The sequence below is a fragment of the Candoia aspera genome, chromosome 9 (genome assembly GCF_035149785.1).
Source record: "Candoia aspera isolate rCanAsp1 chromosome 9, rCanAsp1.hap2, whole genome shotgun sequence".
Lineage (NCBI taxonomy): Eukaryota > Metazoa > Chordata > Lepidosauria > Squamata > Boidae > Candoia > Candoia aspera.
This window is the reverse complement of record NC_086161.1, coordinates 21,928,880-21,999,473: the sequence shown is the minus strand read 5'-3', so window position 1 is coordinate 21,999,473 and position 70,594 is coordinate 21,928,880. Positions and strand designations below refer to the sequence as shown.

The 70,594-nt window shown below is 45.6% G+C and overlaps 2 protein-coding genes and 1 long non-coding RNA gene across 4 annotated transcripts in view; 1 reads left to right on the top strand and 2 right to left on the bottom strand.

Moving 5' to 3' along the window:
• The window catches only part of LOC134502600 (uncharacterized), a 4,413-nt gene extending 2,568 nt beyond the window's left edge, over positions 1-1,845 (bottom strand). Inside the window, exon 1 of the long non-coding RNA XR_010068466.1 lies at positions 1,761-1,845. This is a non-coding gene — a long non-coding RNA (uncharacterized LOC134502600). The remainder of the gene's footprint in view (positions 1-1,760) is intronic.
• Positions 1,846-11,526: 9,681 nt separating this feature from the next.
• Positions 11,527-36,953, bottom strand: LOC134502646 (N-acetylglucosamine-6-sulfatase-like). Its single transcript, XM_063311098.1, has 13 exons — positions 36,744-36,953; positions 30,772-30,831; positions 29,897-30,100; positions 29,735-29,800; positions 28,418-28,516; positions 26,621-26,785; positions 24,533-24,615; positions 23,806-23,924; positions 22,542-22,645; positions 20,716-20,817; positions 17,322-17,432; positions 13,917-14,024; positions 11,527-12,400 (listed from the first exon to the last, which is right to left on the bottom strand). The coding sequence occupies exons 1-13, from the start codon at positions 36,936-36,938 to the stop codon at positions 12,257-12,259; spliced, it is 1,560 nt and encodes a 519-aa protein (XP_063167168.1). The 5' UTR covers positions 36,939-36,953; the 3' UTR covers positions 11,527-12,256.
• Positions 36,954-38,553: 1,600 nt separating this feature from the next.
• On the top strand, positions 38,554-65,566 carry POLM (DNA polymerase mu). Of its 2 annotated transcripts, XM_063311099.1 has the most exons (11): positions 38,554-38,790; positions 39,703-39,889; positions 41,129-41,227; positions 42,215-42,385; positions 43,827-43,898; positions 57,295-57,415; positions 58,752-58,884; positions 59,727-59,829; positions 61,297-61,584; positions 63,926-64,009; positions 65,137-65,566. In XM_063311099.1, exons 1-11 carry the CDS (start codon positions 38,600-38,602, stop codon positions 65,221-65,223), a joined length of 1,536 nt encoding a protein of 511 aa, XP_063167169.1. In that variant the 5' UTR covers positions 38,554-38,599; the 3' UTR covers positions 65,224-65,566. The 2 variants fall into 2 exon arrangements, 1 of the variants encoding a protein (XP_063167169.1); XR_010068471.1 differs by lacking the exon at positions 65,137-65,566 and having other exon boundaries at positions 59,665-59,829.
• Positions 65,567-70,594: the final 5,028 nt, after the last annotated feature.

Here is a 70,594-nt window from a genome sequence, read left to right as displayed (position 1 = left end):
AACCCAAGTAAAAGAGTTGTTTTCCTTAACATATGAAATAATTATTAATTCTAATTATTATTATTAATAATTAATAATGATGGTGATGATGATGAAAAAAGAACTTCCCCCAAATGTGCAAAAAAGCATCAACATTTAAGGTCCATCTCCTGAAGGGATGTGACTGGGTCACTGCCCAGCCACCTGTGATCCTTGGCCTAAGAAATGATGATGACGATGATGATGATGAAGAGAGAGAGAGAGAGATTGATCACTCTTGGTTGGTTTTGAAGTTACTCAATCCAAGTCCAGTTTAATTTTTAAAATAACATGAAAGGAGAGCAGGGGATTTGAAGCAATTGCTGACCCACAAGGAGGACTTGGAAACAGGCTGAACAACTCACTGAGATAATGCCAATTTTCAACAGCATGGGGTTTTTTGCCCCCAAATAAGGACGGCAATGGGAGCAGGCAGCCTCTGGAATACTTCTAATTTCTAGCCATCTGATTTCTACCCTTAAACTCCCCCAGACCAGCTTCAAAGCGTGCTGCTGAAACTCAGCTATTTAGCAGCTGAATGTCAGTGGTATGATTTGTTGTTGTTGTCAGTTGCCGTCAAGTTGTTTATGACTCATGGCGACCCTATGTATAACAGAATGAAATGCTGTTTGGAGTTGCACCACATGCCTGACTGATCCAGCAATCCAATGTTGCGGTGACTGTATCAATCCATTGCACTGAAGGTCTTCCTCTTTTCCGCTGGCCCTCGACTTTACCAAACATGATGTCCTTTTCAAGTGATTGATCGGTCTTTCCTGACGATGTGCCCAAAGTATGAGAGTCTAAGCCTAGTTGTCTTTGCCTCTAGGGAACATTCTGGTTGTATTTCTTCTAAAACTGATTTGTTTGTTCTTCTGGCAGCGCATGGTATTTTCAATAATCTTTGCCAACACCATAATGGTGTTGTGGAAAACAGATTGGAAAACGTCCCAATGAAAACCCTATGGATTACAACAGAACGTGGTGTGATTTAGGGACATCTAAAATGTCCTGCACTCAGGGACCATGTGGCAGGTTTCTGAAGGGGTGGCCCATCCCCCACAACCCCCCTGCCCTGGAAGAAGCTGGGCTGGCAGATTTTCACAATTCCATATACCAGCATCCTTGCCTGATTCTAACATCAACCCACCTCTTTCCTTGGAGGCTTGTTCTCTTATGGGTGTGGGTTCTGGACAACAGAGTTGTGAAGGAACCAGGCAGACAAGGACCTCAAACCATCAAGTCAAGCTGGACTTCTGCTGACCTCATGGATATATCTGCATAGGGTTGGGTGAATTTTTTGTTTTTGTTTTTGCAACAATACAGAAGTAGTTTGCCATTGTCTTCTCCTAGTCCAACTCTGTTATTTCCTAGTGGTCTCCCATCCAAGCCCTAACCAGGCCCAACCCTGCTTAGCTTTTTGAGATCAGCAGAGTCAACAGCTGAATGGTAAATGGGAATTGCAAAATACTAAGAATTTCTTGCATGTCTCTTTATTTCAACTGACTTCTCAGGGATTAAATCAATGGGTCAGGTCTCTCTGTCTCTCTCTCACTCACTCACACACACACAAACATACACAAACACTCACAGCCTGAATGGTTTCCAAAATCCAGTGTTGCCCAAAAGATCTCCTTTGTCTACCATCATGACTTGGACCACCAAAATCCAGCAACTAAAGGGGTTCTTCCATGATTAGGATCATCTTTATGTGCTTATCTACTGTAGTCTTCGCACCTTACCAAGGTATATGCCCTCTGCATCCCCTTCCTGTTTGGCTGCAGACACTTTCTTAGTTGGTTCTTCTCTTGGGGGAGCTTCATATGTGTACTGAGACTCCTCCTCCTCCTCCTCCTCCTCCTCCTCCTCTTCAGCAATGCTTGTGTGAACCTGAAGGAACATCCCAAGAAAACTGAATGATGTCCTGATACTTTCCCAAAGTTGCAGAGAATCCAGGAAAAGACCAAAACAGAGGAGGAAGGGCACACATTGCCTGCAGGGATTCAAGGCTGAAACCCTACCATCTCCAGGTAAGGGTGGATCCCTTTCTAAAGGCAGGGAGTTTGGAGAGCAACTCCCAACCAGGACCAGAGCCAGCCTTCCCCAAATGGGATCCTTCAGATGTGTTGGGACTACAATTTCTAATCCCAGCTCAGCTGGAGAGTGGTATTTTGGAGAAGGCTGGAGAACATCATTTAGAGGAGCACAGAGGTGACCTTGGAGAAGGTATGAAGTAATCATCAGTAAAACATGAGCTTAGCCCAGGAAAACAAGAAAGCATGAGAAAGAAGCGTAACACTTCCCCATCTTGAGTCTCTTTGGTATAAAAGGGAGGGAAGGGGAAATGCTGTCAGGCTTTCAAGATTCTGGTATTACAGCCTATATCAATGCTATATACAGCCTATAGCATTCTAGCATTTCTGCTGGGTGGTGTTCACACAGGATCCTCATTTTTCAATCAACCTTTTTTACCCAATGCATCCATAAGCTATCCTGATGCACCTATGCCCCAAGGAAACCCAACCAAGGAGAACACTCACCAACCTTAGCCTGTCGTTGCAAATGCATCTCCCAGGGCTTTATTAGACTTTGTTAAGCATGTTGCATGGATACAGCCACCATCTACCCAACATTTGGGGAAGAACTGTAGGTGAGAGGTTCCTACTTAGCCTGCACTAGATCAGTCCTAAGGCTCTCACAAAAGGGCTCCCTCTGTGATCCTGAAGAGCCCTTAAACATCTTGTGGTCAACTTTTCTCAGCTGGATGCCCTCTAGATCAATGTTTCTCAACCTTGGCAACTTGAAGATGTGTGGACGTCAACTCCCAGAACCCTCCAGCCAGCATGGCTGGCTGGGGGGTTCTGGGAGTTGACGTCCACACATCTTCAAGTTGCCAAGGTTGAGAAACACTTCTCTAGGTGTACTGGACTACAGTTGTTTTCCCTGAATCTTAACAGTGTAGATCCAGCAACTGAAAAGAAAAGGTTCAGGATGAAACTGTCCACAGGGCGTGGTCAACAAAGTCAATGCAATGGTGTGATCTAAGCTCTGCCCATTCAAAACAGGCTTTGAACACACCCTCATGGCTGCTATCTTGACATTTTTGACCATACCTGAGGACACCTCTGGTTCAGGGGCCACCGGCAGCTTGTAAGCTGTGAGTTGTGTCCCTCCTTTTGTCCCTGGAGATATTTTACACATTAGAGCAGTGTTTCTCAACCGTGGCAACTTTAGGATGGCTGGACTTCAACATAGCTGGCTGGGGAATTCTGGGAGTTGAAGTCCACCCATCTTAAAGATGCCAAGGTTGAGAAACACTGCATAAGAGTATAGGAATGGCAAATTATGACTACCCTTCACAAACTCAGGATCCATCCAAGTGCTGGGCAATATGTCCCCCATCCCCTAAGCTATGGATGATGGAATGCTTGGTCAACAATCTGGGGAGCATCAGCTTGAGGCAACGTTACACTTTATGACAGCAAAACTCCCCCTCCCCACTTTTCTCCCCCCTCCCCACTTTTCTCTCCCAGCAGAAGTGAGAGTTGCCCATAGGATCCAAAAAAAAAGAAAGAAATGAAGGATTTTTTAAAAAAAGCATAGCTGCAGTTTGGCAGCAGATGTTCCAGCTGCAAAATAGAAGGAAATAGCAGCGAGATGTGCTTGTTCTTTTTCTATACCTTGGGGAAATACAGGAAGTCATGATGTAGAAAAAGCAACATAGCAAGAACAAAGGAGGAAGTGTTAGGGGTTAAAGTAGGGAAGAAAAAATAAAGCTGTAATGCTCAACAGCCCAGTGGCATGGCAACACTAACATGATTTTGGTTTATCTCCCAAAAAATTAAGCAGGGTCAGACTTTTTTAGTACTTGGATGGGAGACCATCAGGAAATCTCAGGCTCATTAGATTGGGAAGCTCAATCTAGCTTTTGCTAGATTGGGAAGCTGAGGGGAAAAAAACACATTGGAAGTAGGCAGCGGCAAACAACTTTTGTATTGTTGCCAAGAAAGCTGCAAAGATGTGTCCATGTAGATATCAGGAGCTAAGCTCTGCTCAAAAGAGTATCTTTTAATGCCAGAGGGTTTGGGGGGAAATCAGTTTACTTACCACCTCCCCCTGGATCTCTGAAAGACACAAAAAGGGTTTAGGTCAGTTGCATTAATTGTTCTAACTGGGGCAGCAAAATGTTTTAAGCCAGTCCTGGCCAGGAGGAATTTTGTGATTAAGAATAACAAGGCAAGTGCCCAACCGAAACAAAGCCCATTGCTTGGTACCTAGCAGTGCAGGGCAAGTTCCATTTCGGTTGAGAAGCTTAAAAATCTTGGGAAACGATTGTGGGTAATTTCTAGTTTAGCTCGCTCTGGCCAGTAAATCCGTCCGGTACTCTGTCTCCCCTGTGGCATGCTTCGCTATTGTTGGAAGTCCCTGGGCACAGAAGGGCCTTATGCTGGCACAATGTCATGCCCTCCGTTCAGCCATCCTTGGGGGTCCATACATGGAGCAGCAGTGGCCTTGCAGCTCTGGAGACACAGCAACAACAGCACGTGTGCTTCTCCAGTGCTCATACTACAGACCAGCCTTTCTCAACTTTTTCACCCTGGAGGAACCCTCGAAATACTTTTCAGGCCTCGGGGGACCCCTGCATATTCAGGCTCAAATATAAGCCAGAAGTTACCAAATCATTCTATTCCTTTCATGGGTAGGGCTGTATAGATGCATTAACAGTGTTCTTAAACTGAAAATAAAGAATGAAACTTACCTCTTTAATGTGAAGTTGCCCGAATTTGAAATCATTTTTTAAATAAATAGTGATCTCCCAGGGAACCCCTGGTGCCCTCTCGCAGAACCCTGGTTGAGAAATCCTGCTCCAGACATTTGTGCTAGTGTCATCTTACCACTACTACATACATATCCAGGAATCGTAGGGTAATTTTACACCTCCCTCTTACTTCCAGGTACTAAAAATCTCATTGGGGTAAACTGTAGGGGTGATACAGAAATATGATTTGTATTTTCTAATTCTTTTCCTTACTTGATTTGTTTCTTTTATTCTATCTTTATATGCAGTCTTATTAATGTTCTGCGTTTTATATTCTGTACTTTGATACGGCCTAATGACTAATCAATATTAATAAACCACACAAAACAATACACTGCCACAATACACAGCATTGCCAGATTCTGCTCAGCAGCAGTGTTCAAAATTCGTTGCGTGATGACTTATGGCTCATGCTTCGGGCTCAGCATTACAAACTAAATTCGTTACAAACTAGATTCAGCTTGTCTTATTATGGTGCTTTGAAACTTCTTGCACGTGCTAACTTTTTAAGTTCCCCTATACCCATCTTGTGGTCCCTTCTTGTAGAATCTCGCTTTTTATACCTTTTTAGTTTATATCTTTTTAACCTTTTACGTCTCCTTTAGCTTTTTACTTCTATTTACACTTCTTTTTAGATTCTCACTTTTTATAACTCGTACATCTTTTTAGTTTATATTTCTTTCATACCTGTTATGTCTCTTTTAGCTTTTTACTTTTTATTTACAATTCCTTTTAGGTTCTCACTTTTTTATCTTTTATGCCTTCCACATCTGCCACATATACACATTTAGCTTTTTTACTTTAAACACACTGTATAATGACTGTACCGCACCCCGTTATGCTGGTTTTTGACTGTAATAATGATTGATTTGATATATCCAGATCGTGTTAAAGGTCAGCAAACAGGAAAAAAATGTTAACTTAAAAATGGAACAAAAGCAGACAAAAACAGGGAAAGAGAAAGACACGAACAAAGGCAACAATTTGCATTATCTCTCTATCAGTGTGTTTCTATCACTCCCCCAGATCCTGGGCTACAACTTTCTTTGCCCCTAACCTGGTGATCCATATTTGAGTTGACCGGGATTCAAGCTTGCTTTTTAGGTCTCTGTGGTGGTTAAAAAAAAAATCTGTTTTTTTCTGTAGGCTGAGGAGGATGCCAAAGTTGAATCTTCAATATTAAAAACCACGGGATCATTCCAATGTGATGGGATCTACAACTTACCAGGTCTCTTTGGAGGTGCTGGTGGAAGTTCAGACCTTTAAGGACCACAGAGAACAAAGGTGAAGTCAAGGCCTTCCTGAGATCTTGCTATAGTCTCCTATTCCATCACAAAAAATAGTCTGCTACCTTGCTACAATCTTGTTTTTTTGCCAGGCCAAAGAAAGCCTGACAATTCACTTGGAATTGATTGTATTGGGTCAAGTTATATTCTGCCTTTTCTGCAAGCGTTCAAGGGGGCATGCCCAGCACACACCCCTCTCCTACCCCATGGCTTTCTAACCTGAAGCTGTGCTCATCTGGTTTCCATAAAGGTTTGGCACATTTCTAAAAGTCTATGAGCAGATAGAATATGAAGGATGCTAGGTGACAATCAGCATCTTCTTTCACAGTAGCCTGATGGTCATAGAAAGCCCAAAATATGGCTACGAAACCAATAACCTCCTTATACAGGTAGTCTTCAACTTACGACCACAATTGGGACTGGAACTTCCGTTGCTAAGCAAGGTGGTCGTTAAGTGAGTTGTGCCAAATTTTACAATTTTTTTTTTTGCTGTGATTGTTAAGCAAATCTGGCTTCCCGCATTGACTTTGCTTGTTGGAAGCCCACTGGGAAGGTCACAAATGGCAATCTCATGACCCCAGGAAGCTGCAACCATCGTAAATACATGCTGGTTGCCAAGCACCCAAATTTTGATCACGTGACCACAGGGACACTATGATGGTCATAACAGTGAGGACCGGTTGTAAGTCACTTTTTTCAGCACTGCTGTAACTGCGAATGGTCGTTAAATAAATGGTCATAAGTCGAGGACTACCTGTAATAGAATTATAATTGGAATTAAGGTACATCCTGCCTCAGAAGGTGAAATCAATGAACTAATTATGGCCTTTTAGCTGATTTTGAAAAAGGCCTTCTAAGATACCCTGCTTTTTGTCTTATCTCTTCCTTCTCCTTCTCCAGACGCCACTCCAACATCCACAGTTTTTTCCAGTTTATTCCAGCATATATTTCCTGGTCTGACTTTATGCCATAAAATTCCACAGAAGCTGCTACTCACAGAGCCTTATTCTTCCCAAATATATTCTGCAGAGCGAAAGAGAAATCAGAATGAAAATGACATCAACATCTCCCTCTACTTTTGAGCACCCTAGATCTGTCAGTCAACACTGGCGCATATCTCAAACTTTAGTAGCATTGACAGTTTGGGGGAAAGTGGTGGTAAATTAAAAAAAGAATTGCCTAATGGTCTTTTGCACACCCAGGTGTTCCCAAATATGCAGAAGGATTTGATGCTGTAAAGTGATTGGAAACACACACACATGTATGTAAAAATGGCCAACTTAATTAGGTGCCACACAAGTTTCAGATTATAGTAGGACAGCTGGGGTAAAGGTGTAGGGGTTGTTGAAAAGATATTTTTTAAAATATATAGCCCAGTTATTAGTTGGTGTTGTCTCCAGCCTTGGTAACGAAGAACAAGTATCAATAAACTCAACACGTTTTATATTAGCAAAGCTGGAGATGTATCTGGGGAGGCTCACTAAAGAAAGTAATCATATGGACATCTTGGTTATATAATTGCTTGCTTGTTCAGCTTGGCTAGAAAAATGTTGAATGGCGTCTTCCTTGTCCTGGCCAGTCACGTTTTGGTCCCCTTATATGAGGATTAGGCAACCACTGGCCTAAGCCAAGATGACAAAGGATTGTGGGACTTGCAGTCCAAAAACCTTTGCAAAAGAACCATGGATGATCAGCCTTCATAGAAATTGATTGCACAAGAACATTAGATTTCCACTGAAAAGTTCAGAGAAGTGGTTTCACGATAGCTCTCCCCAGTCTGAGGTCCTCCAGATATATTGGACTTTGATTCAATTCACATCTTTAACAGATCCCCTCCACCTATTACAGGGGGCAGGATCCTAGTTCTGAATTATAATGGACATGACACAAGTCAGATCAGAGGTGACATATCTCCTGAGAATGGAGTGGTGGAGCGTTGCATATTTTCATCTCTAACAAGACTACTTCAATCGACAGGTTATAATGATGGTTAGATACCAATTCGACTCACTATTGTACATACTAATGCTGCATGATTTCTGTTCTCTTGGGCAATGCAGGACACTTGGAGAAAATAAACATGATTAAATGCAATGGAGATCCGACACCCTTCCATAAGGGGAGTGTGGAAAAAAATACTATTGGTTGAGTTTATAAGTAGTGCTAAGTTAACTGTAGAATGAACTACAAATGCCTGGGCTTACTAAGCCATAAATAAATCAGAATGACTGGGTTTGTATAACATGGCAGGTTAAAACTAAACAAACCACTTTAGAGCAGTGTGAATTTGATCACTGGAAACCCCTTTTGTACAAACAAAACTGAAATGGCCAGGAAAATGAAAATTTCCAGAACAGCTGAATTGGTGATATACTTGGTTGACTAGTAAATCTTCCATATTGGGGCTGCAACAGGATGGCAGGAATGGGAATGTTCTGTGTTTCTTGGCTGCCACCTAGTGGTCAAGAGGAGTTCTGCAGACCAGACCTGGTAGTCTTAGTGAACAGCTCAGATAGATCCTTGATATAAAAATTTCACAAATAATACCAACTATTTTCCTTGGCTGGAATTGACCTTGTAATTGTAATTTGTGTCATTTACAGTCCTGGGAGCCCCCTCAGGCCATGAAGTTGAGAACTTCTATCTTTCTCTTTTATTGGAGCTTCGATCTTGCCATTTTGAGTTTGAAAACAGGAAGACTCTTAATAGAAGCCCCCAGATTCAATCCAACCCACCTATGTTATGTGGCTTCCCCAATTTTTGCTTTGCAGCTCTCCCAAAAATGTGAAAAATAGGCTTTGTTAAAATTTTGCCCACTCTGAAACACAGCATAAGGAAACAAGGAAAACTTTATTTTTTTATTTTATTTATTAAATTTATATTACCACCCTGAAATTTATATTACCCTGAAAACTTTCCAGTAAGGGCATGTCATCAGAAGCTTGTTGATTATGGTCCTACAAGATGCTTATCCTGATTACTGAATAACTGATTTTCTGTGCTGGAAACAAACAAACAACTTGAAATTAACTAAAGGGACTGGGTTCACACAACACAACAGAATCTTTTGTGGGAACAGCCACACAAATGTAGATGATGATGATGATGATGATGATGATGGGCATGTCATGCAAACATATTACAGTTTACTGCTAGAGCTTACCAAAGTTAGTTTAGGGCAGTGTTTTTCAAACTTGGCAACTTTAAGATGTGTGTTCACCTCCCAGAATTCCCAGCCAGCATGCTAACCATGGGGACTTGTTCTCAGCATGATAGCCACTTAAACCCCAGCACAACACAGAGTAGGATCCATTTTCCTATCAACCGGCAGCTAGTGAGCTGGACTTAATTTGGGGGATCTTCCCAGCAGAAAGTCCTTGTGCTATTCCGCAAATATTCCCTCTTTCCTGAGGAGTATTTCCTATCCATCAGCCTCTCCCTTGCCCCCAGAAAATCAGGATGGAAAATAACACCATGATCTCTTACCATGCTGAAGAGAAGCAGGTCCTCCGTGTCCAGCTGGATCTCCTGCACTCTAGAGACTGGGACTTTGTTTGCCCATTTGCATAGGCATTCTGTAGACACGGAAAGGGAAGGTGGGAAAGGAGGTGGCATCAGCTAACGGGAACCTTAGGGTTGGGATGTTTCTGATTCAGCCGTTCTCCTAGGAGTTTTACAAAGGATTTCTTTATATGGGCAAAGCTCGTTATGTGAACGCAGCAGTGGGATTGCTTTAACTCAGATTTAGGATTTAGTGTGTTGTGTGAACCCAGACAATGTCATTTTGTGTGTTCCCTCCCCTAAGTCCCAACAGTTGGAGCCCCTGCCAGATTGTGTGTGAATGCATTTAGCCAAATCTGCCACCAGTTCTTGCTTATTTCTTTCATAATTACTGTATTCTATTTTTATTCTGTTGGTTTTATTGTACATTGCCTAGAGTTGGAGTTGGGTGGGGCCTAAGTTGAATAAACTAAATTAAATTTCCATCCTAATCCCCACCCAGCAACCAGTATTGCCAACTGTTTGAATGTAACGTGCGGGGACAATGTGCCAACATTTCCTTTTCATTTAAAGACTTGTCTGGCTATTGTAACAAATTGGATTCAAATCCTAGAAAAAGAAGACAATTTCTCTGGGACCTTTGGACCAGGTGATGGAACATAGTTTATGAAACTCTGATCTAGTAAGGTGATAATATCTGCATTTCTGAAACATCTAAATGTAGGAAATGTGCATGAAATAGAACGGAAGCCACTGGACAAGTAAATCAAGTTTTGTTGGAGATTGTTTCAATTGGCCTGAATTCTGTGCTCAGTTTGCTGCTATTTACCCCCATCTTCCTTTTTTACCCTTTCAGGCCTCTTAAACCTACCCCTTCATGTACTTCCTTTGTAACAAGTTTGTTGGTTGTCAACCATGCAAATGGACCTCAGATAAGGGTGTGGATTAGTGTCAAATGATTCAAGTTACAAAGGAACTGATCTCTCTCCAAGGGAGTTAGAATTAGCTCTGGCTTAAAATAAATATTGCAGATCCCAGAAAGAGTTTCCTGGAAAATGACCAGATTCAAATCATCCTATTACGGACACATGATGCAAAGACCCAGCTCTCTGGAGAAGGCTCTGATGCTGGGACAGGTAGAAGGAAAGGGCCAGCAGCAAAGAGGAGGGACTCAGTTACCATGGCGATGGATGCATCATTGAAGACCTGAAAGACCAGGTTGGGGACAGATCGTCCTGGAGAAAATCTATGTGGTTGCTAGGAGTCAAAAACAACAATGGCACATAACCAATTGATCAGTAAATTTCCGGAATTATAATATTAACCAATCTCTTAAGGATTATTCTTTTTGCTATTGTTAGAGCACAAAAAAACCCCATCTTTGTCTTGAACATGTTCTGAATTTCAAGACAGTTTGGGTGAATGTTTCACCTTGGATTGCTGTTCAATTTGACCAGACTCAAATTGTCATAATTCGGACATATTATGCAAAGACCTAGCAGCTCTCTGGAAAAGGCTCTAATGCTGGGAAAGGTGGAAGGAAAGCGAAGAAGAGGAGGACCAGCAGCAAGGTGGAGGGACTGTTACGGTGGCGATGGGTGCACTGTTGGAAGACCTGAAGGGCCAGGTTAGGGATAGATCATCACAGAGAAAATTTATCTGCAGGGTCACTAAGAGTCGACAACAACGTGATGGCACATAATCAATAAAATACTAGCACTTCTAAAGCAAAGGAGTCTTTGGCTGCATTCATACAATGTGCTAGGTCATGGATCACTTAACAAGTTAAACCAAGGTAACCAAATTATTGTTCAGTGGGATGTATGAGCCCATCTTGGTGTGGTTGTGATGCTGGGAGTCTGGTTCTCCAAAGCACAGACGACACAAGAATGCAAGACCAGCTTTTCTAATAAACAAATCCTTTATTCCATTTCTTTTCACAGTATGAAGGTAGAAAGCAACTGCCAACAGCCACCATGGACTACATGAGAGGACCTGATCAGAGTGTCTAAATAAGCAGCATTAAAAAAAAAATCGCAATGATCCCTGAAGGTATATGCAGAACCTCCAGATCTCAGCCAGTGCGAGAAAGGAAGGAGATGATCATGGAGGGAAACCATCAACATCAATCAATGACTGAACAGAGAGAACCCTCCCTACCTCCCACCTCACCAGGTGGGCAGAGCAAGGTAGGGTACTCAGCTTCAAAGGTGACAGTTGCTGCAGGATGTGGTAGTCCAAGAACATCTGGAAAGCTCCAAATGGAGAACAGGGTCAGCACTGCCTGGGTCAGATATATTCTTCATTCTGAAATAAGACCTCATTGCCAACTTCCTGGCCAGAAGGAGACAGGAGAAGCAATGGAAAGAGAGACAAGGCACTAGAATCTTATAGGGTGTCTTCTGGAAGAACTGTAGCCTCTGCTCTTCACCCATATTTTCCCTTTGGCTCTACCCCAAGCCGATTCCAGCACAGCTAATTCCAAACTTGGGGCTAAAGATTGAGCAGTCCTGAATTAAAAGGCAACACCAGACTGGCTTCCGTCAGGAGTCCGGAGGAAGCCAGGCCACTAAATTGGGAGGACAGGGAGAGGCATCTTGGATTCTTTGTCATGGTCAAAGAGCTCGAATCCTCAGGAACGGCAGCTGATGCCCGAACAAGCTTGCAGTTTTATTAGCCTCTGGTTCATCCGCTCCAGCAGCGAAGGGTCCACACTCTTGACCATGTTAAAGAGCTGGTGTGGGTCTGCAGTCAGATTGTAGACTTCCACAAAATTCTGCAAGAGGAAAGAGGATGTGCAATGAAGGCCAGGAGTCAGACTCTCCTGAAGAACGGAAGACAAAATCCTGCCACAAGGGGAGGAACTAAAACTGGGCCACTCACAGCCTCCCGAGAAGCCAACACCATCAAAACTGTCTTCCCCTCACAAGGTCACCCAGTTGCCTTCACACCTGGAAAAAGACTCCATCAACTTGGCAGAATATCAGCTTGGCAGGAACTTCTTAGAACTTCTTGAAGTCACCATAAAAACAAGACATCTCTTTCAAGCTAAAGTTACTGCCCCTCACTCCTGTCCACCTTCCTAGCTGTGTCTTTTGAGACTGTTAGCTTGAAGGGAAGGTTGGTCTCTTTTTATTGATCTATGAACCAGTTGGGGAACCTTTTTGGCTGACGGGCAAGCAGGGTACAAAAACGATATACTAATTTGTGGACTTGTAAACAGAGTAGGAATTTTGAGAGCATATTTTTCTGTGCCGTGTGAGGTGGGGAAGGTTGCCCATCCACGAACATAGCTTCCTTGTTGTATCTGGCCAAGCCCACCCATTTTCCAGAAGGCAAACTGGGAACACCACCACACCCCTTTCTGCTCTCCAGGATGGTCTTTACCACCAACACTTAGTCTAACTCTGTCTTTCTTCTAGGCAAGTAGTAACATGCCAGAGAAAGCCCTCAGCTGCAGCCTCTCGCCACTTTCATTCTTATTGCTAGAAAATGCCAGAGGGAAAGATGATGCTGGAAGCATCCCAGCTTTTAAAGCAGCTTTTAAGTATAGCCCAGAACCATATAATTGGGACAGCCCACAAATACTGCAAATAAAACTTTAAAATATAAATAAAGGATGGGGTGGGGAGCACAAGGGAGCTGGGAATTAACTTGAAAATTCTCCTCTGCTGGAGGTCTTCAAACAGAGGCTGGAGGATCATCTGTCAGGGATCCTCTGGTGGATCCTGCACTAAGGATGGGGTTAGATGAGATGACCTTAAGATCCCTTCCAACTCTAAGATTTTATAATTCCAACTCCAAACAAATAAATACCTCCCAATGGCCTCCAGCCCCAGTGTATTCAGAAGGCACCAAGCTGTACTCGAAAACAGACCGCTAAAGTTAGAAGGGGCTGTTTAGCTCTCAAGTTCCACCCCCTAATCAGTACGGAAATCCAAATTAAAGTGGAGTCTCCTTCCTGTGATTTAAGGCCACGATTCTGTGCCCTGCCCTCTGGGCCAAAAGATGAGAGCTCCTACACACTGGAGGCCTTTGATGGGATGCAAATATTCTCAGAAATTCTGGAGAATTGCCACCACTCTCAGCACATGTCCTCTTTCCCAACCTGGCCTCTTCCAGATCTGTTGGGACTGTGACTCCCAGAAGTTCTGCGCACAAGCCTGCCCTAAAATATGCCCCAGAGCACTTGAAAGGAATTCTCCTGGTGCAGGAAGCTCTGAGCATCACACAATCGTTCGTGGTGGCCACATTCCCAGCTCTTGGGCTGAGCGCAGAACTTGGCTGCTTACCTCTTTATCGGCAAACTCACAGTACTGCACGTTCACAGCGCTCACAGTGCGCACGCAAGCATACGTGTTGTTGCAGGCATCTTCGCACACGCAGTCTGGGAAGCATTGCTGTCCAAAGCAGAGTTGGGAAACGGGGGGAGACTCTATTCATGAACTGAACATCCATCCAAGAACTTGCATTCTGCTGCTAAGAGCAAACATGGCTAGCGAGGGCCAACCGGTTGGCATCGAAACATTGCCAACGAGAATCAAGGGGAGGAAGTTACTAAGCGTGCGGCCACCCTGTTCCTCCGAGCTTTGCAAAAATGCAAGGCAACAGAGCAGCTGGGTGTTGAAGCAACCTCATGGCGGATAAGCTTCTTCACTGGTAAAGAGGGCATAGCTAGCTGGCTGGCTGGGGTAGATTCATTTATTTATTGATCGATCTAATCCCGTGTTTCTCAACCTTGGCCACTTTAAGAGGTGTGGACTTCAACTCCCAGAATTCCCCAGCCAGCTTTGCTGGCTGGGGAATTCTGGGAGTTGAAGTCCACACCTCTTAAAGTGGCCAAGGTTGAGAAACACTGATCAGATCAATTGATATGGCCGCCCACTTCACAGCAGCAACTCTTGTTGGCTTACACAGGATTAAAGGCACAAATATAGTTAAACAATATTAAATATAGTTAAACAATATTAAATATGCATAATGGCAACCAAGAACAGCATCCATTATCAACAACAGCACAACCATCTCATGGTCCGAATTACCTCCAAACTCCCCTCTTGGGGATCCCCCTTGTTCTTCTCACAGAACACAAATAAGCAGGAGGGAAAGGAGAGACTTCACCCCCCTCCCCACCCCTTCACAGCACATCCATTTCATTGTCCTCTGTCACAGCAATGTGCATTATTCCTGTTCTCTCTTAGAGCAATGGTGAGCAAGGAGTCGGGGGGGGGGGGGTCGGGGGAGACCATGTCAATCCAGAAATGTGAGAATGCAAAAAGGCATCTCACACCAGCTTTCTAGGATGCTAGTTATGGCTTGAGTTGCATGGTAGGAAAATGATGGGAAGGGCCAAGCAAACACCTGCTTTGCATAGACAAATGTGCCAGCCTGGTCAGGAACACTGATCGGCACTCCCTTTGGGAGGGTGAAAGAGCCTAACTGTTTCTCAGAAGTCAACTGAGACAATTTTTATCACATTTTCCCACCATGATTCCCTTCTCAATTATATTCTCATGACAACCCATGGCTAAGATAGATTGAACAAGGCAAGGTCATTCAATAAAATTTATTATTTTGTCTACGCTGGATAGCTCAGAATATGTTTAATAAAGGTTGGGTACGGTCACCCTGTTGTTGAAGGTGCAACTCAGGAATTAGAAATGAACTCATATCGTTTTGTCTTGTCCTGTCATTGTCATAGTTTGGATAGACTATTAATTAACAGGATTATTAATAAGACTCTAGAGTGTTTATTACGTGTTAAAGATGCATATACAGTATAGATTTTCCTTATTCCCTCTTTCATTATTACTATGATTAATTTTGAAGTATATTATTACTATTGTATGCATCTATACTTTTTATTCTGTTAATCACTTTAGCAGAATAAAATTAATTTTTAAAAATGCTACTAATTGAGGAGCGAAACATGAATCTCTGTAGCCCAAAGGACAGCAGGGTTTTTCAAGAACCAGGTCCATTCTGTGATTTCATGTGATGGCTTTTTGCTTTTTTGTGCCTCTGAGTCGGGGTTGACTCCTGGCGACTGCCTGGACAAGTCCCTGCAATTTTCTTGGCAACATTTTCAGAAGCGGTTTGCCATTGCCTTCTTCCTGGGGCTGAGAGAGAGTGCCTGGCCAAAGTCACCCAGCCGGCTTTCATACCTAAGGCAGGTCTAGACCCCACAGTCTCCTGTTTTTTAGGCTGGTACCTTTATCCATCACACCAGATTGGCTCTCTCATGTGATGTTACAGGCGCCAAAAATTAAGATTGACCCAAGTAATCTGGACAGGTCTTGAATACATACAGATACTTGAATGGAAGTAAGTTTGTGCACCCAGACACACACAGAAGATGGGGTGGGTGGGTGGTGGGTTCAGCTTCATATTGATTTTCCTCTCTTGGGCCAGGAGAATTTCTGCCTGAATTCCCTAGACATCAACCTGAATATGCACGAACTGTTCCATAAAAGCCATGTTAGACAGCCTTGCGGCAACAGTAATATTGTTAGTCTCTGCGCCAAGTCAACATCTGGCAAGGTCTTTAGAAATTGGGATTTTGCACGAGCAATGTGGGGAAGGCAGAGCTTCAGGATTTGCATACTTCCAGCAATTCCGCACAGCTAACAAAGCTGGCCTGAAATATGTAAAATAAGGAAGGCTTCAACATGTCTCTAACTGATGCCAGAGAACCTGAACGGGAATTTGCTGCTTCTACACACCTAAGTCATGGCTGGCCGTTGTGGGAACAGAGCACCAGAACAGACAGAGGTTCGATCAGGCACAAAAGGGTTTTTCTAAGATGTGTCTTCTCTCTCACAGAGAGGGAATGACTTTCTTTAAGAATGCCAAGCTTCCACTACCCAGATGTTTTGCATTACAACTCCCATAATCCCTTGCCACTGGCCATGCTGGCTAGATGGGATGGGGAACTCCTAGTTTTCTGGAGAACTGCCTACCCTTCTTTGTTAGGCTCTCCAGCAGCTACCTATTAAACCAGAACTATACCTTGCCTCTTTTTTCCTTAAAGTGTTTTCTTCACATGCAAAACAAATGCAAAGTTAGCCAACTAAAATTACCCAGATGAAATTAAGCTGAATTGAGTGGCTTTCAGCACTAAAATAAACATCTGCAAATGAGGGAGATGTCTTCTGACCTTGAGTCATAGATATGGATAGCAGAATCAACATTTGGTAATGAAGTATGGACTGATGCATTGTCATGACCTCGTTGTAAGGCACAAAGAGCCTCACAATGTGGATCATGATCATTAAGGAAAAGAGGAAGGAGATAATCAAACCAGGGATTAACACAAGCACCCAAAGGCACCCACACCCATGGACCCATAGGCAGCTGAAAAGAAAGACGTCAGAGGAATGAAGATAAGACGCACCTGGTGCCCCGGAGGACACAACCGTCGCAGGGAGACAAAGAAGACACCGGGGAAAATGCCCAGGCAGCCATCAAGGGTCCCATCAAGAGGGATCGGGGCAATGAGGGGTGGGGAAGCCCGGGGCAATACAGGAGGGTATAAAAGGGGCACCCCCACACCACCTACCCCGTTCCCGTTTTTCGTTCTGTCAGCTGTCATTCCAATAAACCAGAAATCCTTAATACCCATTAAGTGAGTGTGTGTCTTATTGCGAAGCGAGGCTGGCCCTGACATGCATGAAAATTAGATAGGCACGGACACTTACTGACACTCCTGGCCCCAAGATCGGACAGTCAGGGTCCTTGGTTGTATAGCCTTCTCCAGTGTATTGCACCAGGAAGTCTGACCGCCACCCGGCCTTCTGTGTCTTGTTCACCTGCATGAAAGGAGCACTTCATGAAAGGAGCATTTCAAGAAGCACATCTAAAACTTTTTCCACCATGGTTTCTAAATATCTATCTATCTATCTATCTATCTATCTATCTATCTATCTATCTATCATCAAATTTGTCACCGCCCATCTCCTCCAACCGGAGGGACTCTGGGCTTTAAATATGCTTCAGACACCGTCTTTGGCGCCCTCTGCGGCTTTCTTGCCAACCCAACCTAAGAGAGAGAGGAAGATTAAAAGATTCTTTAATAAACAAATTAAGTAGGAGAGATGGAGAGAGTCAACACTACCCACTATGGAGGAATGGCTGGTGAAATCGACAGATCTTGCTGAGATGGGTAACTTTGTTTAGAGAAAAGACACTATCTACATTTATGGGTGACGGGAAACCTCTTATGGACTTTTTGACTAAAAATGAAAAAAATGCACTTGTGATGTATAGCTTTGATGATTAAACAGGATAGACTATAGAAAGAAGAGTCATGATGTAACTTTAGAGAGAGGTTAAAATATAATTGTACTTAAAACTGCTGTAAAGAATATCGGAAGCCACTTCTTAGTATCTTTTTTCCCCCCCTTTTTAACTTTTTTTCTTTTCTTGAGCTTTTTGCTTTCTCTTGCTTTTTTCTCTTTTCTACTTATTTTATATTAGTTTGTATTAGTTTATCTTCTTTTTGAAAAAGTTTTAATAAAAATTATATATAAACAAAAATAAACAAATTAAGTAGGAAATTGCCCTGCTGCTGAGGAAATTCCAACCAAGTTCTTGCTGGCAATGCTTTTGAATCCAGAAAAATCCCAGTGGAAAGTCTCCTCAATGGCTAATTTGCCTGCTGGTCAATGGGTGTGTAGGGACCGGGCATGAACACCATGGCAGCCATTTTGTGAGTGTGCCAACTCAACACAGCCTCTCAATTTTCCCAATGTAACCCTAGTCCAGTAAGGTTGCTCTTCTCGAGTTAAATTTGAAGCTGTACCCCAGGGAAACCTCCTGTTATGCATGGGGGCATCCTTTGGGAAGCAAGCACACTCTTCTCTTGCTTTCTCAATTTTCTGTATTTTTAATGCAAAAATATTTTACGTAGATGGAAAGAAATTTACATTCCTGATGTTAAAGAATGGGTTGAAGCTTTGTGCTGCTTGAAATGTCTTTTTTTTTAAAAAAAAAGACAAGATATTTCGTTCTAATAATAGATTTAAGGACTATATGAATATCATATGGATCTTTCTTTTTTCTTTTAGTTTCTCCACCCCCCTTACATTTACTTTATTTTAATCAGTGTAAAGTAGGAAGGTTTATTTTAATGTTTTACCATCAATGTATTACTTTTTATTCTTTGTTGCATTTCACTAAGTTTTTTTTTTTAATTCAAGCACACTGTTCAATATTGCCACTGTGATTGGCTTCCTGTTTTTAGGTAGAAAACAGAGTCACACATTATTTTGTAAATCTTAAGAGAGAAAAGTCCCCAGAGACCTCCAAACTCAGGGAAAAAAGGAAAGGTGCAGAGGTGACAAAGCTGTACCCATTTTGCATGGCTATCCCATCCCTCGTGGTCCTTGACACCTCCCTCTTTCCCATTTCCCCAAAAGCACCACAAGGGAGTCCAACCCTAGGTTTTAAGCCCAACATCTAGAACCGAGCACAGCCCTGGAGAGGTGAGAGGTCCTCTTTCTCTGGATCTATTCAATGATGGACGTCGGAGACCCATTGTGGGGGAGAGTTTTCATTTGGACTCCTGCATTGATCAGAGAGTTGAAGTTCTCAACACCCTCTTCCAACTCAAGACCTCTACCTTTCCATGTCTGTTTGAATATCGGGGTTGAAAGGTTTGATCTCTCCTTAGGGTAATGAATGTACATCTATTCTATTCCAATTTTTTTCAGTCATTGTACTGTATGTTTAAAACACAGAGCATAAACATAGAAGAATATTTAAAGGTATGGGAATGCCACAGTGGTCTCTCCCCATGCAGAACCCTCAGAGATTTATTGATTTATTTGAATTTATTAGAGATTTGCTTAAGCCCCGTGAGTCTCAAGTTCACATTCTGCAGTGTGATCCTGCAATGTATAAAAGTTCCACATGCAGGTTCTGAGCCAGTTTGGTCTTGAGGTTAAGGTGCTGGGCTAGAAACCAGGAGACCGTGAATTCTAGTCCTGCCTTAGGCGTGGAAGCTGGCTGGGTGACCTTGGGCCAGTCCCTCTCTCTCAGCCCAAGAGCCAATCAGGCGTGGTATGAGAGTTCTAGTCCCGCCTCAGGCATGAAAGCCGGCTGGGTGAACTTGGGCCAGTCCCTCTCTCTCAGCCCAAGGGCCAATCAGGCATGGTATGAGAGTTCTAGTCCCGCCTTAGGCATGAAAGCCGGCTGGGTGACCTTGGGGCAGTCCCTCTCTCTCAGCCCAAGGGCCAATCAAGCGTGGTATGAGAGTTCTAGTCCCGCCTCAGGCATGAAAGCCGGCTGGGTGACCTTGGGCCAGTCCCTCTCTCTCAGCCCAAGGGCCAATCAGGCGTGGGAGGAGAGTTCTGGTCCCACCTCAGGCATGAAAGCCGGCTGGGTGCCCTTGGGCCAGTCCCTCTCTCTCAGCCCAAGGGCCAATCAGGCGTGGGAGGAGAGTTCTGGTCCCGCCTCAGGCATGAAAGCTGGCTGGGTGACCTCGGGCCAGTCCCTCCCTCTCAGCCCAAGAGCCAATCAGGCGTGGTAGGAAAGTTCTAGTCCTGCCTTAGGCAGGAAAGCCAGCTGGGGGACCTTGGGTCAGTCACTCTGTCATGAGTACTGATGGCGAGCTGGAAGGGGCCTCTATCCAGGGGGGAAAATGCATGCGTAGTACTGAGGAATTAAGCAGCCATTCAGAGACACAGATCAGACCCGCCTTAACTTTTGGGGTTTATCTGTCTGGGTTTTTCCCACACTTCTTCAGTTTGTTAGGATTCTGTCTTATGTAGCAGTAATAAACACTAGAGACCTACTCGTCTCAGCGTGATTTCTGACTGTTAGGACACACTCTCTCTCAGCCCAACAACCTTAAGGGGTTGTCGTTGTGGGGAAAAGAGGAGGAGGAAGGAGGATTAGGCATGTTCGCCGCCTTGAGTTATTGATAAAAATAATAAAGGCGGGATAAAAAATAATAAAATAAATAAAAATAAATAAAATGTTCCTTTGTAGACACTGCAAACTGTGGAAAAAAACCTGATCTGTTCCTCAGAAAAGCTTTCTTATTGGACTCTTCCACCAGGCTTTACTCCAAAGTTCAAGGCAAGTTATTACCAAGAGGGGCAAAAAGGAGGCACCATCCATGCTGGTCTGAGAAACATTAATCCCTGCAATGTCCAGGAAGGTGGGTCCCAGGTCTATATTGAGGATGGGTTCCTGAGAGGAAGAGAAGACAGGAGAGGTTCTGAAAGCAGTCCAGGACATTGGTTCCCCACCAAGTCTCACCCTCACAGCATAAGAAAAGGCCTCCATCCGTAGGAAGCTAATTTATCAGGGAGAAGGATACAAAGGCAGTTTCCACCCTGACATGTTACCTTTCTAACGCCTTGGATTTAGAGTGAGTATCATTTTTGGCTTCCAGCTTGGAATGACAAAACCTGACTTAGTTTTGCATACAAAAAGTCCAGACAGGGTAGAAATGAAAGCTGTATCTACAACAACTGCCAATGAATGAACTGCAATATCTACAGATTTAGATAACCCAAAGATGAAAAGAAAAAAATCCCGTATGGGGACATTTCCATAACAGTGCCAAGAAAACTGCACAATGTCCCCAGGAGTTGAGTTCCGCCTTTCCCTTCACCTTTACGAATGCACAAAGGAAGCTGCTATACAGGTAGTCCTCAACTTACAACCATTCGTTTAATGACAGTCCGAAGTTACAACGGCCTTGGAATGGGTGCTTAATGGCCTATAAAGCGCTTCTGAGCATCACAAAATGTTGTACCACTCCCCTGTGGTGATATGGTCACATTTTGGGCGCTTGGCAACCGGCTCATGTTTATGACTGGTTGCAGCATCCCACGGTCACATGATCACATTTTGCGACCTTTTTTGCCATTTTCCAGTGAAAAATGGAAGCTGGATTTGCTTAACGACCATGGTGATTCACTTAACGACCCGTGATTTGCTTACAACCACCATAAAAATGATCGTAAAATCAGGTCCGGTCATTTGGTGCCTCGACTTACGACCACAACAACTCACGATGGGAATTCCGGTCCCAATTGTGGTTGTAAGTCAAGGACTACCTGTATAGGAACTCAGACCATCTAGTCAGTATTGTCTATCCCATCCCACAACATGCCCTCCAGCTTTTTGGTTCAATCCCCTTGTTCTCCAGCCACATGTTGGCTGGGGAGAATGGAAGCTGTGGACCAGGAACGAGCAACATCAGTCAGGCCAAGGGCTGCAGATGGCTTTCAAAGCTTTTTTGTGTCAGCCCTGAAGCTGCTTCCAAACACATTTGCTGGAAATCTGCTGCAGTTTCTCTTCATTTTGAAATGGGAAACGTATCAAAACTGTTGGGCGGTGTAAGCTCCAAGCTAGGCTGATGAAACAATAAAGGAAAGGCAGATACTCCAGAAAAAGCAGAAAGTGCTGGCCCCATCATCAAGGATGTTGCCTTCTGCACACTACCCCACGGGACACTATTATGTGGGGCCTCAGATCTTTTGGATCAGGACTGCAGACCCTGCTGCTTTTAATTTACGGGGGAGACCAATGAAGCCTGGGCGGCCTCCTCTTTCTTCCTACAGTCCAGCTGATCTTCTATCAGCTGGATGATGTGGACAAGACAGCTGGGTTTACTCAAGTGGAGCAAATACTGCTCTTTGCAGCACCATCAGCAATGAGAGAACCCCAAGCAGCAGTCTTGGTTAGGGTGTGCCTGGAGGATGGAGAGACGTTAATTCGGGTCCAGCCAAGAAGCCATCTATCTCCTGGTATCTTGGCGGCTACAGGTGGTCCTCCCCTTGTCCAACTCAGTAGGGAGAACTAACCCATATCCAACCCATATCTCATCATCTCCCCACTCTAACTGAAGATGCCCTCCCCAAATTCCTCCAGCTAGACCTTCCCCCTGGGATAAGTAAACCTACCAGATATGTTTGATTGCCTGCAATACCCGGGCCTCGCACCAGCAACGGCACCCGGATATCAAACTCGTAAAGTTGCCGTTTGTCAATGGGCAGTGAAAATTGACCTGCAAAAAAACCCCCCAAAGACAGCAGAACAGACAGAAACGGGCAAAAAATATTCAGTGTGGATGATTTGCAGCTACAAAAAGTAATCATTCTTCAGCAGGTGCAAATGTTCAGTTTGGAGATTCAGTTCAAAGGCAATTCAATCCAATCCCCAAAGCGAAGTTCCAGATCAAACTGAGACATCAAATGGTCAAATTGATTCAGACAACTCACGTAGGGATGGAGAGAGATATCTTTTCCAAATCAATTCAGAAGCTGGAATGGAGTCAATCGATGCCTCCTTTTGCATCCCCTTAATAGCCATACAGGTAGTCCTTGCTTAACAACCATTTGTTTAGTGATGGTTCAAACTTACAATGGTGCTAGAAAAGCTGAGTTGCAACCAGTCCTCACACTTATGACCGCTGCAGTGTCCCCGTGGTCACATGATCACAATTTGGGTGCTTGGCAACCAATTCGCATTTATGACCATCGCAGCAACCTCTGGTCACATGATCACCATTTTCAACCTTCCTGAAAGGAAAATCAATGGGGAACTGCATGATTCGCTTAATGACCATGTGGTTCGCTTAATGCCTGCAGTGATTCCCTTAACAACCACCGCAAAAAGATCATAAAATCAAGCCAGATTCACTTCATGACCACTTCGCTTAGTAACCAAAGATCTGGTCTCAGTTGTGGTTGTTAAGCAAGGATTACCTGTACATTATTATTTTCCCAAACATGTGCCTAAATTTGTTCCTCCTCCCTGCCATGCCTTTTTCCTTTCCTTCTGAATCTTGATTTTTAAAGAAGATTAGCCTCCAAGCAGGGACTCTCCCATTACTGACTCCTGGAAGCCCTTCTGGGTGGCTTTTACAACTGAAGAGAGGATCAAAATATTGTGAATATTTGCTGAGGCATTTTATTTGATGGTAGGGCTTCTTCTTGTATAGTCATATTTCCTGTTGCTTTTCTGCTTTAATTGTTACAATAGTTAACTGCTGTAGTTATGGTTTATTATAAAAGCTAGTTTTGAATGTTAATGCCTGAATTCAGAGCACAGATTTCCGGTGGAAAGGATATATGTTCCCAATATTCTCTGTGGACATTTTTTAAGGATTCCCTATCTCTGTTTCTCCCTTCACAAGGTTTCTCAAGAACGGCTGCTTCAACTCACCCGTGTGGTAACCATGATCTGAGGTATAGAATACGTATGTGCTGTCCAGCAAGTTCAGGGACTTCAGCTGACCAAGCACTTTCTCTACCATATCATCCACTGACAACAGAGTTTGCCACCTGCAGATAATGGAGAAACCATCACCCATCTGTGTGCACTGTTGGGCCTAACGCTCATTTTTCCTGAGGGCCCCCTCTAGTTTCTATGGCAAGAGCTTAACCTCACGGTTCCTGTTGATCAGTCCATTAATAAAAATGATCTGCATTAGTTCTTGTCTGTGTGCCTTGTTGGGTATACTGACAGCCAGCTGATTGGAACGTCCTCAGGGTGGGTCAAGAAACTCAGTGGGTTCTGCTAAAAATATGGTAGTAATCATTTTCTGCCTAATGATTGGGTTTACATGTCACACTAAACCATCTTGTGGTTTGTTCCTTTATGGCTTTGTACCACATGGGAACCAACTACTGTGGCTTTGAAAACTGTACTTTATGGCTTACTGGGATGTATAAAAAGCCATTCTGTGTTGTAAGCCATAATTTATGACCTACTACAGTGTGCAAACCCAATCAATTATAGACGATTCAGCAAACCACAGTTAGGCCAACTGTGGCTTGCAGAAATGGGTGGATGGTGCTCCTTTCATCAAGTCAGCCCAACATAACTGGCTTCCGATGGTTCTTCCTCCCACCATCCTACTTCTGGCAATGGTGAACCAACATTTTCTTACCGGGCTCTATAAACGTTGTCCAAGAACTCAACAGAACTGTTTGACATCGGTGTCTTCGCTTGTTTTATCAGCCAGTGCTTGTCCTATAAAAGGAAAAAGATCCTGGAGGCAGGTTCCAGAGATATCAAATGGCTTCAAGGGTGAATATTAGGTAGGGAGGATCTATAAAAGGACCCTCCCCATATAGTAATCTAAATGAGGTGCGCAAATGTGGGACCTGAGTGATACCCTCCAGTACCGTGCTAGAACTTCATCACTAAATAAAAATATTTTTAAAAAACTGGGTAAAATCTTTGTGAGATTGCTGACTCACATAAAGTGTGCATTTATTTATTCCATTTATATGTGCAGTTATTTATTCCATTTATATTGGAATATTTATATGTGCAGTTATTTATTCCATTTATATGACCACCTACTCATGAAGTGACTCTCAAGACATTTTGAGCAAGAATGCAAAATCTCATGAGCTCTCAGGGATGTATTTTAATCATCTTTATTTACAGGATGATTGGGCAACTGGCTGTTAACCCCGCCATTAATTAGGACTTCATCTTGTGTTTGGAAAAAGCAACCAAAGGTTTCCAAATGAGGCTGTCATTCATGGAATTTTTACAAAGAGCTTGAATGATGGCCCATTCCTTTTGGAATCAAGCCAAACTTCCTAAGGTGTTTTCCTGCCCTAATTGCAGAAGTATTTGCAGAAGTAGCTTATAATTGTAACAGAATGGGACAATTTGCCAACAGACAGGAAAATGCACAACCTGGGAAGAATTTCTCTGGATAATATGTTAGGGATCTCTCCTTTTTTTGACACACATAACACACTACACATTCCTGGCTGCTGGAACATTTCTGTCCTGAAAATCAAGTCCTTCCTTTCAAAGTTTGCACTCCAAAGTTTATGGAAATAGCAACACAACTTCCAAGTCAGTCATGGTTATAAAACTGCAACCCACTTACAGATCTTTTATTTTTATTTCATTTCTAAAATCAAAGTTTCACTACACTTGAATGGGACACTCCAAAATAGCACAAAAGCTACCTTTTTTTTTAATTTAAAGAAGGCAGAGAAGTGGAAATGATTCCCCAGTTAGTTTGCTTCAAATACCTCCTTCCTTTTCCACCTGGAAGAACAAAAATTTGGAAACAGTCTCTCCAAAGTGACCCTAGCTTTTGGAGAAATGGGAGTTCACTGTGGTAGAAATGGACAAGTCCTCATCCTAGCTGAAACTGACCAGGGAAAGCAAGCAATTATAATCCTTTACAACCACCTTGGGCCAAAATTAAAATTGCAATCATGCTTTCATATGGCATAAGGCATGCATGCCTTTTAAAATAAATAACTAAATAATTTTAAACACAAACACAGAAGAACATGCTAACAGGATGCTGCAAAGCCCCTGTTGAAAGATCATTAGTAGAAGGGAGAAGGGTAAAATCTGTAAGAGACCAGCGAAATGTGCTATAGACATCCTGAAGTGTAGGCAGTCAAGTAGGAACACCATTTCCAACTTAAAATGAAAAAGCAAAAGACACGCTGCTAAAGCTTTATCTGGAACACCCACAGAAACAGTTTTCCAGTCTGGTAAACTGCTTTAAAATGCGTTTTCCAGCCCTGCTTTACAGGTAGTCCTCGACTTACAACCATTTGTTTAACGACCATTCAAGTTATGATGGTGCTGGGAAAAGTAACTTGCGACTGGTCCTTGCACTTACGACCGTTGCTGCGTCCCTGAAGTCACGTGATCAGAATTCAGGCGTTTGGCAACCAGCATGTATTTACAACGGTTGCAGCATCCCAGGGTCACGTGATCACCATTTGCAACCTTCTCAGCTGGCTCCCGACAAGCAAAATCAACAAGGAATCGTGTGAGTCACTTAATGACTGCATGATTCACTTAATGCCCACAGTGATTTGCTTAATAACCACAGCAAAAAAGATCGCAAAATCCAGTGCGACTCACTTGACTGCATCGTTTAGCGATGGAAGTTCCGGTCCCAATTGTGGTTGTAAGTTGAGGACTGCCTGTAGTCTGCTCTGGTGCCATTGAGATCACAAGACACCCTGAATGCTTTGGCGCTCACCTTCCCATGCACGTTGAAACTGCCACCGCGAGGTGCCTTCAGGGTACTGTAGGCTGACTTGTAGCGAGGAGCCACTGTCCGGGGCGAGTGCGCAGCAGGTGGAGCTAATACCATGAGGAAGGGAGAGCGCGAAAGCTTCTGTAGGAACTCCAGGCTCCGGTTGGTCTGCAATGCAGGATTGGGGAGGGTCGAGGAAGATGGGAAAGGCCGTAAGTGGAGAGGACACCACCAGAGAATAGCAGAAGGAATCTGCCAGCACCATTCCAGACTAACCTTTTTTTTAAAAGGCATACGCGTTCGTGAACCACGGCTTACTTTGTTGTAGGATCATGAACTAGATCAACATTGCAGGGACATTAAGAGTAGCATGAGGTCTGAGAATCTTAAGAGGGAATCTGACAGCACCTTTGCAGATGAACAAATTTGATTAAAAGAAAGCATCTGCCTTTCAATAAAATTTGCTGGTCTGAAAAGGTGCTACCCGATTCCTTCTGATGTTTTGTCAACATAGACAACATATGCTTGGTGAACCTCTCAGAAGGGACCCTCTCTCGTTTCTTGGGCTGTAAAGGCGAGGGGGGAGGGATGCGCTTTCAGACTGGGAAGATTCTGTTCATGTAACCTCACCATAAAATTAGAGCTAGTGCTTCTGGGTGTGCTTCCTGTCTGGACTACCTTGCAAGGCTGACACCCCCCTTATTCTGAAAACAAATTGCAAAATTGAGAAAAACAAAGAGGAATAGTAAAGTTAGTCCCTGGCCTGAGTATTTCTGGCTTGGTGCTAGGATACGTGAACAGATCTTGGGATCATAGCTTATCACTAGCTGAAAGTCACCAGCAGCACAGCAGCGTCTGCTAAAAAAAGTGAACACAATTCCAGATTGCATTAAGAGATTGTAGTGTCCAAATTGGAGGAAGTTATACAGTCCTTCCACTCTTATTCTGGTCCTTACCTCAAAACTGGACACCAGCTTTTACAAAAGATTCAGAGAAACTGCAACACGTTCAGAGAAATACAACAAAGATGACCTGGGAACAAAGCCTTAAGTATGTTCAGCCTTGCCAAAAGATCATTAAAGGAGAAATGATAGAAGGACACAGAAGGCCCCAACCAGGTTTCTGTCCTCCCAGAACATGGAGCAGGGTCATAAGATACATAATGGCAGACTTGGCTTAAAAGTTAGGAGGAACTTCCCAGTAAGAATATTTTGATAGTAAATCTATTTATCCAGAGAGGAAGTGGCCTCTCCTTCACTGGATCGCCCAAGCAAAGCTCTCTCTCGAAGATGCTTTAATCTGGAGTAAAAAGGTGGTTTCCATGGCTTTTACCAGACCTAGACAATACGAACTATGCTAATGAAATGCCAATGCCAGTGGAATGCCAATGCCAAAGACTCGGAAGCAATTTGTTCTCCACTCCTTCACGGAGTGTTATCCATTCCTTCACGGATGTAGGAAAGTGGCCCCAGGGCAAAGGGGCCCTTCTTGGTATTGGCAGATGACACAAAACAGAAATACTCTAAGCATAAGCATCACTCCCAGTACCGGGACAGCCTAACTCTTTGAGGGGGGCAGCTGAAGACGTGGCATCAGGAATATCTGCAGGGAATGGTTAGAAAAAGTCAAGATGGCGGCCACAGTGCTGTGATCAAAGCTTCGCCTGTTTTTGATGTGCAACACACAGTATGTTGTTTATGCGTTGTGGCCACCACCTTGACTTTTTTGAGCATCCCTTGTGGATCCCTCTGCATGGCCCCGCAGTGGAGGTGAAGCCCAGGAGGACGTGGCGTGACTAACAAGGAGGTCTGTGAGATAATCCTCTTCATAGTGGTCCCCGTGTTTCTCCTCGTGCCCATTCACTGAAAGGGTGTAGTTGTAGTACTTGGAATTGCCCACCTGTGGGAGAATGTACATGGCCTGTTAGACGTCAGGTGGTGGTGGTGGTGATTTCTTTATTTAAAGTATTTTTACATTGCTTGCTTTTTAAAAAAAACTCAAAACTCAGTTTACATTACACTCAAAATGATTAAGCGGCAAGTTAAAACAAATTGACATAAAGCCTAGGTTAAAACATTGGATAACATACGCAGGATAAATAGGCAATCAAGCAGGGCTTCTGAAACTGTGGGTCATGAAAAAGCATTTGTTGTGGGTTTCTTCCAGATTCCTCAAGATCCCTTGGAGGTGGGGCTCCTTTTAGGAGATGGAAGGCCTGGGGAGGGGGAAGCAGGGCTGGAAAGGGGACAGGGGTGACAGCCTGAGATTGCCAGCCTGCAGAGGCACTGAGGAGGTCCAAAAAACCCCTTCCCCAGGCTTGGCTTCCCATACCACTGGATGGGACAACCATATATACAGCAAGAGGTCGCCGATTCCCAGCAGGAAGAGTCAAGCCACCTTTGGACAAGGTTGGGGGTGGAGGTGGGGGGAAGATATAGTTGATATGGAATTGGCTTCCCCTGTTTTGTGAAGTCAGTCCTCAAAGATCAGTGTTTCTCAACCTTGGCAACTTTCAGATGTGTGGACTTCAACTCCCAGAACTCCCCAGCCATCCCCATGCTGGCTGTGGAATTCTGGGAGTTGAAGTCCACACATCTGAAAGTTGCCAAGGTTGAGAAACACTGTCTGAGATGGTGAACCTTGGCTTATGGCTCCAATCTTTACTTAATAGGGTTACAGTCTAATTGATGGGGAAAACCTCCCTGCAGATTTTGGAGAACCGGAGATCCAGTTTGATCCTAGAAGGAATCTTCCTGTATTTATATGCTAGCTACTAAATCTAATTTTCAGTATGTTTCCACCCAACCTCAAAGTATCCTAGGATTAAGACACATCTAACTTCCTTTTTAAGCCCATGGGTGATTCTTCTAACAACTTTTATATTTGAGAACAGAGACTTAAATCTAGCTTTCCATGGTTTAGCATCCCATTCTATTGTGGAACTCCAGCTCTCATTAATCCAAAAACCAGCCATGCCAGCTGTGGCTGATGGGAACTGGAGTCCAACAACACTTGTGGGGTGCAGCTGTTCACCCTGGTGGATCTGTCCTGCAGACTTCCCTCAAGCATTCTGTTCCATGGGGAAACTTGGAGGAAGGTAAGAGCTGTTCTACTCACCAGACCTAGCCAATAAGTCCATCCCAGGGGGATGTGCTGAACACCACCTGCTTTGGGGACCCCATACTGTAAGAAAGGAGAGGTGTTGGTGAAAGTGCAGCAGGCACATTTGCACAATCACTAAAGGAAGAGTGTTGGGAGGGAAACACGTTGTTGCTCTACCTGATTGAGATATTTGCCAGCATAGAAGGTCTGGTAGCCTTGCTTCTGCAGGTAAACCGGGAAAGTCAAGGGCTCCTGAAACTTCTGCCAGGCAGGGCTGCTGCAATTCCCTTCCAAGGAATTGTTCCTCACCAAGTGGTTGTGGGGATACATGCCTGTCAGGATGCTGCTACGGCTGGGACAGCACAAGGGGGTCACTGCAAACTAAAGACAGCCAAATCAGGTGGGAGAGGGTATCACTTCTGTTCACCATCTCCTCCAAAGTAGCACAACTCAACAGCTTTTCCAAGCTTCTCTTCCTAGATACGGCCTGGGCACCTTGAAGGCACCCAGAATTTTCTAAAAATTAACCAAGTTATTTCCAAGGTGAGAGACGGAGGAAGCTATTAAACCGATGAATGGGGAGTAACCCAAATGCCTCTATTTAATGTGAATTAAATGCGTGCTTCAAAGAAGTAAAAGATGTTCTTGTCAATAGTTTTGCACCGTGGTTCCAAAAACCTGACCTAGAGTCCCAGGTTTCAGTGGGAAAAAAAAGTACTCATGTCTTAAAAACAATAATAACTCTTGGGGAACAGATGCTGGTTGGACTTTTCAATCTGGTTGCGAAATAAACCCAATTCTGCACATCAGCCTCCCCTGCTCTGTCGCCCACCAGGTGTCAGAGCACAATTCCTATCAGCCCCAGCTGGGGAGGAAGGCTGCCGTGGCCTACACATCTGGAAGACCCTACTGTGGGAAAGACTAGAGTTCCAAGATTTCTGTAGGCATGAAGACAAGGAAGTTGGACTTGCTCTGGATGAGAGTGGCCTCCCCCCGCCCATAGGTGACACCTATGCAAAGCAATCCTGAAACTGCATTTTGGAGATACTTACTGCATTAGCAAAGGAAGCCCCATACTGACCAATCAGCACTTGGGTCTTCTTCATGGGGGTCTGAAAATTGAAGTAAAAAAGTCAGGTTGAAGCCTTCAACACAAGACTATTAAGCAGCCCCTTCCATAGGACAACTTCGAATCTCATATCCTTGGGACAGATGTTTGTAAGAAGCACTAGCTAGCACAGTCTTATCCCAAGCTGCCACCCTATAGATGAGTTGGAACTACAGCACCCAGAGTCACCAGCTGGCCTGGCCTTGGCCAGCTTTTAAGGGTCTGTGCTCCCAAATCCCCAATTCATCTGGAAGGCGTCAGACTGATGGAAGGCAGATTTAGGGCATGGGGCACGAAATGTCTGTATCCCCAGATTCAGAACATCTTCCCATACATTGAACTCCTATCATCTCAAGCGCATATATTGTCCTCTGCATTTGAAGGCCAGTCTTTGAACCTGCTGCAAGTATTAATGACATCTTTGTTTCCTCAAATCTTTGATCTTCTGTCAGAAAGTGGCCCCTTTTACCAATGGTGACATAATGACCACCTACAGTGCAGCTATTTGATGGACAGCTGTAATCATTTCTGTTCTGGCTTACAAGAGAAGAAAGGAAGACTTGGAGAAAGACCATCCTTTTGCATTGTTCTTCATGCAAATTTAGCTGAATCTAAAATGGGAGACAGAACTTGCCTCTTTGGCAAAATAACCAGATATTCTTCTGAAACATAAAGGCTTTCTGATGCTTCACTGAGCTAAACCAACAAATTAATAATGATAACATAACATTGGTGCAAAGAAAATTCAAAATCATCTGTTAGTGTTTTACAAATAGTGACACACAGCTTCAGTGTGTAGTCTAAGAATGAAAGTTGAAAAGAGGAAGAAAAAGGGGAAAAAACGGAAAGAGAAAAGGGCTGGCCATTTGAATCACAGCAACATAATTCCAGAACATTTGACCAGGTAGCTTGGAAATCTTCTAACAGATTCAAAAGTTGATCAAAAGCATGTGTTAGCATATTTTGGCTGCAAATTGAACTGCTGATTCCTCCTTCCAAAGTTGTATAATCACTATTTTGTCTTCCCTTCAGCATCTGGTGACCTTCTGAAGAGCTAAACAAGGTTGAATCTGGTTAGTATAGGACATCACAGGATGATGTAGCTACACAAAGGCAATAGGGCAGCTGTAGGCCAGATTAGAGAATAGACAAGTTCTCAAAACTAGCCTCCTTAGCTCATTCTCTTCCAAGGTCGGGGAATCAGTGGCCCTCCAGATATTGCTAAATTAGAATTCCTACCAGTGCCAGCCAGCCTAGCCAATGATCAGGCATGGTGAGAACTACAGTACTTAAAAAAGTTTAGAACAGGCTTTCTCAACCTTTTGACCCTGGAGGAACCCTTGAAATATTTTCCAGGCCTTGGGGAACCCCTGCACATTCAGGCTCCAATACAGGCCACAAGTTACAAAATCATTCTATTCGTTTCATGGGTAGTGTCATTGTTCCTGTTCCAATGTTACTGAAACATCGCAACGAGTTCCCATGCCATGCTGGTGCTGACACGTGTTGTTGTCCAGGAGGGGGCTGCCACTGTTCATTTGAGCTGGATGACGCGAGTACGGAGGAATGCATGTTTGGGCTATCTTGACTGGTCAAGGACGTTACCCGAAGACTGCCAGCAACCGTTAGGAACACCTGCAAGGGGATGGGATTGTACTGACATTGGGGGGAGGGGTTTGGGGTTGCTTGTAGGTTAATTGGGAGAAAGCCCACGCTTTTGGTATTCTCAGCTTTGCCTGTGATCCTGCATACTATTCATCATTAAACTGGATTTCCATAGAAGTCCCGTGTGAGTCTGATGGTTGATTTGGATAGGCAGTCATTACAGGTAGGCCTGTCTATATGCATTAAGAGTGTTCTTCAACTAAAAATAAAGAACGAAATCTACCTCTTTAATGTGAAGTTGCCCGAATGTGAAATAATTTTTTAAATAAATTGTGATCTCCCAGGGAATCCCTAGGGACCTCTCGTGGAACCCGAGGGTGCCACGGAACCCTGGTTGAGAAACCCTGGCTTAGAGGGCTACAGGGTCCCCATCTCCTTGACCATTCTCCCCTACAAGAAAGCCCTTCCAAGCAGATAGATTTTCTTCCCCAAATTATTCACCCTCAGCACAAACTAACACTGTAGAAGCTAGTAATCTCATTCCTTTGGTTAACCCTTCTCAAAGTAAGTGCTTAAGGGTGATTAAGACACCCTCTGCCTGCTACTCGGCGTATCATAATCTTTTTTTTAGAAGAAAGCAGACCATCCAGGAAATTCGTGGCTTTCTGTGGTTTGAAAAATGCAGACTTTATTTCCTGCCCTAATTTATGGGAATATTGCATCATACCCAAAGGCTGTCAAATGAATTTTATAACAGTCCAACGATTTCTCTTTCTGAAGAGCGAAAGGCAAGAAGAACAGCCATGGACTGCTCCTGTGCTCCTGTGCTCCTGGCTCAGGTAGCTTCTGCTTCATCCGGTTGCAACACAGAGCCCTTTGAGATCTGGCTTTAAAAAAAAAAGAAATCCCTGTATATTTCTTCTCTTTCCCTTTTGTATTAATCCTTATGGGTTCCTTTATCATCATCATGATCTTCTTCTTCTTCCTCTTCCTCTTCTTCTGTAAATTATTCTATGAAGTCCTGAAGAGGTGTTTTCAAATATCTTATATAAATATTAAACAAACAGAGGAAATGCCAGAATAAGCATCTTTAGGAAAGAGGGATGGAAAAACATCTGGCCAAATGCCCAGTAGGCCTAATCCTACTGATCAGAAGAGGGAAAGAATCACTTTTTTTTTTAAAGAAAAAAGGGAACTCTAAAAATTTTTTTAACCATGGAGTAAGTGTTAATTTTGTGACTGTACTTATATTTGCTGTAAAACAAATCAGAAGCTTATTCTGTTTCTTTTTATTCTCTCTTTCTGCACTCTTCCTTTCTTTCTTTGTTCCTTTTACTCATTATGATGTCTTGGCGCCAAAATCTCACTTGGAGCTTTGATTACTATCCTGTGTTAATCGGATCCTTAATGAAGAGTTCTTTAAGCTTTCTAATGGACCGTCTGGAGAATTTCTAAGTTAGGATCTTGGAACTGGGATCGTCACACAAACAACGGACCGTGACGTCTCGAGAAAAGCTTCCCCCCTCACCCCCCTTGTACACTCTGTGGTGAAAACTGCATTCACAAGCTTGCCATCTGGCAAGATACCAGCAGCATTTATATCTGCCAGGCCATATCTTTAAAACATGGCCTGGCAGAGGAAGCCATGCTTCTGCAAGTTTAAAGATCTGCTGGAACCGGATAATGATCAGGGATGGATTTGAGAGGTGGTCCGTACCCTTCCAAGACTGTCCTGAGCAAGGAAAGGATGTGGACCTCAGGCCCAGTCAATTCCTTCTGTCTCTTCTGAAAAATAAGTTTTCAGAAGAGTTTGCAGCATTTCTCCAGTGTGCTAGGAAGCCATCAAGCCAACTCACTGTCACGCCTAGAAGAGTCATGCAACAGAACAGGAACCAAATTGGTCTGTGCTTTCACATGGAGAAGAAACATCCTTTATGACTGGAGAAAACCAGCAGAGAACTGAAACTTCCTACACAGCAACTTGTTTGTGGTTTCTTCTAACCCACATAGTCCACACTAACGTTTCCTTTGGACCAACAAGCCTGAAAACACTGGGTGAGTTTCCTTCAATCCTTAGTGAAAGAAGTTTTAACTACGAGTTTAAGGACTTACACTTTTTTTTTTTTTTGGAATAAACAGCAAAAGGGTGATTAAAACTTTGACTTTAGAAAATTACAAACAGACTAAGGGTCCACCTAAATTTGAAATAAGATTTTGGAATTAATTCTAAGAATCTTTGCCATGGGAAAATGTTTTTGTTTGGAATTCTTGAAAAAAAAATAATAAGACTTTAAAAATTGGACACTAGAGAGAACTAGAAGAAACTGAAGATTACAATTAAAGGAGAAGAACACTTAAATCTGACTTACAAATACAAGGTGAAGCAAAATATTTTAACATAGGACATACTGAAGGACTGATCTGAAAGTGGATTTAAAAATGACAGGCTACAAGAATGACGTGGAAAAAGATGTTAAACTAGACATGAAAAAGAAACTGGCTGATGTCTTAATAATTAAAAGGGATATACAAACCACAAACCAAGAGAGTGACCTGGACAATTTTCCTATATTGGATTTACAAAAGAGGCTTGTTAAAGTTTTGAAGAATTTTGTGAGAAGGGACAAAGAAAAAATGAAAAGAAATCAAATTCTAGGACATTATTTGAAAGGACTAAAGATCAAGATTGTTAGAAGTAAAAGGAATATAAAATTGATTTATTTGATCAAAGTTAAAATAGATATATTGTTATCTGTGGTAACTCTTAATGGATTTTTGCTGACATCAGGAGTGAAATGACAAGGCTTTAAGGATTTGTTTATAGATAAGAAATGAGACATGGGAAGAAGAGATCATTTGTTGTATTTTAAGAGAAGGTAATAAGTTACTAAAATTGTTATTGTTTACTTGTTATGATGAAGAATGAATTCATTTCTTTATATATTTATCTTCTTTTTCTTCACTATATTTTTGCTTTTTCTTTCTTTTCTATTTTTCTTTCTATTTTTTTCTTTCTGCATCTTCTATTTTTTTTTATTCTTTTATCTTTTTAAGTCAGTATTAGTTTTTATTGTTGCAACTGTAATGTTTAATAAAATTACTATTATATAAAAAAAAGAGAATGGCTTCCCACATGTTCCTCCTTGTGGTTAAAATTCTCTCTTCAGGCCAGCAGCAGCACACAGGCTGACACAAATGTGCCAACTCCTAAAACAGTAATCCAGAAACCTGCCAGCAATGCTCGAGCTTCACCTCTGAGCAAAAACCTGAGAGGGCCTTTTGACTGGAACTGTTTTACTTTCCATTAAACTAGGGTGAGAAACGAGGTGGCATCACTTCCTGCCATTTTGCAGCAGGACACACACACAAACACACACAGTTGGGAGACCACCAGAGCTGCAGACCAAGAATGAGTTTTTTAAAAAATCATTCTGGAAGAAGGCACTAAAAAGCCATGTCTGAATTGTTGCCAAGAAAACAACACAGCTTTGTCCTTTTAGTTACCAGGAATCAAGTTTGATGTGAAGTTATGTTCATATGAGACAAAGATGTCCCCAAAGAAAGGGACTAACATCATAAATAGGTTTACAGACAGAGTTCAGTAGCAGCCTTTCAAGAAGCAATTGGGCAGTCTTCTGCGAGAAAAAAAGTTTAATTTGTAGAGTTCATTCATTCATTCATTTATTCTTCTTTCCAAGCCAAACAGCCCTCTGCATCCACTCACCTAATCTTTACACTGCTGTGCTATGTCCTTCCTATATTTATTAACGTTAACAATATGAATATTAACGGTTATTATTTATATTTATTTATATGCTTAATTTTTGGAGCGTCTCCTCTATATATTGAGCACTGAGCAAGTTGCCCTTTAATTGCCTCTGGCAATTAGGTATTATAAAACGCTAATAAACCCTCACTCTTTGAGTGAGATGGGCAGTGACTAAATTTGACATGCTGACTGGGAAATTCTTGGAGTTGAAGTCCACCCATCTTAAAGCAGCCAAGGTTGAGAAACACTGCCCAAGAGCATCAAGGCCGTGCAATCTTGAGTTTCGTTCTCACCCCCGCCTCCCTTCCAGGGTTAAGCTGGACGCATTCCTTCTTCAAGGCTCTCTCTATACTCTACACAAGGAGAAAGACACGAATCGCAGCCCAGTATTCCCCAGCAGCTGTTCACAGTCTGTGCCCACTGGCGCTTCGGAATGCAACTCCCACGATAGCCAGCAGGCAGACTTTGGCTGGGCATGAGTGCAAGACCCTCCCAGCGGGCGCCCGGTTGGAGACACACACGCCGGAGGGGCCGGGTCTTACCATTCCCCCCAGCACCAGGTCCTGGTCATCGGTCAGGATGAGGACGATATTGGCCCGTCTCATCTTTCCACCGCCGGCTTCTCCGCTCCTGGCAGCCTGGAGAGGCAGCAGCAGCAGCAGCAGCAGCCCAGGCAGAAAGCGCCCCCCGGGCGCCCCCCGCCTCGCCAACACCCTCCCGGGCCGGGCAGGCAACATCCTCACTCCGCGGCGGCGAGAAGGCAACTTTCGAGCGCCGCCCGAGCGAAGCGGAGCGAAGCGCAGCAACTTTCAGGAAGTGCCCGGGCCCTCCTGCTGCGCGTCAGGTGACGGCAGTCGGCAAAGGCAGCCCCAGCCTGCCCCGCGGAGCTTGCGGCCGCCTCCCCTGCCAGGACGGGCCGCAGAGCCGCCGGCTGCCCGCCCTCCCCTTCCCGCAAAAGCCCCTCGCGGCCCGGCCCGGCCCCGCTCGGCTCGGACAGCGGAAGCCGAGCGCATCACTTTCGCTTTCGCGCCGCAGGGCAGGAATCCACGCGGGGGAGGGTTGCGCGCTCCAGGACCGCCCCCGCGGGCTTCTTTGCATAAGTGGGCGGGGGCCTGCCGCGGGAGCAGCTGCTGCTGTCGCAGCTGGAGGGGGTCTACTCCCCGCCACCCCCGCAGCCCCTTGCTTTGCAGCGCACCTTTCCGGAGGCAAAGCCCGCGAAGCCCGAAACCGAGCGTTGAAATTGACTCGGCGCGCCCGGGAGAGGCAGTCAGGCGCGCGCTCTCCTCCTCTCGGGTGGGCGAGCAGCAGAAGCAGGTTTGATTTCTTTCGCTGGTTGTCCAGGGCTGGAGGCTTGCAACTCTTGCGTCGCTGCGAGCTGGGAAAGAGCCCCCCCCCCCTTAAGCTTTACAATAATTGCATCCTCTCCGAAGAGGGAGGTCTTGCGGTTCTGCGCCCCCCCACCCCACCCCCGTACCCTCCATAGCACCCCCCTCTTCCCAAACTGACCTCCGGAAGGCAGTGGAGGCTTACCCCAAGCTGGCCGGGGATCTCACTTGTGGGCAAGTCCTCAGCGGTCTCTCTTTTTCTTCTCTTTTCAAAAACAATGTTGGGAAGGTAGCTTGGGTGAGGCTGTCTCCCAGTCCTTTTCCTCACCTTCAATTTTTTTTTAAAAAATGATTATTTATTTATTTGATTATCTGATTATTTGTCCTCTTCTCCTGAATGAGAAAGTTACTTCTGTGTTTTAAAAATGACAAGGCTGAAGATTGCAGCTGTAAGGTTTGATGTGTTCTTTTTAACATGCTTTGCTTGAGTGCTCGGCATAAGTATCTGAAGTGTTTGGTTTTGGTTTTTTTAATCTGTTCAATCATGTCTGATTCTCAGAGACTGCCTGGACAAGTCCCTGCCGTTTTCTTGGCAAGGTTTTTTTCAGAAGTGGTTTGCCATTGCATCCTTCCCAGGGCTGGGAGAAAGTGACTGGCCCAAGGTCACCCAGCTGGCTTTGTGCCCAAGGTGGGACTAGAACTCAGGGTCTCCCAGTTTCTAGCCTCAACCCAGAGTTTCTCAACCTCAAGAACTTTGAGATGTGTGGACTTCTGGGAGAATTCTGGGAGGTGAAGTCCATACATCTCTAGAGTTGCCGGGGTTGAGCTACACTGCCTTAACCACTACACCAAACTGGCTCTCATCTAAAGGATTTATGTTGGCCTAATTATGAGGTTAAAGAGTTGAAAACTCTTCCCAATTCTTCATTTCAGAAGTACAGCAAACCATGTCTGTCTGTCTGTCTTTCTTTCTTTCTTTCTTTCTTTCTTTCTTTCTTTCTTTCTTTCTTTCTTTCTTTCAGCAGCTGGGCTCCATTGGAAAGGGCAGGGCAGGCCCCATCAGCAGGCTGATCATGGCCCAACTGCAGGTGAAAAAACGACGTCCTCATCGGGCTGAGCCTGCTCGGCCAGCTAACTCAGAGTACCAGGTGCGTTTCCCCGAAGTGGTTCTTGGTCTTGTTGAGAAGAGGATGGGCACCAGCCGCAAAATGTTCCTCACCTCCTTGGCTTGCAGCAGAGGCTTTTGTGTCGATGATCCCTGCAGGTAGGTGTTCCAATGGGAATATGCTGAAGGGCCAGGAAAAATGTAAATAAATGAAAAATGTAAATAAAGAGGAATCCCCGTCCCTTTGACATGGAGATTTGTGGGGCTTCTGCCAGCTGATCTTGGAAGACTTGTAAACTGAGCAGCAGTTCAAATGCTTGCTTGTGCTGAAATTTGGGGCCTCAAAATCTGAGGCCCCAAAAAAGGTTTGGTTCAGGTAAGGTTCAAAAAGGAGGTAGGGTTCACAAGATCCACTTGGTGTGGCTTTCTGCTTTCAACAGAGGTCGGTCAGATGTTTCCAGACAGCCTCCAGAAGGGGCCATTAGAAGTATTTATCTGGTATTCAGAGATGGGCTGCTTCAGAGCACGGGTTTCTGTTTGGCTATTCAGATGAAAACATGCTGCTTGCACACCCTCCATGAATTTATCTTCTAACCTCTTAAGAACTTGCAAGATTCTGACTGGCACGACCGCATGTGTAAATTGATTTGGACTTCGCCAGCCTGGATCCTTTTGGCCCTGCTGATTGGGAACACTGCAAGATATGCTATTAATACTGCGGGGGTATGTGGGTGGACGTCTCTTGGTTGAAGAAGACCAAAATTAATGCATTCGTTTAACAGCTAAATGGGTCCTTCTGTTGAGGTCCAAAAGTCTGTATCTAGTCCAGGTCTTCTGAAGGTGTATCCCTCTTGGTTATATCAGATTTAAATGCCATGCTTGATGGTAGTTGTCTGGTGAGTTTTTTGCACCCTTAACAGCTGCAGAACAGTAGCCGGCTAGCACGATCTGCCAAGCCATCCTTGAGCTCCTGGCTTCCCCCATCTTGAAGCAAAGGGAGTGCTTGGAGCTAACCTCATCCAAACCTTAAGCTGCGTTGCTCAACTCCTCAAATCTTTCTGCTTTTCCTAGTGAGAAAGTGACCCACGTTGTGTCAGAAGGCAATTCTGGAGATGAGGTGGTTGAGTGGCTGAAGAAGAACGGGAGGCCACCCACCCAAGCTGTAGGAGATGGCCCAGCTCTGCTAGACCTCAGCTGGTTCACTGAAAGCATGGGCACTGGACGGCCCGTCAAGATTGAACCCAGGCACCGTCTGAGGGTACGAAAGCATCCCTGCAGGTGGCACTTGGAACCTACCTTTGAGAGCAAGACTGTAGCTTTTCACCAATGCGTCTTTTTTATCTAGCTTTGCCCAACCTGAGACCTCCAGGGCTGGGGCATGCCTTATCCGAAAGGGAGACATCCCTGAATTCAAGACAAAATCCCTTCCACCCAACAAAAGAAGATATGAGATAGCGAGAAAAGCTCATTTGTCCTTCTTCTGTAGTGTTTCTCAACCTCAGCGACTTTAAGATGGGTGGACTTCAACTCCCAGAATTCTAAGACACCCCCCCTTTTTTTTAAAGATGAATTATTGGAAGGCAAAAATCTGCCCTGTCTTTTTGGGTAAATGCAGTATTATTTTTGGCATCCAAGAATTACAGAGTATGGAGATGGTAACGGAATGAGGTTGGAAATGGGCAAGGTCAAGTTTCCTGCTTTTTATTATTGTGGGGGGCATTCTTTAAGAGATCCACAGAGTGCTAAACCTTATTAGAAGGGATAAACAGCTAGTTTTTAATGATATAATGGCAAATCAGTGCCGGAACTTTCATAGTCATGTCATATTCCAGCTCCCTCAAAGGGATGCTGTGTTATGTGCCACAACATGTTTTTTTTTTAATGTGTTTGATTTTACTTGTGCTGGTTAACATCCTCAATAAAGATAGACCGGTTGACTTTTTTTGATTAGAATTCATCACCTGTACCTTCTCAAAAGCAAAGGATGAATGTTCTCCTTTGCTGCTGATTGCTGCTTCTGTGATGGGAATAAACTAAAACAAATGAACTAAGAACTCTCTTGGGCAGGCAATTGGCCGTCCTGCCATTCTCCCGATTAGTGGCACTGCTCGCGAATTATTCATGGGTTTGTGTCACTCATGTGGTTGAGTAAGCACCCTGAAAGGTGGAAGAGAGGTCCTTGCTAAAGATTTGTTTCATTTGACTCTGTCTCCTGTGTGCACCCGCCATTGTGGTTAGTAAATAAAGTATGACTTAGTGTATTGGGTGAACTAACAGACTGTGGCTTAGTCAACACAACTTGTGGGGTAGAGTGGTGTTTAAACCAGGCCGTTGTGTCTCTGAGGTCCCCCTCCCCATTTCTTTGTCACAGTTTCTGAGACTTTGCTAGAATGTGAACTGAGACAAAAGATTGAGGTTTATAATACTCTTATTACTGCCTTCGTTGAAGGAGGACTTGGAAATTCTGAACGCGTCGTATCTGCTTCCTTTGGCTCAGGTGACCGCCCCTGCAGAGCCGCTAGAAGAAAAAGGCCAGGTGCCTCCCTACATCTGCCAGAGACGGACCCCCCTGCTGCACCTCAACTCCACACTCACGGTAATGTGACTCGCTTAGTGTGACTTGCTTAGTGTTTGTCAACCTCAGCAACTTGAAGAGGTGTGGACTTCAACCCCCAGAATTCCCCAGCTCAGCAAGTTGCTGAGGTTGGCAAACACTGGTGTGGACCGAGCCACAGGATCCCCATTCCTAACCACAGTGATGCCAACATGGTGAACCATGTTGGTGATAGAGACTTGGCTGGGGTCAAGGTATTGCGGTGCCCCCCACTCCTGAATCCTTGCGCATTCCACCTCTGATGGAACACCTGGTGAGTCCTCACTACTACGCAACTGGAGGACTGAACTAGCTTTTTACAGGTAAGGTACGTTCAAATAGGAGAGATACAGGTAGTCCTCGCTTAACGACCACAACTGGGACCAGAATTTTGGTTGCTAAGTGAGGTGGCCATTAAGTGAATCTGACCCGATTTTATGACCTTTTTTGTGGCAGGCATTAAGTGAATCATGCAGTTCCCCATTGATTTTGCTTGCCAGAAGCTGGCTGGGAAGGTTGAAAATGGTGATCACGTGACGCTGCGACGGTCATAAATGCAAACTGACTGCCAAGCACCCAATTGTGATCACACGACTGCGACAGTCGTAAGTGTGAGGACTGGTCGCAAGTCGTTTTTTTCACCGCCGTTGTAAGTCCAAACCGTCACTAAATTAATAATCGTTAAATGAGGACTACCTATATGTTCACATATTCCAGGCCAGGTTAAGCTCAAAAGAGGCCTTGGACTTAATATGCTTGTTCTTTTCTTGTGCTTTGTTTTGTTCGTACTTCCACCTCAGTCTTTTTTAAGGGGATGCCTTATTTTGTTTTCAGGTATCATCTTTTTTAGCTTTTAACTGGGGGGGCTTCAGCTGCAGGGAGTAGCTGGATCGTTGGGAGGTCTGAGTGTCTGAGCCCTGTTTTGAGGGTTTGGACTTGGTTTTGACCAGGTCCCTCCAGGTATTAATGTTACTGCCTGCCTTTTGCTAGGATGCGCTAGAAACCATGGCAGAAGAGGCCAAGTTCTGTGGCAGTGAAGTGCGCAGCCTGGCCTTTTCCAGAGCTGCTTCGGTGCTCAAGTCCCTGCCCTGGAGGGTCAACAGAGTTCAGCAGCTCCACACCGTGCCCTGCATTGGAGAGCACTCACGGAGAATTATCCAGGTCCTGTAACCCCCACGTCGTCTTCCCCCAGTCTGGCATCATAGCCCTCCTATTCGTTTTGCGTTCCAACTCTCCCCATGCGTAACAGCATTCTCGCTTTGCGTTTCACCCATCTTTTAAAATGTTTCTCCTTCAACACCCGCTGACTGTTTAAGCACGCTCTTTTCTCAGGGCCATAAATCTTGAGCAGTAAAGGGGTTTACTGCCTTTGAAGCCATACAAAACTCTGGGTGATTTTCCTGCAGAGGTACGTGAGGGACACCTTTTGGAAATAACGTTCTTCTCGATGGACATCCTGATGGTTTTTGTGCCTTTGCCTCTCAACTTCTAAGCCGCCTTGCCTCCCCAGCAAATGGGCTCAACCCCGACAGGACTGGTGGGGGGGTTGGGGACACCCCCCGCAGATCTAGTGACTTTTTATGGTTAACTCTGAATGGGTTACAGTCCCCCACTCAGAGCTGATCCTGGATTGTGACACAAAGTTGGTGTGCAACCTGGAGGTTCTCCTGGACTTGCGGCTGCAGCTTGAGGCGTAGGTGGCAGCCGCGGCCAGGAGAGCTTCCGCATAAATACAAGTTGTGCGCCAAATGCATCTGTTCCTAAGTTGGGAGGCAAAGCTCATGGTCACGCACACCTTAACCACCTCCCGACTGGACTATTGCAACGTGCTAGATATGGATATGGATGCCCTTGAAGAACATTCACAAGTTTCAGCTGGTCCAGAATGGAGGCACGCATGTAGTTTTGGGCCCCTCATGGTATGCCCACTTAACCCTGTTGCTGTATGAATTGCATTGGCTTCCAGTAGGCTTCCGGGTGCAATTCAAGATGGTGGTTGTCATCTTTAAAGCCCTATATGGCACGGGGCTAAGTCACTTGAGGGAGTGACTCTCTACATGGTTACTGCCTGCCCCACCAGACCTGGCAGAGTGAGCGTGCTAGTGAGCATGCCGGGCCAGCCCCCAGAAGCATGCCTTCTCTGTTCCGGTGCTGCCCTACAGAGCAGCCTCCCCCCTGGAATTCGGACAGCCCCTCTTCTATTGGCCTTTCACAGAGCCATGAAGACTTGGCTCTTCCCCCAAGTACTGGGGTCTGGATGCTAGCATGGGGATTCTGGCATGGTGGTTTAGTGGTGTCTGGTGGTTCCGTGTTTTTACTGAGCCTTGATGCAGCTTTACTTGGTTTGAACGAAATCCTCTGTTTTCGTTTTGTTTGCCGCCCAGAGTTTCATGGATCGATAAATAGATAAATTCTCTCCTCTTTGCTTTGCATCCTCATCCGATACTGTGAATATATGTTTTTTAAAAAACTAAACACTTTTCTGGGGATACCACCTCATTCATCCGGTACGGTGAGACTGACAACTTCTCAAAAATGGATTCTAAGGTGAAACACAGTTCTTCCTTTGGAAACCTGTTTCTCGCTTGTGTCTTCCAAACAGGAAGTGCTGGAAGATGGCACGTCTGCAGAGCTGGACAAAGTCAGACAATCTGAGAGATACAGGACGATGAAGGTGCAGTGGCTCTGTCTGGCCAATGGCTACTGCTGGATGTTGGGGAACGTGGCATGGAATTTGGGGTGTGGCTTTTCATGCATCACTGTTGTAAGAGAGTATGGCATAAATCCTGGGTGCGCAGCCGGTTTCGTGAGAATGTTAACTTCTTAAATTTTGGAATGCTAATGTAAGTTTCTAGTCCACAGTGTACCAGGGTCAAGGTATGTATTGAAATTTCAGCCACCGAGTGAAAAACGATTTCCACTGAATATTTTATACCTTATATACTTCATGGAACTTCTACATCTAGCAAAACCCAGAAAAAAGCATGCAAAGTAAGAGGCATGTGATCAAATGTTCACCAATCTGCCTAATTTAACAGGTTGAGGCATCCAAATTTATTGTGGAAAACCTTAGAGGGCCCTGGCCCTGAATTTTATTTTTGTGAAAATTATTTAAGGATTTTTAAGAACTTCCCTTTGGATTTAGCACGCTGCTATAATCTTCTTGCTGTGGAGTTGTGGTTTCAAGTTATTGTTGATTGGCTTTTTATGAGTTTTGATGTTTTTTAACTGTGTTCTATTTGTTGTTAGCCACCCAGAGTTGCAGTGATGAGATGGGTGGCCATGCAAATCCCAATTAAAATCTTCAACTTCCATAAACCCCAGACAGCACAGTAAATAATAATGGAAATCTAGTGGTTAAAATAATTAAAAACTAGTGGTGCTGGAGCTTGAGCACCTCAATGATGCCATGAAGGGCCACCCAAGGCGGGAAGGTCATGACAGAGAGGTCAGACTAAATGCGATCCCTGGGGAAGGTAATGGCAACCCACCCCAGTATTCTTGCCGTGAAAACTAAATGGATCAGTACAACCAGAGATATGTCGGTATACCATTGGAAGATGAGACCCCCAGGTCGGAAGATGGTCAAAATGCTACTGGGGAGGAACAGAGGATGAGTTCAACTAGCCCCAGACGTGATGACGCAGCTAGCTCAAAGCCGAAAGGACGGCTAGTGGCCGACGGTGCTGGTGGTGAACGGCGAATCCGATGTTCTAAGGATCAACACACCATTGGAACCTGGAATGTAAGATCTATGAGCCAGGGCAAATTGGATGTGGTTATTGGTGAGATATCAAGATTAAAGATAGACATTTTGGGCGTCAGTGAACTGAAATGGACTGGAATGGGCCACTTCACATCAAATGACCACCAGATCTACTACTGTGGACAAGAGGACCACAGAAGAAATGGAGTAGCCTTCATAATTAATAGTAAAGTGGATAAAGCAGTGCTTGGATACAATCCAAAAAACTATAGAATGATCTCAATTCGAATTCAGGGCAAGCCATCTAACATCACAGTGATCCAAATATACGCCCCAACCACAGATGCTGAAGAAGCTGAAGTAGAGCAGTTCTATGAGGATCTGCAGCACCTACTGGACAACACGCCTAAAAGAGATGTTATTTTCATCACGGGAGACTGGAATGCTAAGGTGGGCAGTCAAATGACACCTGGAATTACAGGTAAGCATGGCCTGGGAGAACAAAACGAAGCAGGACATAGGCTGATAGAATTTTGCCAAGACAACTCACTCTGCAGAACAAACACTCTCTTCCAACAACCTAAGAGACGGCTTTATACGTGGACTTCCCCAGATGGACAACACCGAAATCAGATTGACTACATCCTTTGCAGCCAAAGGTGGCAGACATCTGTACAGTCGGTAAAAACAAAACCTGGAGCTGACTGTAGTTCAGATCACGAACTTCTTCTTGCACAATTTAGGATCAGACTAAAGAGATTAGGGAAGACCCACAGATCAGCTAGATATGAGCTCACTAATATTCCTAAGGAATATGCAGTGGAGGTGAAGAATAGATTTAAGGGACTGGACTTAGTAGATAGGGTCCCGGAAGAACTCTGGACAGAAGTTGGCAGCATTGTTCAGGAGGCGGCAACAAAATACATCCCAAAGAAAGAGAAAACCAAGAAGGCAAAATGGCTGTCTGCTGAGACACTAGAAGTAGCCCAAGAAAGAAGGAAAGCAAAAGGCAACAGTGATAGGGGGAGATATGCCCAATTAAATGCAAAATTCCAGAGGTTAGCCAGAAGAGATAAGGAATTATTTTTAAACAAGCAATGCGCGGAAGTGGAAAAAGACAATAGAATAGGAAGTGTCATGCGCTGCCTGCCTCTGAATAAGGCTCAGACACTGGTTCGATGGATCAGGCTCTGGTTTATTCACAGCGCAGTTACAGCGTCGGAAGAAAAAAGCTGAGAGTGACAGGAGCGCGCCGGTGCGGGGTTTAAATACCCCGCGCCGGTCAGCGCCCCCTCACTCGCGGTCACGTCACCCCCCTTTGTCCAATACGTTGCCCTGCCGGTGGGTGAGGGGTTGTGAGGCCCCTCTGGCGTTCCGGGATCGCCCATCATCGGGTTTTCTATTCATCCGGTGATTGCCGTCAGCTGGGCGATCTCCGTTGTATTGGCGCTGATGGCTTGGGTGTGCTCCGTGATCCGTTTAGTTATTGTTTGTTGGCCGTTAGTCGTTGTGAGTTGATGGCTACTTATCTTGAGCCCCTTCTCCTATTTCCTTGCTATTGTCATGTGTGCCATTGCGCTGATGACTTCAGCTCAACGGCACTCATGACATACTGCCCCCTGTCCGAATAGTGCTCCCCCCCGGTTTTCTGGTTGTTGTTTTTTTTTTTTTTTTCGGTGGAGCTGTCAAACGGCACTTTTTTTTTTTTTTTTCCCGAAATTCCCGCCGGAGTAGTTGTCGCCCCTCCCTTTGCTCCTCCCTCTACCACGTGCCTTCCCAGGGTGTGTCCATAGTGCGCATGCCCGGGTCACGTCCTGGCGTGCGCATGCTCCGGCCACACCCTGTTTGTTTGGCTCAGTTCGGCGAGGAGAGAGGTGTGGCTGGTCGAGTGCTTATCAGCTCCAGGTAGGACCCTTCTTTTTTTTATTTAAAGTGCGTCGCCTTTGTTATAGCTCCTGGGCGTTGCCCCCCAGGTTGCCCTGTTGACTTGCTTGCCACTCCCCCGCGGCCGGAGGGCGGGGGGAGGGTGCTGGCGAACGCTTGTCACCGCCTCGTGGGCCCGGGGCAGGGGGAGTGAGTCCCGGGGGGGGAGGTCCACCCAAGTCGCGGGCTTGGGGGGGCCCTTTCCCTTGGGGCACGGGAGGCGGGGGGGGCCTGCGGGGGGGGGTTTGCAGGGGACAGCTTGCTGACCTTGGTTGTGGCTTGTCGGGGTATGCCCGGTGAAATGCTCTGGTCAGGTCAGGCGCGTTAACGTTGTGCGCCGCCACCCATTCCGAGTGGGGGAAGTGTTTCCACCTGACCAGATAGTGTAGAGTTCCTCGTTGCTTGCGGGAGTCGAGTATGTCCCTTATCTCGAAGTGGTGTTGCCCGTCGATCATCACTGGTGAGGGCTGTGGCGTGCTTGGGTGCCATCGAGAGGTGGTTGCCGGTTTCAGGAGGCTGGTGTGGAACACCGGGTGGAGTCTCCGTAGGTTGTGTGGCAGGTCCAAGCGTATTGCTACCGGGTTCACTATTTGGGTGACTCGGAACGGCCCGATGTACTTAGGCCCCAGTTTTTTCGAGGGTTGGGGTGACTTTAGGAACTTGGTGGATAGGTAGGCCATATCCCCTGCCTGGAACGTCGGTTGCTGGCGCCGGTGCTTGTCGGCCTGCTCTTTGTAGGCCGCCTGTGCTTCCTTCAGCGCTGCCGTGATTATTGGCCACGATTCCGCTATCTTCCGTCCCCAGTCACTAGCGTCCACTTGGGGCCCCGGGGGTTGCGGTAGCTCCGGTATGGGTACGAAGTCGCGCCCAGAGACTACTTCGAACGGGGTTTTCCCCGTGCTCGTGTGGACGGCGTTATTGTATGCGACTTCTGCGAACGGGAGCAGTTCGACCCAGTCGTCTTGGTGGTAGTTGGTGTATGAGCGTATGAATTGCTCTAAGGTGGCATTAAGAACCTCTGTGGCTCCGTCCGTCTGGGGGTGCCAGGCCGTAGATAGGGCCTGTTGGGTCCCCGTCAGCTTTAGGAAGGCCCGCCAGAATTTGGAGGTGAACTGTGTGCCCCTGTCGGTCACCACACGTGCGGGACATCCGTGTAGCCTGTACACGTGGATGAGGAAGAGCTTGGCTAGCTGTTGTGTGGATGGGACCGACGTGCAGGGGATGAAGTGGGCCTGCTTTGAGAAGTAGTCCTTCACCACCCAAATGGCCGTTTTCTTCTGGCTGGGTGGGAGGTCCACTATAAAATCCATAGAGATTTCCTCCCATGGGTGGGAGGGTTCTGCCACCCGTTGTAATAGCCCCGCGGGTTTGCCTGGTGCCCGTTTGGCCCTAGCGCACGTTGGGCAGGACGCTACGTATGCTTTTACGTCTCGCCTGAGTGCGGGCCACCAGAATTGACGCCGTGTTAGGTGTAGGGTCTTGAGGAACCCAAAGTGTCCCGCTTGTTTGGCGTCGTGTGACCTATGCAAGATCGCCTGGCGTTGCGAGTCCGGGACATAGATTCTGCCTTCCCCCCATGCCAGGTCCTGTGCCATCGTTACCTTGTCGGGGTTTGCCAGGAACCAGGGGTCGGTTTTGAGGGCGGCGGCGAGGTCCGTGCGCATTCCCCCTGGTAGTTGCGGTTGGCTTCTTCTGGTCGCAGGTTGTCCCGCCGTCGGCTGCGCCGTAGAGTTGAGCTGCCTCCGAGCGCCGCTTCGGGTGGTCACGGCCATCCCCAGTTGCGAGGCGGATAGGACCGTCCCAATGGTGTCTGGGGCGGGCTCTTCGTCTTGGGGCAGTCGGGAGAGGGCGTCGGCCAGGAAGTTCTTTTTGCCCGGCATGAACTTCAGCTGGAAATTAAAGCGGCTGAAGAATTGGGCCCATCGGACCTGTTTTGGGCTAAGGCGTCTGGGCGTTCGTAGGGCCTCGAGGTTCCGGTGGTCGGTCCAGACCTCGAATGGTTGGGTGGCTCCCTCGAGTAGGTGTCGCCATGTCTCTAGCGCCGATTTTACCGTGAAGGCGTCTTTCTCCCAGACGTGCCATCGCCTTTCTGTCTCGGAAAACTTCCTTGACAGGTAGGCGCATGGTTTCAGGAGTCCCGTGGGGTCCTTTTGGAGCAGGATGGCCCCCAGGGAGAAGTCTGAGGCGTCGGCTTGGACCACGAACGGCCGTTCTGGGTCCGGGTGCGCGAGGATTGGCTCCGTGGTGAACAGCGCTTTCAGCTTGTTGAATGCAGTCTGGCACGCGGGAGTCCAATTCAACACTGTGCCCGGGTTCTTGGCGCGTCGGGTGTCCCCCACCCCTTTGGTTTTGAGGAGGTCCGTTAGGGGGAGGGCTATCTCTGCGAACCCCCGGGCGAATGACCTGTAAAAATTCGCGAATCCGAGGAAGCTCTGGAGTTGGCATCTGTTGCGGGGGCGCTCCCAGTTTAGCACCGCCTCGACTTTTGCGGGGTCCATTTCTATGCCGTCCCCGGAGATTCGGTACCCCAGGTAGTCTAGGCGCGCTTTGTGAAACTCGCACTTTGTAGGCTTGGCATAGAGCTGCGCCCCTCTGAGCTTGTCGAGGACTTGCCTGACTAGGGTCACATGTTCCTCGTGCGTTTTTGTGTAAATAAGGACGTCGTCGATGTAGACCAGGACCCCTTTGAACAGATGTTCATGCAGTACCTCATTGATGAGCTGCATGAACACCCCAGGGGCCCCCGCGAGTCCGAAGGGCAGCACTTTGTACTGGAAGGCGCCTAGGGGGCAGTTGAACGCAGTCTTCCATTCGTCCCCCTCCCTGATTCGGATGCGATAGTACGCCTCGCGAAGGTCCAATTTGGAAAAGACTTTGCCCGTGGACAGGTGGGCGAGCATGTCCTTCACCAGGGGTAAGGGGTATTTGTTGGACAGGGAAGCCGCGTTTAGGCCCCGGTAGTCGGTGCAGAGCCGTAGGGTGCCGTCTTTCTTCTCCCGGAATAAGACGGGGGCTCCGACCGGTGAGCATGCTGGCTCTATGAATCCCCTGTCTAGGTTTTTATCGATGAACTCCCGGAGGGTTGCCATCTCCTTCGGGGTCATCGAGTAGATCTTTGGTCTAGGTAAGGGGACGTCGGGCAGCAGGTCGATCCGGCAATCCGTCTTGCGGTGAGGGGGTAGTTGGTCAGCTTCCGCCTCTCCGAAGACCTCGGAGAAGTCGGCGTATTGTTCCGGTAGGTCTGCTGTGGTAGCGGCGTTGTCCTGTGTAGTCGCCTCCGCTCGTCCTACAGTGGGGTTGGTTCTGCCCGCTGGAACTGGTGCCCGATACTCGCCGTCGCCGAATGTGAAGGTGTGGGTCTCCCAGTTGATGCGCGGGTTGTTTGTCGCGAGCCATGGCATCCCCAGGACTGCAATGGGCCATCCGATGTGAGTGACGACGAACGATGTGCGTTCGGTGTGAGTGCCCATTTGCAGGGTGACCGGCTCGGTTTGCAGCGTGGCTGGTTTCCCTCCCGCTGTTGAACCGTCCAGCTGGTGGAATGCCAACGGCGTGGGGAGGGGGAAGCAGCGGAGGTCGAGTTTGGCGACTAGGTCGGGGTGGATGAGGTTTTTTGAGCACCCCGAGTCCACTAGTGCCGCGGCCGTGGTGGCTCCGTTGCCGGCGGAGAGTTTGATTGCCGCCATTATTACGGGGCTTTCGTCGTTCCGTCGAGGTGGTCCGCGCTGCTGTCCCACCGCCTGCCTCGCAACGTGTTTCAGGGCAGGCGGGGAGCTTTTCCCGCCGGCTGGTCGGGGTCTACGTTATCCTCTTCCCCCCAGTAGGCGTCCCAGCCTTCCTCTGGTGTCGCTGTGGCCACGGTCATTCGGCGGTGAGGGGGCGGCCCCAGGTTGGGTGGTTTGGGGCTAATTTTCGGGGTGGGTTTAGGCGCACTGGTCGGCGGTCGGTTGGCGAAGCAATCCACCGTCTTGTGCCCTAGTTTGCCACACTTCCCGCAGGGCTCCCGATTGAATTTCTTTTTTGGGTATATGGGGCCGGCCATCCCCACGTGTGGTGCGGGTACCTTTTTGCCGGCATAGTTTGTGTCTTCCGTGGTTGTCATGAGGAAGGTGCGGTGCGCGCGTTCGGCTTTCCCTGCGAGGTGGATCCACCCGTGTAGCGTTTCTGGGTCGTCGCGGTAGAGGGCCCATTGGAGAACGTCGCGATTGAGCCCCCTTTTGAACATTTCCAGCAGGGTGGTCTCGGACCAGTCGCTGACCTTCCCCGCGAGGGCTTTGAACTCCAGGGCGTAGTCTGGGACCGTGCGTGTGCCCTGTTTAAGTCTTTGGAGTGCGCTTTTCGCCCTTACTTTGGCTAGGGGGTCTTCGAAGTAGTTTTTCATCTCATTGATGAAGGCAGGGAAGGTGGCGAGGGCGGGGGAGCTGGACTCGTACAGTTGGACGTACCAGTCCGCCGCCCTGTCTTGTAGTTTGATCGCCACGGCGGCGATCTTGTCGGCTTCGGAGTCGTAGGAGTGTCCGTGCCTCCCCATGAACTCCCTGGCGTTCGTTACGAAGAACGAGAGTTTCGTGGGGTTCCCATCGAAGAAGATGGGGAAGTCCTTTGGGGCCCGGGCGTTTTGCGCGGCCCTGCCTCTTGCTTCCCGGCCTGTGGTGTCGTCCGCCTGGGCCGTCTGCTGACCCTCCGCTGGCCCGTGGGGGTTCGGTGCTTCGCTCGGGGTGTGGGCCTGTGCGGGGACGTCGTTGGGTGGCGCGGGGGGCATAAGCGACTGGAGCATGGTCCGGAGTTCCGTCAGTTGGGCCCGCATGGCCGCGAGTTCAGCTCGTGCCTCCTCGTCCACGGCCCGCGCCGCCGCTGGGGCCGGTTCCGTTGGTGCGTCGGCGGGGGTGGGTTGCCGGCGGGGTTCATCCTCCCTCTACCGCTGGTCCGCTTCCTCCGCCGTCTGCTGGGTGTCTCCATCGTCCTCCTCCGTGTTGACCGCCGTTGGGCTGTCGCTCCACGCCCGTTGCTGGGGTGCGATGTGGGGCGCGGGGTCCTCCGCTGGTTTCGGAAGGCATGTTGCTCCCTCCCGCGGTCGGGTTGCCTCTGTCGCCATCTCCCCTTGGGGTTGGAGCTGAGGCTCGGGTCGGGTGGGGTGGGCGTCCATGGCTCCGGGAGTCCGCGGTGCCTCTGGCCTTGGTCGGTCCTCCTCTGTCTCTTGCCGTGCGGCTCGCCCTCCTTGCCCGCGTCGCTCCGGCTTCATCTTGCTGGTCTTCTCGCCGTCTATTCCTCCCGCGGCTCGTTGTCGTCCGGTGGGGCTCGGCGAGGCTGAGTTTATGACTCTCAGCTTTATGTCATGCGCTGCCTGCCTCTGAATAAGGCTCAGACACTGGTTCGATGGATCAGGCTCTGGTTTATTCACAGCGCAGTTACAGCGTCGGAAGAAAAAAGCTGAGAGTGACAGGAGCGCACCGGTGCGGGGTTTAAATACCCCGCACCGGTCAGCGCCCCCTCACTCGCGGTCACGTCACCCCCCTTTGTCCAATACGTTGCCCTGCCGGTGGGTGAGGGGTTGTGAGGCCCCTCTGGCGTTCCGGGATCGCCCATCATCGGGTTTTCTATTCATCCGGTGATTGCCGTCAGCTGGGCGATCTCCGTTGTATTGGCGCTGATGGCTTGGGTGTGCTCCGTGATCCGTTTAGTTATTGTTTGTTGGCCGTTAGTCGTTGTGAGTTGATGGCTACTTATCTTGAGCCCCTTCTCCTATTTCCTTGCTATTGTCATGTGTGCCATTGTGCTGATGACTTCAGCTCAACGGCACTCATGACAGGAAGGACAAGAGACCTCTTCCAGAAAATTAGAAACATTGGAGGTAAATTCCAGGCCAAAATGGGTATGATCAAAAACAAAGATGGCAAGGACCTAACAGAAGAAGAAGAGATCAAGAAAAGGTGGCAAGAATATACAGAAGACCTGTATAGGAAGGATAACAATATCGGGGATAGCTTTGATGGTGTGGTCAGTGAGCTAGAGCCAGACATCCTGAAGAGTGAGGTTTAATGGGCCTTAAGAAGCATTGCTAATAACAAGGCAGCAGGAGACAACAGCATCCCAGCTGAACTGTTCAAAATCTTGCAAGATGATGCTGTCAAGGTAATGCATGCTATATGCCAGCAAATTTGGAAAACACAAGAATGGCCATCAGATTGGAAAAAATCAACTTATATCCCCATACCAAAAAAGGGAAACACTAAAGAATGTTCAAACTATCGAACAGTGGCACTCATTTCACATGCCAGTAAGCTAATGCTCAAGATCCTGCAAGGTAGACTTCAGCAATTCATGGAGTAAGAATTGCCAGATGTACAAGCTGGGTTTAGAAAAGGCAGAGGAACTAGGGACCAAATTGCCAATATCCACTGGATAATGGAAAAAGCCAGGGAGTTTCAGAAAAACATCTATTTCTGTTTTATTGACTATTCTAAAGCCTTTGACTGTGTGGACCATAACAAATTGTGGCAAGTTCTTAGTGATATGGGGATACCAAGTCATCTTGTCTGCCTTCTGAAGAATCTGTATAACGACCAAGTAGCAACAGTAAGAACAGACCACGGAACGATGGACTGGTTTAAGATTGGGAAAGAAGTGCAGCAGGGCTGTATCCTCTCACCCTACCTATTCAACTTGTACGCAGAACACATCATGCTACATGCTGGGCTTGAGGAATCCAAGGCTGGAGTTAAAATCTCTGGAAGAAACATTAACAATCTCAGATATGCAGATGATACCACTTTGATGGCTGAAAGCGAAGAGGAACTGAGGAGCCTTATGATGAAGGTGAAAGAAGAAAGTGCAAAAGCTGGCTTGCAGCTAAACCTCAAAAAAACCAAGATTATGGCAACCAGCCTGATTGATAACTGGCAAATAGAGGGAGAAAATGTAGAAGCAGTGAAAGACTTTGTATTTCTAGGTGCGAAGATTACTGCAGATGCTGACTGCAGTCAGGAAATCAGAAGACGCTTAATCCTTGGAAGAAGAGCAATGACAAATCTCGATAAAATAGTTAAGAGCAGAGACATCACACTGACAACAAAGGCCCGCATAGTTAAAGCAATGGTGTTCCCCGTAGTAACATATGGCTGCGAGAGCTGGACCATGAGGAAGGCTGAGAGAAGGAAGATCGATGCTTTTGAACTGTGGTGTTGGAGGAAAATTCTGAGAGTGCCTTGGACTGCAAGAAGATCAAACCAGTCCATCCTCCAGGAAATAAAGCCAGACTGCTCACTTGAGGGAATGATATTAAAGGCCAAACTGAAATACTTTGGCCACATAATGAGAAGACAGGAAACCCTGGAGAAGATGCTGATGCTAGGGAGAGTGGAAGGCAAAAGGAAGAGGGGCCGACCAAGGGCAAGGTGGATGGATGATATTCTGGAGGTGACGGACTCGTCCCTGGGGGAGCTGGGGGTGGCAACAACTGACAGGAAGCTCTGGCGTGGGCTGGTCCATGAAGTCACGAAGAGTCGGAAGCGACTGAATGAATAAACAACAACCTGTAATCTTGCTGTTCTCCCAAAATGAAGATAAGAAGGAAAGGATGTAATCCCTTGTAAGTTACTCAGAGTTGTTCAGAAGTTTAGAAAAGCACAGAATAGGGTACAGGCCAACTAGCCACAGCAACCTGTGTTAGCACTGAAAAAAGAAAAGAATCAGGAAAGTGAAGGTTCTTGGAAATTAATTAATTCTTGAAGGAAACAGCTGGAGCCAGATGGTACAGTCTGGATGTTTGCTGGACTCTCTAGCCTGTTTTCCTCAGTGGAACTCTTAAACAGTGAAGTACCAACAGTGCCAGTTAGCAGCTAGAAACTCCAACGAGCAACTAGATGGATGGATGATATTCTAGAGGTGACGGATCGTCCCTGGGGGAGCTGGGGGTGTTGACGACCGACAGGAAGCTCTGGCGTGGGCTGGTCCATGAAGTCACGAAGAGTCGGAAGCAACTAAACGAATAAACAACAAGTGGTTAAAGAACAAGGGAGATCTAAATTCAAGGTCACCCTCCACATTGGAAGCTTGCTGGGTTACTGGGCCAATTGCTTGCACTTGGCCTAGCCTACCTGTTAGGGTTATTGGAGGAAAAAGTAGAGAGGGCAGCGTATGCTGCCATGAGTTCCTGGAGAAGCTGGGTTATAATATAAATAGAAATTTATAAGTCCAAAATACCTTGCATGGCCTGGATTGGGAAGCGTTGGGCACTACCTTCTCAAAGGAAAATGGAATAGAATGTTGAAGGGGGCAAAGGGACTGTAGCCGGGGTCTTCCTGTTGCCCTCTGATGGTTCCCGTTACAGCAAAGTTTGTTTTTATAGTTTTCATTTTTTGCAAGTGTTCCACCAAGATCAAAGTGAATTTGCCTGTCTGTTTCGGGAGTGTGATAAGCCTGGAGAAAATCCCATTTTGATCAGCAGTCCACATTTCTCTACTCCAGCCTTTCTCAACCTTTTGACTCTGGAGGAACCCTTGAAATATTTTCCAGGCCTCAGGGAACCCCTGCATGTTCAGGCTCAAATGTAGACCAGGAGTTACAGAATTATGATATTTGTTTCATGGATAGGCCTGTATGTATGTGTGAACAGCGTTCTTAAAATAAAGAATAAAACTAATGTGAAGTTGCCTGAATTTGAAATAACTTTTTAAATAAATTGCGATCTCCCAGGGAACCCCTAGTGACTTCTTGCGGAACCCGAGGGTGCCACGGAAGCCTGGTTGAGAAACCCTGCTCTACTCTGTAGATTGCATGTTTTAAAACTGTTTTAGTGTATGAAGAAAATATTCATCAATGGGCTTTAGGTCAGCATAGAATTGACAGAACCAGGCACTGTCAGACAGGTAATCTAGTCAGTTTCATTGACACTGTTCCCGGCCACCTCTCTTTTTACTAACTGAAATAATGTAGCAGAAGGAAGGAATGAAATGGATTAGACCAATATGAAATGCCAGGTAACCCACAGATTTCTGGGTGCCATTTAAGGTGCACCAAACTATGATTTATTTAGTTAGGTACAGTTAGCTCATGGAGCCCCCTTTAGATATTTATTTCAGGTATTAGACTAGGTTGTCTGAGCTGAGACCCACAGTTTCAGTGTACAGTTATCACATTACGGATGCTAAATCAAAGACTGCCACACTAGCAGACCTGGAGAGATTAAAACTTTCTAGTTCCACCCAAGAAAGATAATCGGTTCTAGGGAGCTGGTAAAAACCGTAATGAAGAACTTTCATTCTGTTCTCGAGGTGGGCCGATCTGTATAATTGCATTTTACCTAGCTTTTCATTTTTCCTTCCTTCAGTTTGTTCCTTCCCATTTCAGTAACGTTTTCACTCAAAGACTGCTTAATAATTTGTACCCATTTTTGTATGTCTACATCTGTTCTGTGCTGCTGTGTATATTCATCCTAATCTGTATGTTCTTCCTGATGGAGTTTTTAAAGGTTAACAAAAGAACTCCAAGCAGCAAACAGCAATTTTGCAGAGTAAAAGTGTGAACCAAAAAAAGGAACTTGCACATTAAGCTTAATTACGTTCAGAAATAAATTCAGTCTTCACACTGTAGTTAGATGAAGTAAAATAGAGATAGCTTACTTTTATTCAGTAGACCTGGATACAGGTAGATTCATAGCACAAAGCATTTAATCATCACTGGTTCTTCGTAGACACTTTCTATGTAGAATAGAAAGTCTGTGTGCAGGTGAGATGGTAGACGGAGGACTGCATTCCTGCAGCAGCTCCTGCTTGCATGTGTGCCAGAAGGGTAATGGATATTGTTAATCCCCAAGCCGTAGAAGAAGGAGGAGGTGGAAATCAGGTGACCCATGTGACATCCCACAAGCACAATAGAGATGTGTTTGCTAGGGAGACCCCCTTATGTTTATGAGACAATGCTGAGTTGACCCCTGATAATTCCAACACTTCCCATACTGTTTTCTTTAACACGTTTTAACATACATATGTATTTATTTGTTAGAGATACATCCCAGCTTTTTTCCAGGAAGAAAAGGCGCTGGGTATAGTGTTCACTCTCCCAAATTTAGCTCCACAACAACCCTGTGAGGTGTGTTGGCCCAACTTTAGCCAGTGAATATCTAGGGCTGAAAATGGATTTTAACCTGTCTTCTAGTCTAATAATTAACATTAATTAATTGATTGATTGATTAATAGTTAAATTTAATTAACTTGGTTAATTAACTTAATTAATTTAATTAACTTAACTAATAATTAACTTTAATTAAGAAACTGCACTGGAGAAGTCTGGGAAAATACTAGTAACAAATAGTAATTTTGTTCTGTTTTTGGAAATGTCCAGCCAGTATGAATTTCTTCCTGGTCTGTTACATGGTTGAATTATGGACCTTTTGCTTGACCGGATGATGGTGATGCTTTAATGAATGTGTTTTGCTCTGTAGCTTTTCACAAAGATCTTTGGTGTTGGGGTAAGGAGAGCCAGCCAGTGGTACCAGGAAGGGCTCAGAACCCTTGCTGACTTGCAGCTGCATCAGATAAAACTGAACAAAGAACAGCAAGCTGGTGAGTAATTTGTGGAAAAAGGAAGCAATTTTTATTTATTTTATTTGAAGGCCCTTTTGGTGGCCCCTTATTAAAGCAATGGAATAGGAGATTGGAAGTTTGGACTGATAGGTAAAATTATCCTGGAAAGATTTTGATTTTGATTCTGATTCAATTCAGGATGGAGAACATCCTGATTGCAAAGTTTTTTTTGGGGGGGGAAGAGTAGCAAGTTATTCAGTATTTCATTAAGCTATAAGACTATTCACTTCTTTCTATTCACATTTTTAAAGGCACAACTGCCTTTAAAAGTATAATTCTATGATTTTAGTAGTTGATATAAAATTGCTTCCTTTCCATTCTGATTTTCCATAAATATGTGTAGATTGAGTCTACTGCTTTACATTAGGAGAGAGGAAAAAGGTTAATTAAGCTAAGTATTAGAAAGTCTCTGATCTGATATGGCTGTTTAAAACATCACAGTGCATAAAAAGTTTATGATTCACAGAACAATATTTTTTTCCAAATAACATAAGCATCAAACCAGTTGATCAAAGTATATTTTATTCTCTATTTATTTATCTAATGCAAATATATATATATATATGTATTTCTAATACAATTATATAACCATCATGCTTTTCCCTATATAGAATTGTAACTATTGTTCTAAGGATATATTATATTTCATATTTTTATTTTACTTTTTCTGTTATATTTTTCTCACTTTTTAAAGCACCTGTTACGTATTTATTTTTTCTTTATACTGTATGTATCTTTGTATAGTGTTTCTTTTTGTTATTTTAAAAACCAATTAGAAAACTAATTTAAAACCCCAGTTGATCAAATTTATTGATTATAGTTCTAATAAATTTGATACCTTAATAATCTACCAAATTTGGCAAGGCAGATTCTCTCTCTCTCTCTCTCTCACACACACACACACACAGACATGCCAGCCAAATGCCCACTTCTAAAATACTGCTTGATTATGACTGGTAGGTCTTCGTAATAAACAGCTCTGAAAGACTTAACTTAAAAGCTTTTATATAATTTATTGTCCTGAGAAAAGACTGGGCCCAGTTGCTCTTGCAGCTTGAAGGAAAGGAAATGCTGGTGAGTTGGTATTACAGCTCCCAGCCAACAGCCTTGCCAGCTGGGAATTATAGGACCGGCAACTTACAAACATCTGGAGGAGGTCAGGTTCCATTCTACAGGCTTTTTATAGAAGTGTTTCTGGAGATGTCAGCATTTGAACCTGGTCCTTAAATTACATTTCTGTCCATTTGGTATAGAATAGCTTGCTCCGGATGATCACTGATTGCCTCTTGATGACTTGGGCTGATCTTCTCCGCAGGGCTCCTTCATTACGAGGACCTCAATACCCCCGTGGAACTCTGGCAAGCTGAGGCCATCAGCCAGGTGGTGCGCAACACAGTTGAGCAGATCTTGCCTGGAGCAACAGTCACGCTGACTGGAGGATTTAGGAGGTGAATTGATTTGGATAGTGAACTCTGGACAGCCTACAGGTAGTCTTCACTTAACAATCACGATTGAGACCGGAATTTCGGTTGCTAAGCGAAGTGGTCATTAAGTGCATCCGACCTGATTTTGTGGTGGTCATTAAGCAAATCACCATAGTTGTTAAGCAAATCATGCAGTTCCTCATTGATCTTGCTTGCCAGAAGCCGGCCAAGACGGTCGTAAATGGCGATCACACGACCACAGGATGCTGTGACGGTCATAAATGCGAACCGGTTGCCAAGTGCCCAAATTGTGATTATGTGACTGTGGGGATGCTGTGCCAGTTGTAAGCATGAGCACCGGTTGTAAGATGTTTTTTTCAGCACCGTCGTAAATCTGAACCATCACTAAACAAATGGTCATTAAGTGAGGACGCGGTGGCGCTGCGGGTTAAACCGCTGAGCTGTCGATCGGAAGGTCGGCGGTTCGAAACCGCGCGGCGGGGTGAGCTCCCGTTGCTCGTCCCAGCTTCTGCACACCAAGCAGTTCGAAAACATGCAAATGTGAGTAGATTAATTGGTACCGCTACGGCGGGAAGGTAACGGCGTTCCGTGAGTCATACTGGCCACATGACCCGGAAGTGTCCTATGGACAACGCCGGCTCCAAGGCTTTGAAACGGAGATGAGCACCGCCCCCTAGAGTCGGACACGACTGGACTTTACGTCAAGGGAAACCTTTACCTTTACCTGTAGTGCAGGGTTTCTCAATCTTAGCAAGTTTAAGATGTGTGGACTTCAACTCCCAGAATTCCCCAGCCACTCAGCTTTGAACCTAGCCAGAAATGTGCTGCTATGTCTCCCCCAACAGAGGGAAGCCATGTGGCCATGATGTGGACCTGCTCATCACACACCCTTCTGAAGGTCAAGAAGTGGGACTCTTGTGCAAAGTCATCAGTGTCCTGGATAGCCAGGTAGGTGAAGGCTTGAATGCAAGGTGGTAGGGGCGGATCTGGGAAAAGAGGCAGATCTGAAAGCAGTAAAGGTAAGTTGTTGTTTTTTTAAGTTGCATTGAAGCCTTAGATCTGCAGTGCAGGAATTGCCAAATTGAAGGATTCAAAGAAACAAAGAATTAAACTGTGAATCTTAAGTCCTCACCATTTGGAAGGGTTACCCACTACCAAGTGTTGTTCTGACAACTCCATTCTCTTGAGTTCCACTGGCAGCACAAGTTCAGAGCATCGTGTTGGTTCAGTCCTAGCCTGCTTTCCTTTGAATGAAGAGGTGAGGAGCCCAGATTGCAAAGTAACGTTTTGGGACTCTTGGGAATTTTTTTTTTTTTTAGATTTTTTAAATCCTGCCTTTATTACTTTTATAAATAATTCCAGGTGGGAAACATGCCTAATACTCCTTCCTCCTCCTGTTTTCCCCACAGCAACAACCCTGTGAGGCAGGTCGGGCTGAGAGCAAGCAACTGGCCCACGGTCACCCAGCAGGCCTAAGGCAGGATTAAATTCAAGGTCTCCTGGTTTCTAGCCTAGTGCCTTAACCGCTAGTCCAAACTGGCTCTCCAGTTTTTGAGGAACAGTTGGCAGAATGCAGGCAAAAGTGCCATGGTTTGCAAGATAGTCTCTAGATTAAAATTCCCAACTTGCAAGCGATAGCCTGAGCCTGGGGTTGGTTATACTTGTAACAAGCGGCTAAAGGGAGCCAAAATGGGTGGTTATTGTTGAGTTGGTATCCTTTCTGCACTTCGTATCAGAGTGTTTGTCCTGAAAGGGAATAGCGTAAATGGGTACAGGTAGTCCTTGATTTACGACCGTCCATTTAACAACGGTCTGAAGTTATGATGGCCTCGGAATGAGTGCTGTGTGGCCTGTAAAGCACTTGCAAAATGTCGCACCACCCCTCAGTGGTTGCATTTTTGGTGCTTGGCAACTGGCTCACATTTACAACTGGTTGCAGCATCACGTGATTGCGTTTTGTGACCTTTTTGCCATTTTCCATCAAAAAATGCCCATTGGGGAAGCTGGATTCACTTAACAACCAATTATTCGTTTAATGGCCACCGTAAAAATGGTCATAAAATTGGGTCTGGTTACGTGGTGACTTGACTTATGACCACAATGACTTATGATGGAAATTCCAGTCCCAATTGTCACTGTAAATTGAGGAGTACCTGTACAGCTTCAAGGGAAGATTAACCTCTACTTTATTCTAGCTTTTGGCTGGGTGATTGTCCCCACCTGGCCCTTGGAGTTGGCTGCCTGTTGCTTCTCTTCTCGAGTCACTTATCATGGGTTGCTGATGGGCTTCTGAACAGCAGGCAATTCTTAATCCTACCCAAACCCTTCTTAGCTGGTCTTTGTGCATGGATGGTACCATATAAACCCTGGGTGGAATTACCCATAAGTAGGTCCTGTGGGTCTCTCTCTTTGCAGGGCTTCTTGCTGTACCACAGTGTCCACCGAAACAGTTTCCTCTCCCTCGAAGATCAAGAGCTGCGGGTTAGTGCCAGTGCAGGCACGATGGACCGTTTTGAACGCTGCCTCTCCATCTTCCACCTTGGTGACCCTGCTGGGAGCAATCAAGGTGGTCCTGGTGCTCAGAAGCTTGGCAGCTCAGCGGTGTCCGGAGCATCCAGTCTCTGGAAAGCTGTGCGGGTGGACTTGGTGGTGACCCCCTACAGCCAGTATGCATTTGCTTTGCTTGGCTGGACTGGCTCAAGGGTGAGTTCCACGTGGGCTGGTGTCCCATGTTTGGTTTGGTTTTCATTTGAATGTGACCTTGGGGAAAAACATGGTGTGGAAGGGTTCCTAATGAGCTTTTCACGTCCTCTGTCTGTGTAGGCAAACATGGAGGTATCTGGGATGTCATATTAAGTAGGACTCCAAATTTGCGGGGTGGGGAAGAAATGAGATTAAAACAAATAGAAATGAAAAAAATACAGGTCCCATAAATAATGTTAAGTAACCATAATTAGAAAATAGGAGGAAAATCTTTCCCGGTTTCCAAAAAACCCCTCAAGCTAGATCTGCCCTTGGGGTTGGGGGTAATGATTGCACCATTTGTGTAGGGCACCCGCTGCTGGCCAAGAGTCCTCAGTACTCTCATGAATATGAAAGCTGGCAATTTCCCCTTATCTCAGTAAGGTGAGGGGTGGGGAATGTGGCCCTCTGGATGTTGCTGGATTACAACTCCCAGCTGGCTGGGTTTGCATGAAGTATAGCAAAGTCTGAAGGCTCTAGGATCTAGTGCAGTGTTCTTGGCAACTTTAAGATGCCTGGACTTCAACTCCCAGAATTCCCTAACCAGCCATGTTAGAATCACTACTGATAATTGGAAGGGCCAAATCAGAGTTTTAACACCTTTTGGAAAAACTCCGAGCAGGCGGCCAACATAAACTCATTAGATGGAACATTATATAACGTGGGAGTGATGCATCAAAGCACCTCCCTGCCTTTTCTTCGGCCCTATTTGCAAATCTAGTGGGGAAAAATGGTCTCTGCATTTTCTGCAGTGATACAGGACTACTGAATCGGAAGCAAAATTGCAGGTTAATTAGAGAAAGCATTCTGGAGATGCTGATGAAACCATGGAAAGAGGAGAGAATGGTTTGGAAGGGACAGAGGAGACTCCATCCATCCATCCAGCATTTCCAACAGGTGTTTTTTGAGTTTACCTGGAGATGCTTGGAGCTCCTGCATGCAAAGCATTTGCTTTAATCTTAAGCTCCCGTCTGTCATGTTCACTGTTTCAATGTGCTTGGTACATCGTAACGTTTCGCATGTCATGAGCCAGATACATGTTTGATCTTAGAAGGGAGGAAGATTCCTCTTTGGGAAGTTCTTATCCGTTGGCCCCCGGGTCGGAATGTATTTGGGTTATCTCATGTGTTCAAGGTTGCTTTCCCAGGATGTGCAGAAAACGGTTGCTGGCACCTGGGAGGGGGGTGGTTGCTATGGCTAGTAGGGGGGAGGGATTACGTTTGTAGCCGAGGGTTTTTAGTTTGAATTTGGCGCGCTTTTGGTCATTCTCAGCTTTCTCTGTATCTGCCTTAATTTCCTTAATAAATCAGATTTCATTTAGCAACCTCTTGTGAGTCTGAGTATTTGGGATAGGCAACCATTACACCGTCCTTCTGCATCCCTTGAGAGAAAGGGTCAAGCCCCTTCACTGCAGAGCACAATCAAGGAAGAAAGATTCACACAGACTTTCTTGAATGAGTTTTAATGCCAAGAATTAGAGCTTGGAGTACAGAATCTTGGGAACTGAAATAGGAACCCTCCGGGCCTCCTTTATTAGTGAGTTCCTGGTAGGGGGATCTCTTTGAAACTTTTGACTCTCTTTTTCCTGGAATGCTTGCACAAGGGATTAAGAGTCCTTTTCTTTGATAAGCCTGTAATAGAATCTCCCACCCTTTGGTTGTTTGTGTTTTGAGATATTTCCCTTCTTTTCTCAGCTTCAGCACAATCTCTTACGGAAGGAAAAAGAAAAAGAAATCTTAGACATTTTCATTTTTTGATACTCCAGAAGATTGAAACCAAATTCAGAGTGACCTGGGATGAAAATAAAAGAATGAAATTTAATACAGATAACTGTAAAAAAAAAAAACCTCAAGGCCTGTTCTCACTTGTTTGTTCCAGAGTGCATGGAATGATGGATGTCAGTTACAGGAAGGCAAAAATGGTTTTTCTAATTCTAGCATTATCTGGTTAGCATCTTGTTAGTTTTGAAAGCTTTCTTAGTGGATACTTGAAGCCCCCACGTGAGGCTTTAATCCTGCTCACTAGCAGAATACCTGCAAGGCAGAGTTGCCATTCAGCTTGGAACACTCATCCTCATGCAGAGAAATGGCAGACTCAACCCCAGCCTTTCAAAATTAATTCAAAGAGAATTTGGATGGAGCAGATAATCTGTCAGAGATGCTTCAGGCAAACTCTTCCATCCACATGTATCTCGCATTCAGAGGAGACTTTGTGTTTATTGCCAAACAGAATCCTCCTGGTGCTTCATTTGGAAACAACTTGCCTAAATAACCCCTTAATTATCTTCCCCTCTGCTTCCCAGAATTTTGAACGAGACCTCCGGCGTTTCTCTAAGCATGAGAAGAAGATGTCCCTCAACAACCATGGCCTCTATCACCTGGAGCAGGTAAGAGGCCCCTGGAGTGAGGATCTCAGGAGATCCAATGACTTTGGATCTTGGATCTAGCACAGTTGGATAGACACTTTTTGCTGCAGAAGGTCAGAGCAGATGGTGTCATTAGAAGACACAGGAGCTTCAGCTAGTTCTTGGTGTTGATCCTTGTTTGTGAGACCTGCCTACACAGACTGGTGCAAAAGTGCCAAGAAAATCTTGCACTTACAGGTAGTCCTCACTTAAGAACCATTTGTTTAGTGATGGTTTGGACTTACGATGGTGTTGGAAAAAACGACTTATGACCAGTCCTCACACAACCGTTGCAGCATCCCCATGGTCATGTGATCATAATTTGGGCACTTGGCAACTGGTTCACATTAATGACTGTCACAGAGTCCCATGGTCATGTGATTGCCATTTTCGACCTTCCCAGCCAGCTTCTGGCAAGCAAAATAAATGGGGAACTGAGTGATTCGCGTAATGACCACGTGGTCCACTTAAAGGCCGTAGTGATTCGCTTAACAACTGCCGCAAAAAAGGTTGTAAAATCAGGTTGGATTTGCTTAATGACTGCTTTGCTTAGCAACTGAAATTCCAGTCCCAATTGTGGTTGTTAAGTGAGTACTACCTGTAGATGTCCTGGTTCTTATCATGATCTGCCTCTCTGAGTCCTCCGGTCTTCCATACAGATATTTGATTCTCCTTTGGAAAACTCTGAACTTGTGGTTCCTCTCTGTTAAGTAAGTATCTGTGGTTGTGTCATCTGTGTGTAACAGGGAGGAATCACAAGGTCATAAGGCAAGTTCTGGGCCCTTTGAAGCTGCCAGATCACTTAGAAAGCAGCGTCCAGTTTTGGTTCGATGTGCTTTCAAATCCAGCCATTTCAGTTTGTAGATCGTGAGTTATGGCAGCATGTTCCCCAGGCAATACAATTAAGCAAACCATGGTTTAGCACAATGTGTGAATGAAGTCCTTGTGTGTGTGCAAGTATACATGTATGAGTGCTCACGTGTGCTTAACTATGGGGAATCTGCCAAGCACTGGGCAGGATGCAGGAAAACGGTTTTTGCTGATTCATCAGTTTGTTTGTTTGTTTGTTTGTTTGTTTGTTTGTTTGTTTGTTTTTGCATGTTATTCAGAAAATTTTCCTGCCTGCTGCCTCTGAGGAAGAGATTTTCCAGCATTTAGGATTGGCATATATACTGCCTGAAGAGAGAAACGCTTGAGCCATGGTCACGCAAAGCACTTTTTGCCTCCTACGGCATTCACAACAGGCTCAAAAGAAATGAGAACACCCAGGTTGCATTTCATATACGCTTCGCTCATGTATGTGTATGATGTAATATATAATTTGCTTCTGGGTTATGTCAATGGAACTTTAGGAAATACATCACTTTGTTCATACCCTGTGGATTCCTGTTTTGATTTTCCCTTAACGTGGTATGGACGTTGAGTATCTGATGCTTTTTTAAAAAATTGCTATTTTCCTGACATTTTATTTATTAGTTTATATCATTTATATAGCCACCCATCTCCTACAAGTGACCCCGGACAGTTTTCAAGATTAAAAAGAAACATAACACTGCCCCCCCACGCCAAAAGTTAAACTGTTAACTATCAACCATCGATAGTAGCAAAATTCATCTCCCACCAACCCAAATGCCTGGGAGAACAGCCAGGTCTTCAGCGCCTTGCGAAAGGGAACCAGACTGGGGCTCACACACATGCACACGGTAAAAATATATTGTCACCTATCCTATGGAATTATACCAAAATCTAAGGTGAGACTCAACTCATAGGTTAATGAACCTACAAGTCCTTTGACATTCTTTGTTTAAAATGGTTAGATACCAAAGTGTATAATGCCCTGTAAGGCCTAGCACAGTTGTGTTGCTCGCCTCTTCTTTAATAGCTATGTGATAGGCAGATGTTTAGTAGGTATAGCTTGTCATGATGTGGAAAAAAAGTCTTAGTCGAGGCAAGACATCTGCCAAGACTCCTGGTTTCTGCAGAGGTATCTGCCCATCAGTGCCTTTGTGAAGCATAATTCAAGCATCGTTCAGAGATCCTTATCTACAAGAGCGTAAAGACCTGCTTATTAGTCTTGAAAGAGCATTAACCTGTATTTAAGACAGAAATACCGTTCTTTTCACAGGAGGTTAATGTAACTGTGAAAGGGAGGTGGGTTCCTTGTGCACTGCTGGTATGTCTCAAGTGAGTGCATTACTGGCTTCCTGTTGTTTCTGCTAACGGGCGTTGAGGGTGGAATGTACCTTCTGTTGTTTTTATTACTTGGGTGGTGACATGATACCAATCAAGGGTTTTGAAGAGCTGTGCTTTTATCGTTTCTTTTCATTAGAGATGGGCATGCAATCTTGCCTGCTCCAATGTCATTTTGCATACTTCATGGAACACTTATGGGTGCTGCCACAAACAGCCTCTTGGTTGCTGGTACCATGATTTCCATGCGGCGCTTAAGCACTTGAAATCTTTAGGAGCTGGGGAGAAATTAGCAAGGGTTCTGCCCGTTTCCCCTCCACAGGCACAGCCAAAGGGTGTGGGGTGATGTGTAAGGGAGAGCCTCCAGTGCTTCCTGCAACACCTTCCCAGTGCCTGTCACCTGTCACGATTTCTGAATGTGAATCTGCCAGTCGTTTGAAAGACTGGACAACTTGCATCCCAAAATAGCCCAGCTGGCTGGTTAGTGGGATGGAGGACACATTAGGAGAGAGCTGTCTTGGTGCACAGTGCAATCTCCCACCTGCTTCCTTCCACCTCTGCCCCACCAACCTGTCAGCTAAGTATTTTTTGAGAAGGTATGGTTTTCCAGAAGACTGGTAGACCTGTGTTTGGAAATTGCCTGAATGGCAGGTTGCTGTTACTGAGAGAGTGACCTGTGAGTCAGGCAACTTGACAAATGGCTCATGTTTCCATCCCACGCACTTGCTCCAGTCTGCTCCACTGTGTATTAAGGACAGCAACTGGTGGTGTTTTTTTCCATGGGCTGGTGATGCTGGTTGGAGAGGGAAGCCAGAGAAATCCACCACTCGGTGCCCTTAAATCGTCCCACAGTAAAGCTGGAAGGAGACAAGGCCACTTGCAAACCTTGTTGCTAAGTCAGCGGTGTCTTTTTCTGCTGACTCAAGAACTGGAGGAATGCACATGAAAGCCACTAGGAAGAAGAATGTGTATAGAAGGCCTAGCAGTGCTCTTTGATCATTGGTGTAAAACTGGGCACTGTTTGCTGTCCCTTGGGATAAACCTAGGGAGGAGGAGGAGAGCCATACTAGTCGATGGTAGCCAAAAATCACGTGGAGCCAGGTAACACCTTTTCTGATCAGCTCGCAAAAGCTTATCCCTTTCAATAAAATTTATTAATCAGAAATGGTGCTCCCCGGCTCCTCCTAATTTTTTCCAATGTGGCAGGGGGTATGATCCTGGTCCTCCACCTAGAATATTTTGTTAATTTGGAACCCAGCAGAGCAGAAGGCGTCACCAGGCTTAGAGAAATGAGACTGTTCTCTAAACTGTTTTTTGAACATTGGAATGCATTTGCAAGGTGCGCTCACATGTTAGCTTCCAACTGGGCCAAATGGATCTTGCACTGCCCTTGTTCCAAGGAGGAAACCTGGCATGAGCAAGAAAGCCAGAAGTGGTTGAGAAAGGGGAGGATTGCAGATAAGGTCTTTTGACCTTGATATCTTCTCTTTCCTCCAAGGAGCTCTGCACATTTCCTCCTCTTATGTCTTATGCAACAGGGAATCTATCCCTACCAGGGAAGGTAAATGGCATGATGCAAGGCTGGTTCTCTTCCCTGGGGGGGGGGGGTGACAGATTGAACCCAGAGTTCTCCAAGATACCTGATGTTCCTTCAGCTTTGTGTGCTGAGCCTACAGGGAGAATGTCCATGATTAACTCATGTTGCCATTCTAATAGATAGGTGTCCTCCATGTCTCCCAGTTGGGTGTCCTACAGACTAAGGGGGCCCTGCCCTGATTTTGGCTGATTGGACCAGAAGAGCAGGGTGGAGTCTGATTAGCACTTGGATGAGCGACCACCAGCAAAATCTCAGAGCTGCTGCCTAGACTGAGTAGTTGTAAGGTAGAGTATTTGAGGGACCATCTTATTCCCATTTTTTCTACCATCCCGTTAGGTTGGGCAGGAGAAACACACTCCAGGTCCCATCTATCAGGGACTGTCATTTCCATCACTGTGCCTCCATCTGGAACTCCCTCCTAAGGTCCAGCTGGCCCCAACAATCTTCCTGAAGAACCTTGAAGACCTGCCTGGGTGCCTGCTTTCCCAGGCAAGGGGGCCAGGAGAGTAATGGAGCCCACACTATTGGTAAATGGTAAATGGTGGGTTTGGGAGCCACTTTGTCTTAGTTGGCTGGGAATGTTCCCCCCCCCTTAATTAATTAATTAATTTTCTATCCCGCCTTTATCATTTTTATAAATAACTCAAGGCGGCAAACATGCCTAATCCTCCTTCCTACTCCTGTTTTCCCCACAACAACAACCCTGTGAAGTGGGTTGGGCTGAGAGAGGGACTGCCCCAAGATCACCCAGCCGGCTTTCATGCCTAAGGCAGGACTAGAACTCTCCTACCACTCCTGATTGGCTCTTGGGCTGAGAGGGAGGGATTGGCCCAAGGTCACCCAGCCGGCTTTCAGGCAGGACTAGAACTGATAGCTTCCTGGTTTCTAGCCCGTTGCCTTACCACTAGACCATACTGGATCTCTATATATTGTATTTATAGTATATTGTATTTTAATTCTGGTTTGCCTCCCAGAGGCGCATTGGTGAGATGGGCAGCCGTATGAATCAAAATCAATCAATAAAAGCATCCTGTGAGAAAACAGGAGCAACTCACTTCCATTTTGCTGCCCTGAACCAGGATTTAAGCTCAGTTTGAGTACTTCCCTCCCAAAATAAGAATAATAATTGACAGCCAGCACGCCCAGTGATACTGGAAAACATTCCTGACCTATTAAGTAACAGTAGTTGATGCTGGCTCTAGAAGGTCATTTTACAACCTAGCCCAGGCTGGTGAGAGTCATCTGCAATCCACTCTTGGCATGAATTAACTTCCTGGTGTTTTCTTCAGTGAGGTAGGAGATACACTTAGGTAAGCCTCAGCTGAACTGTGCATTGCTAAATACCCAGTTCTTCATTTGGCTCTGAAAGTTTTGCCTTGAGGAACATGTCACAACATTACAAAATAAACCAACACCAGTGCAGGTGCTTCTAGAAGCCCGTGATACCAAGCACTAGGATCTCCTTTACTTCCTGTTTGTTGCTTGTTCTGTATGGTCAGTCGTGGGATTTCCTGGTGGGGTCTCATCCAATGTTTAAGATCAACTATCAACAGTAAAGGAACAAGCAGTCAAAAAACACACCACAGACCAGCACTTGGAAAAGATATTCAAATACTGTGATGTGTCTATACCTACAAAGATCTGAATCGTGCAAATCATGGTATTCCTTGTGACATTCTATGGAAGTGAAAGTTGGACTTTGAAGAAGCAAGAGAAGAAGAGTTTTGATGCTTTTGAACTTTGGTGTTGGAGAAGACTCCTGAGAATACTGTGGACGGCCAAGAAAACAAACCAATGGATCATCGAACAAATCAACCCAGAGTTCTCCCTTGAGGCACAAATGACTAGGCTGAAAGTATCCTACTTTGGACACATGATGCAAAGACCCAGCTCTCTGGAGGAGGCTCTGATGCTGGGAAAGGTGGTAAGGAAAGAGAAGAGGATGACCAGCAGCAAGGTGGAAGGACTCAGTTACAGTGGCAATGGGGGCACCATTGGAAGACCTGAAGGACCAGGTAAGGGACAGATCCTCCTGGATAAAATCTATGTATGTGGTTGCTAAAAGTCGAAAACGACTTGATGGCACATAATCAATTAATCTCATCCAATGCTAACCATGCCCAACCTGGAGATCAGCCAAGAGGCCCTAGGTGCCCCCTAGCTGGGCCAAAGAATGGGAAGACAGAGATTCCTCAGCTTTCCACATAATTTTCTTGCAACAAAATAGAAGTGATTGACCACTGCTTTTTTTCCCCAGTTTTGTTTTGCCTTTTTTTTTTTTTTACTTTTACATCTAGCCTACCCCCTGGAAGTTACTAGCTGGCCTCCCTTCCAAGCTTCTAGTCACCCTTACCTGATCTGAAAAAGCTAAGCAGAGGCAAAATGTTGACAGCAATTCTCACTTGCCCTGAGAGCCCAGCAGAAAAACAGAAGTCTGCATTTCCATGTTGAGAGACAGTAAGATGATTTCAGCACAACATTCAATTAGACAGATTCCTGGAGGATTGCTTTACTAACCAAGACATTGTCCGTTCTAGTGTGGAATATCAGTTTCCCACTCCAGCAACAGATAATGAGGAAAATGACATTTTTGCTTTGTGCCTGTGTTGGACTGTGATGGCTTAAATGCCTATTCGGAAATTAGTGAGCCCTTAAAATGATGTGCAGAGCATCTTTGAAAAGAGATGGCCTGGATCCTGCTGGGAACTACTTGAAAACCCCAGGAGTGGATAGTGCAAATGATTCCTGGGAATTCCCAGATTACGTCACTGTACTACTAA

Coding starts and splice junctions, on each gene's coding strand:
- LOC134502646 (XM_063311098.1), bottom strand. CDS start 36,938: ATGTTGCCTGCCCGGCCCGGGAGGGTGTTGGCGAGGCGGGGGGCGCCC. Junction 30,101..30,771: donor GGGCTTCCTTTGCTAATGCA/GTAAGTATCTCC, acceptor GGCTGTCTTTAG/TTTGCAGTGACCCCCTTGTG. Junction 17,433..20,715: donor CCTCCTTTTTGCCCCTCTTG/GTAATAACTTGC, acceptor CCTTTCATGCAG/GTGAACAAGACACAGAAGGC.
- POLM (XM_063311099.1), top strand. CDS start 38,600: ATGGCCCAACTGCAGGTGAAAAAACGACGTCCTCATCGGGCTGAGCCT. Junction 38,791..39,702: donor TGTGTCGATGATCCCTGCAG/GTAGGTGTTCCA, acceptor TGCTTTTCCTAG/TGAGAAAGTGACCCACGTTG. Junction 39,890..41,128: donor AACCCAGGCACCGTCTGAGG/GTACGAAAGCAT, acceptor CCTTTGGCTCAG/GTGACCGCCCCTGCAGAGCC.